This window comes from Agelaius tricolor, unplaced genomic scaffold (genome assembly GCF_023055355.1).
Source record: "Agelaius tricolor isolate 1412-34295 unplaced genomic scaffold, bAgeTri1.0.p SCAF_89, whole genome shotgun sequence".
NCBI classification, from domain to species: Eukaryota; Metazoa; Chordata; class Aves; order Passeriformes; family Icteridae; genus Agelaius; species Agelaius tricolor.
In genome coordinates this window covers 25,927-96,642 of record NW_027269349.1, presented here as the reverse complement: position 1 = coordinate 96,642, position 70,716 = coordinate 25,927, and the positions used below count along the sequence as shown (strand labels likewise).

At 48.8% G+C, this 70,716-nt stretch overlaps 2 protein-coding genes across 7 annotated transcripts; one reads left to right on the top strand and one right to left on the bottom strand.

Moving 5' to 3' along the window:
* The first annotated feature begins 11,659 nt into the window (after positions 1-11,659).
* Positions 11,660-59,712, top strand: TCF4 (transcription factor 4). 6 transcript variants are annotated; one of them, XR_011677289.1, is made up of 5 exons: positions 11,660-12,359; positions 13,820-13,911; positions 15,517-15,589; positions 57,886-57,947; positions 59,447-59,594. XR_011677289.1 is itself a non-coding variant. In XM_071418694.1 (5 exons), the coding sequence occupies exons 1-5, from the start codon at positions 13,577-13,579 to the stop codon at positions 59,657-59,659; spliced, it is 450 nt and encodes a 149-aa protein (XP_071274795.1). In that variant the 5' UTR covers positions 13,156-13,576; the 3' UTR covers positions 59,660-59,674. The 6 variants fall into 6 exon arrangements, 2 of the variants coding, with proteins under 2 accessions (XP_071274794.1, XP_071274795.1); XR_011677292.1 differs by lacking the exon at positions 11,660-12,359 and adding an exon at positions 12,793-12,921; XR_011677291.1 differs by lacking the exon at positions 11,660-12,359 and adding an exon at positions 12,967-13,116.
* Positions 59,713-59,973: 261 nt separating this feature from the next.
* On the bottom strand, positions 59,974-66,824 carry LOC139585764 (ice-structuring glycoprotein-like). Its single transcript, XM_071418695.1, has 5 exons — positions 66,817-66,824; positions 64,043-64,222; positions 61,737-62,934; positions 61,163-61,687; positions 59,974-60,081 (listed from the first exon to the last, which is right to left on the bottom strand). The coding sequence occupies exons 1-5, from the start codon at positions 66,822-66,824 to the stop codon at positions 59,974-59,976; spliced, it is 2,019 nt and encodes a 672-aa protein (XP_071274796.1).
* Positions 66,825-70,716: the final 3,892 nt, after the last annotated feature.

Below are 70,716 nucleotides of genomic sequence, written 5' to 3'. Positions count from 1 at the left end.
CCCCGGGGATTTGGTTGTTTTGTGTGGAGCCGAAACAAAAGTGGCAGAAAATCAGCTGAGCTCCTGCGCTCTCACTACTGCGGTGGGAAAGGAGGAAACTGGTTTTTCCTTGGGAGGAATGCTGCTGCTCTTCCCTAATTTCTCTAATGACATTTGATATTATGGTGATGAGTGCCTTGGAAAATACATATGATAATCATTATAATCAAGCACATGTGTCTGGAGAGTGTAATAGGTACATTCTAGAAATTAGAAAATAAACATGTGTTAAGGAACGACTTTTAATATTAATTTCCATTTTTAGAAAGCCAGGCCCCAGATCCAAGTGGGGATTAAGCAGCCAAAAGGGGATTTTCTAGAATCCTGGTTTTGCAGGCCGGGTTGGGCTGGGAGGGACCTTACAGCTCTGCAGAGGTGAATGTTCCTTTCCAAGCCACCCCATTCCATGATTCTGGGATCCCAAGGCTTTGGAATGAGGAGAACAGCAGCACTGGAAGGTGCAGAGTGACCCCTGAGAAGCAGAATTAACACAGCAGCCAGGCCCTGGGTTTATCTGGCCTCCTGAACTGGGGAATGGAACCATTCCCAAAATGCCAACCCTGGTTTTGTACCAAAAAAAAGTAATTTTTTTGGTAAAATCCCAAATTCTGGTTTGCTGCAGCAGTGTGCTGAATCCACTCAAACATCACCTGAAAATGAGGACTGATCTCCCATCCCCTCACATTTCCCTCTTGGATCTCCTCTAAAGTCCTCTGACTTCAACTCAAAATTGTAACTTTGCCCAAAATGTAGAGAGCAAAATTCACAACCAACAGCAAAGAAACCTCTTCACTTTCCCACAAGCTAAAGTTCCTTGCTTTGTACAACAACTCTGAGCAGTTTTCCAGGCAAATATTTCATGGAATGCTCCAAACCAGCACCTCTAAAGGTGCTTGAGGGAGTTCCAAGGGCCCTCCTGCCACCCTGCCCTGGAATCACACAATCCAGGAATGCTTGGGCCTGGAAGGGACCTCAAAGATGAACTCATTCACACTTGACATGGAAGCCTCTGCCACTGCACAGCCTATTGATTTTGGGAGTCATCAATGGATATCATGTGCCTATAGCATGACCAAGAAGCAGGAATCATTCCATGATTTTGGGATCCCAGGTAGAATCCATTAATATCCATGACTCTGGGATCCCAGTACAATTCATTAATATCCATGACTCTGGGATCCCAGTACAATTCATTAATATCCATGACTCTGGGATCCCAGTACAATTCATTAATATCCATGACTCTGGGATCCCAGTACAATTCATTAATATCCATGACTCTGGGATCCCAGGTACAATTCACTAATTTCCATGACTCTGGGATCCCAGTACAATTCATTAATATCCATGACTCTGGGATCCCACTACAATTCATTAATATCCATGACTCTGGGATCCCAGTACAATTCATTAATATCCATGACTCTGGGATCCCAGGTACAATTCACTAATTTCCATGACTCTGGGATCCCAGTACAATTCATTAATATCCATGACTCTGGGATCCCAGGTACAATTCATTAATATCCATGATTTTGGGATCCCAGTACAATTCATTAATATCCATGATTCTGGGATCCCAGTACAATTCACTAATATCCATGATTTTGGGATCCCAGGTATTATTCACTAATATCCATGATTTTGGGATCCCAGGTATTATTCACTAATATCCATGGTTTTGGGATCCCAGTGCAATTCATTAATATCCATGATTCTGGGATCCCAGTACAATTCACTAATATCCATGATTTTGGGATCCCAGGTATTATTCACTAATATCCATGATTTTGGGATCCCAGGTATTATTCACTAATATCCATGGTTTTGGGATCCCAGTACAATTCATTAATATCCATGATTCTGGGATCCCAGTACAATTCACTAATATCCATGACTCTGGGATCCCAGGTATTATTCACTAATATCCATGAAGTTGGGATCCCAGGTATTATTCACTAATATCCCTGACTCTGGGATCCCGGGTACAATTCCATGACTCTGGGATCCCATGGCTTTGGAACAAGGAGAACAGCAGCACTGGAAGGTGCAGAGTGACCCCTGAGAAGCAGAATGAACGCAGCAGCCAGGCCCTGGGTTTATCTGGCCTCCTGAACTGGGGAATGGAACCATTCCCAGAATCCTAGCTGGGGAATGGAGCTGTTCCCAAAATGCCAGCCCTTGAGTGGAGTGCCTCTGCCACTGCACAGCCTATTGATTTTAGGAGTCATCAATGGATATTGTGTGCCTATAGCATTACCAGGACAAGCAGGAGGTGCACAGAGTCATTTGCCTGTTGTCCCATGCTGTGCCCTATGGGAAGCCACTGATTCCTACACTTGGAGCAGGGACAATGCAACTTAATCAGAGTGACAGGAAACAGGCAGCAATTACAGTGTGCAGCTACATCTGCTGGGTTCCACTTCACTGAAGGAAGAGTTATCTCAATTTTAATGTACAGCCCTTTTTCATGTTTCATTTAACCTCTGCTGTATTATTAACCACATCAAAATATAACGACGGTCGTTAGGAAAAAAACCGAGAACCGAGAACATTTGGGAAAATTTGGACTCTTCCCCCGTTATCTGTAATTTAACGCTCTCGGTTTTACTTTCGTGCCCCATTCCACAGTGTCATTTAACTGAGAGGTTTGTTTGCTTTAAATACCAAGCACAGCCCCGACGCTGCTTCCTCCAAACTGCACGGCAAAACAATTCCCCATGCACCGGAAGCAAGATGTGACCTGCTGATATTCCTTGGCCTTAATTGCCACGCTGCAATGAAGTTTGCTCCTTTGCCCAAATTGTGTCTCTAACCTCGAAAAATTCTCATTGTTAGGGTTTCCCTGGAAAAGCAATCACTGGGAATTCGTCAGAATCTGAGGGAAATCTGGGAGAAGGGCTGGGACCGGGCTTCCCTCCTGGGGAGCTCGGGGATGGAAAGCGCACCCCAGTCCTGTCCTCATTTTACCACCAGAGACAAAATATCACCTGGGAATCACTGGCATGGAAACAGGAGCAGGAATCCTGGGTGCAGGCTTTGGGGCACGGAAGGTTCTGGAAGGAATTCTGGAGTGGTTTGGGCCGGAAGGGATTTTAAGGATTGAACCCCCTACCGCAGGCAGGGACAGCTTCCACAACGCCAGGCTGCTCCAAGCTGGCCTTGGATCACTCATAGGAACGAGGCACAGGAAGCACCAGCACTGGAGCGGATCACAGGGATGCATTTCTGCATTTCTTTCCCACTGCAAGGAAGTCTCAGGGCAAGCTCACACAGGAGCAGCTCAGCAGCAGTGCTGGGAATGTTCTACTTCATTTCAGAACCAGTCCCGGTGCATTTTCCCACGTGCCAATCTGAAATTCCTTCATCTGAGCGGACTCCCCTTCCCTGGAAGTGTCCCAGGGGTTGGAATAGGATGGTCCTTAAAACCCCTTCCAACCCAAAGCGTTCCTTAATAAACCAGGACGATCCCTGTAAGCTGTAGCCTAAATAAAACATATAAAAGAACTGGTGAGTGTGGAGAACAATGAAGAACCCACCCGGAGGGGGTAATCAGCATCTGAGGAGTCTTTAATCTAACAAGGACATCTTAAGTGAAGTTGCTGAAAAAAAGGTGCCGTGCAATTGCCAAACAGCTCCCCTGTACTGCAAGGATTCCTCTGAAGCACCGAGTGCTAATTGGAAGGAAGTTGGAAAGCTTTCTGCCAGGATCCTGTAATAAGCTTCATTAGGCCGTGGGACGGCGCTGAGCTGAATATTAATAAAAAGGCAGGCAAGGGAACCGGAGGGTGGGGAAACTGGGGAGCTCGGGCTGGGATACTGGGAGGGTGGGGAGGCCCCAGCACGGCTGTGGCGTCCCTGGAAGTGCCCAAGGCCAGCTTGTGCCACCTGGGTTAGTGCAAGAGGTGATATTGAAGTGCCCCCAACCCGAGGCAGTGTGGGATTGTAGGGAATGTCCTGTCTAGATGTCATAGGAGAGTCTGCCCTGGTGCCATCCCATCCCCACACGCTTACAAGTGGCTGTGTGCCAATAAAAGGGAAACTGAGGAAGGAGCAGCTCGGCTGGAGGCGCTACAAGAAAACAAAAATGGACACGAGAAATCCCATTCCCTTAGGGTTTTGGCAATCACTTTTGGGATCACTTTTGGGAGTGCAGGGCCTAAAGATGCTGTCGGTTTGGGCTCAAACACCTGTGAGTTGTGCTAAGAACCGAGCACAACTAAAAGACTCCTCCTGTTGAGCAAGCCCATGGATTAGCTATGAATTATCCTGTTTACATTTCATTTAGTTTGATTTTCTCTCTATTTCCTATTTTCTAAATTAGATAACCCTTGCTTGATTTAAGGTAATTCGCCTTTACTGACTATTACTTAAGGCTAAGCATTTGCAAAGCCATTCCGGGAGAGGAGGAAAATTAAACCGTGCAAATTTAGGGTTTGGAGAACAAAAGGAACGCAGGCATGGAAGGGAAGTGATGATGAATGGGGAGCTGGCAGCGCCTCAGCCCCAAGAGCTGCCTTTGACCGATGCCACGAGCTTTTCCAGACACTCTGGAGCTTCCTTTGTGCATCCTGTGCTTAAAAATTTGATGAGCCGAGCTCCTGGTGTATTTAGCACCAGTACAGCAACAGGGACCCATAAGCAGGAAAATGGAGTTGGATGATCCCCCCTTTTTTCTTTGGGAGAGATTATGTGCTCTGATAATTTAACTGCCTGCTTTTATTTCCACGTTATATTGCAGTTGCATCTGGAAATCGGGAAATTCAGTTTGGAAACCAAAAGGGGGAGGAGGGAAGCGAGGAGGGAAGTGGGGAAAAACACAAGACGTGGGCAGCAAAGCCTCTCTGTGACACTGCACCCTGCAAACCTCTCCCAGATGAATGTGGGATCTCTCGAGGAGCTGCTAATCTATGCAAAGCAAATTGTTTTGGATTTGCCCGGCCCATCCCTGCCCACCCTGTCATTTGTAACTGCTGCCTGCGGTGACAGAAACTCTTCATCAAGCGCGGGGCTACACGCGCACACACCTCAAACTCATTAAAAGCGGCCAGGTTTGGGAGGACACAGCACCTCGGTGCCCGATCCTGAGGGCTTCTCCCTGGGACAGCCCTTCCCGTGGGTTCCTGGCCCTCTGCCGTGGGAGAAGGGCTTGGATCCGCTGGGCCGGGCCCTGCGCTGCCCCAGCACCCTCCTGCTGGAAATCAGGATGTTCCACCCCGCACACAGACAAATCCTGCTCAATCCAAATGTCTCTGAGAACAATTTTTGCCTGGAGAATGTTCCTTCATTCCCATCTGTGCAGATCACAGTTTGAAATGCTGCCTGCACTTTCCAAACCCTTGCTTCACCAGAAAAAAATAGCCAGAGCAAACTATATTGAAAAAAAACAAAATCAGAAAACAAGGAAAAATCCCAACCTATCAAATGAATACGGGATGAAAAATAATTTGTTTTGTTGCCAGAGCCAGGAAGGTGTCCCAGTTCCCAAACTGGGGTTCCACACATCCACAGCCCCGGGCACAGCTCAGGAATGGCACCGAGTCCTCCAGTGGTATCGCTGCTTTCCCAAATAAATCTCGGGGCTGCCTTAAATTAATAAACTGTCACAGTTCCCATTGTTTTCCCAGGGCCTTGCAGCTGCATTCTTTCACAGGTGCTTGGCAAATCCGAACGAGGCTGGTTTGGGGTTTCAGGATAGGACCAAATCCCTCTTCCAGCGGATTGCTGGGGAGTTATCCATGTGGAAAACATGGCTTTATTTCCTTTCCTTACTTTCCCTGCTCTGCCTCACTCCCCTTCCCCTGAGCCCTCACCTTCCTCGGCTGCCTGGGGATGAAATTCCAATCTCGGAATCCAGGAACGGTTTGGGTTGGAAGGGAGAGGCTTTCATGGACCGGCCCCGAGTGGCGGGAGGTGCCAGCTGGAGGCAGCTCGGCTGTGGATGGACTGGAACGAAGCTCAGGAATCCCAGATGTGTCCCCTGGAGCCTCAGACCAGGCCTGGAAAGGCCCATCCCAGGGATCTCCTGGCTCCTGCACCTTTCCCAATGACAGGCACGGGGCCGTGGCCCTGCCAGGTGGGGACAGGACAGGAGGGCAGCTCGGTGACGGCTGAGTTTTCTTAGAAATGATCTCATTTATTACAGAGTTGGATAAATCCCTCCTTTTTCCCTAATCCCTCATTTCTTTGCAACCCTTTCAGCTCCCTCTCTACAGACAACACAATCAATGGAGCTGAGCAGGGCCCTAGAATTCCTGCTGGGGACCAGGAGCTTTTAGGGACACCTCCACACATTTCCCTGGCTGCTTGCAAACCGTGCCTGGTATTTATTTATTACATGTAGTGCCTGATAAGGAGTGAGAACGTTGCTGAGGGAAGGGATCCTGTGTCTCCTGTGTGGGAGGCGGCCCAGAGACGCTGCACAAACGCGTCTGTGTCTGCCAGGCTCCACCCGGAATGGGGACTCCAGCACCTCCTGGGCAGCCCCGTCCGTGCAGAAATCCTGCCTGAAACTCCCGTGGCACAGCTTAAAGCCGTTACTTCGGAGAGGAATTTGTTTCCCTTCAAAACATTGAAACCAGTTTGCCATGAAAATGAGCTCGAGTCCTCATGTTCATTCCAAAGAATCAACTTCTCCTGGACTTGGAAATGACGTAACTGTGTGTCCAGTTCACAGGATTGAAATCCAACCTCAGTCTCCTCACTAAGCACAAATACTTGTATTTTTTGTAAAGTTAGATTATGTCCTAGGCTGCTCCCAGGAAAACAAAGGTTGGCATTTCTATGGTTTAATAAAAGGAGATTAATATGGAAGTGAAACAAATCTACTGTTAGAAAAATGAGCAGAATCAAAATCCATTTAACTGAAACCTGCAGCTCTTTATATTGCAATCATAATGCACTTAGAGGAGCAGCTTCCCTAAAAACTGGCCCTGTCACCGATAGCCCTTTATTCTTCCCTCAGTGTTCCTTGTCAAGGAGCTAATTCAGGCAGCTAATTGGGACAATAACTAATCCAGCCACGTACTCCCCAATTATTTCCTTCTTCATCCCTCTCCTATTCTTATTCCCATGTATTTTTTACAGCAACTTTTAATTCAATTACAAGGACAAGCAACGGGACTCAGCCCGAGGGTCCCCAGCCACCGACGGGTCCAGGCTCAATAGCAAACAGTAATAACACAAATAAGATACGAAATCAGATATAAAAACATTTATAACAACGACAACAAATTTTTGCCAACCGTGGAGAGCCTTCAAAGAACACTCAAGAATGTAAAGAATACCACAGAGAGGAATAAACTGTTAAATGCCATCAACTCTCCCAGAGGGTCGCTCCAAATGATATTCCCAGAGAAGCTGTGGATGCCCCGGCCCTGGAATTGCTCAGGGCTGGGCTGGAGGAGATTTGAAGGATCATCCCCCCTGCCACACCTTCCACTGGCCCAGGTTGCTCCAAACATTTCTCCAGATTTACAAAATACCAACAATTCCTGCTGAAATCTCGATAAGAGATTGCATTATTGTATTCTCTGTATTCCTGTCATCACCACCCATGGATTTCCATAATGACCTACATATGCCCATTACAAACATTGAAAATACATGGAAAATCTCTTTACATCCCCTGCACCTCTTGGCCTTTTCCCAAATCCACTGTTTTCTCCCTAATGGACTGCAGTATTCCATATCCATTAGTACAACAGAAAATGATGACATTTCACTTTAATTGAAATCAAACATCCTATTTCATTAGGGAATTAGAAAACAAACCAAAATTTAATCGGAATTCAGGCAAATACAGAAGAATATTTTCCCTCCTCCAGGAGTACCTTTCCACGGAAATCTGCAGTATTTCTGAGGCAATGAGTGAAACACACCCTTTGCAAAGCTGTACAGAAATTAGCAAGTTTACATTCCCCTCTAAGCCAAACTGGCCTCATGTTGACACCATAACAAGGAAGCACAAAGACAGAAACTGCATTGAAAATTACAGGGTTTTTCTTGCTCCATTTTCCCACTTGTTTATTTTCGGGAAGTGGAGAAACAAACACTTTGGTGACTTGGGGTTTTACCCTATAAAATTGATCAAGTTCAGCTATGTTCCACTTTGGTTTTATCCCAAAACCCAGAATGGCAGCTCCGGATCACATGGACTCATTCATGGCATCAGCTACTGCAGCTCCATAACATCCATCAACTTATTTTCACAATCACCCTGGTAGAATCGGGGAATGGTTTGGGATTTTAAGGACTGTCCAGTTCCATCCCCCTTGACCACTTGTCCACGCCCTATCCTAACTGGCCCTGGACACTTCCAGGGGAGGGGACTCTGATAAAATTTCCCAGGTCTGCCTCCTGTGAATTCTGAGGCAGCCAAAGCCCCCCTGCTCAGCCAATTGTCCACATGGAATTCCTGTGGCCTGCTGAAAACAGGACATATGGGGACAGTATAAAATCCAGAGGATTAAACCTGGAAAATTAATAATACCGGGGCCAGGGTGGCAGTTGGGTTAGCCCTTTTCCTACTTAATTTCCAAATAAAACCGCACAGCCCGTTATTAACCAAATCCATCATTAATTTGAAGGCAGCATCCCTGGAAGTGTCCAAAGCTAGGCTGGATGGGGCTTGGAGCATTCTGGTCCAGTGACAGACCCTTCCAACCCAAAGCATTCCATGACTTTATATCATTCCCCCTCTCTTTGCTTTTCCCCATTCCCTTCTTTATTTTCATTTCCACCACCTGCTCGTGCACCAGCCCCACTGCGGGCTCAGCACTCCAAAAAAACATTTAAAAAATGAATAATTCAAACCTACCTTTTTTCGCGGGATGCTGAGGGCTGAGCGGGCTGAAAACCTTCGAGGGTCTGATGACGGCTGAGGCGCTGAAACCCCTCACAGAGTTTGCGGCTGCTGAGGGGGCTGGAGCCCCTCACGGCGCCTCAGCAATGGTGCCAAGGCGAAGGCGGGAAACTTTGCTGGGCCTCTGAGGGACCAGGTCTGGGCCAGAGCCCCAAGGAGGCCTGCCCGAAGCTTCAGCCCCTCACGGCGGAGGGGTGCGGGCTCCCTCACGATGGAGTGGCGGGATTCCCCTCACAGAGGAGTGGTGTGGGCTCCCTCAGAGCGGAGTGGTGTGAGCTCCATCAGGGGGGAGTGGTGTGAGCTCCATCAGGGCGGAGTAGTGCGATTTCCCCCACGGCGGCGGAGTTGCGGGATCCCCCTCACAGAGGAGTGGTGTGAGCTCCCTCAGAGCGGAGTGGTGTGAGCTCCCTCAGAGCGGAGTGGTGTGAGCTCCATCAGGGCAGAGTGGTGTGGGCTCCCTCAGGGCGGAGAGGTGTGAGCTCCATCAGGGCGGAGTGGCGGGAACCCCCTCACGGCGGAATGGCTCGAGCTCCCTCATGGCAGCCTGGCGCGAGCTCCCTCAGGCCGGAGTGGCGGGAACTCCCTCACGGCAGCCGGGCGCGAGCTCCCTCACGATGGAACGGCGCGAGCCCCCTCACGATGGAGCGGCACGAGCCCCCTCAGGACGAGTGGCACGAGCTCCCTCACGCAGCCGGGCGCGAGCCCCCTCACGGCGGGGCGGCGCGAGCTCCCTCACGATGGAGCGGCACGAGCCCCCTCAGGGCAGCCTGGTGCGAGCTCCCTCATGGCGGAGTGGCGGGAGCTCCCTCAAGGCAGCCTGGTGCGAGCTCCCTTCAGGACGAGCGGCACGAGCTCCCTCACGATGGAGCGGCACGAGCTCCCTCGGGACGATCGGCGCGAGCTCCCTCAGGACGAGTGGCACGAGCTCCCTCACGCAGCCGGGCGCGAGCCCCCTCACGGCGGGGCGGCGCGAGCTCCCTCACGGCAGCCTGGTGCGAGCCCCCTCACGATGGAGTGGCACGAGCTGCCTCAGGACGAGCGGCACGAGCTCCATCAGGGCGGAGCGGCAGGAGCTCCCTCACGATGGAGCGGCACGAGCCCCCTCAGGGCAGCCTGGCACGAGCTCCCTCACGATGGAGCGGCGCGAGCCCCCTCAGGACGAGTGGCACGAGCTCCCTCACGCAGCCGGGCGCGCGCCCCCTCAGGGCGGAGTGGCGCGAGCGCCCCTCACGATGGAGTGGCGCGAGCTCCCTCAGGGCGGAGTGGCACGAGCTGCCTCACGATGGAGCGGCGCGAGCCACCTCAGGGCGGAGTGGCACGAGCTGCCTCACGATGGAGTGGCACGAGCTCCCTCAGGGCGGAGCGGCACGAGCTCCCTCACGCAGCCGGGCGCGAGCCCCCTCACGGCGGGCGGCGCGAGCTCCCTCACGATGGAGCGGCGCGAGCCCCCTCAGGGCAGCCTGGCGCGAGCTCCCTCATGGCGGAGTGGCGGGAACTCCCTCACGGCAGCCTGGTGCGAGCCCCCTCAAGATGGAGTGGCGGAAACTCCCTCAGAGCAGCCTGGCACGAGCTCCCTTCAGGACGAGCGGCGCGAGCTCCCTCATGGCGGAGTGGCGGGATGGCGCCCCCTCACTCCAGGGCGCCCCCTCACGCTAGGGCGGAATGGCGTTAGCCCCCTCATGGCGACGAGGAGCGAGCCCCCCACGGCATCGGCTGAGGGCCGGGAGCGGGAGAAACTCTTGGAGGATCTATGGGAGCCAAAACGCCCTCACAGAGTCTGATCATGGTCATGGCAGAGAGTCGTGGAATCCATCGGGAGTCTGTGGGACCTGAAGCCCTGCAGGTAACTGCCGAGGCGGATGTAACCAGTTGTGGTTTGAGGGCACGTGAAACCCCTCACAGGGTTTGCTGTGTTCTGGGTGGGATGAGGGGCCCTGAAAGCCCTCATGGTTCTGAAACCTCTCATGGGGTTTGCTTAGGGGACCAAACCCTTTGAGGGTTGTCTAAGGGGTCTGAAATCCTTCAAGGTGTTGTTTGCTAAGGGCTCTGAAGCCCTTCACAGGTCTGCTGAGGAGGATGGAAACCATCCTAGGTCTTGCTGAGGGTGCTGAAATCCCTCATGGGTGTGCTGAGGGTGCTGGAACCCCTCATGGGTGTGCTTAGGGTACTGAAATCCCTCATGGGTGTGGTGAGGGTGCTGGAACCCTTCACGGGGGTGCTGAGGGTGCTGAAACCCCTCATGGGTGTGCTGAGGGTGCTGGAACCCCTCATGGGTGTGCTGAGGGTGCTGGAACCCTTCACGGTGGTGCTGGAACCCCTCATGGGTGTACTGAGGGTGCTGAAACCCCTCATGGGTGTGCTGAGGGTGCTGAAACCCCTCCTGGGTGTGCTGAGGGTATTGAAACCCCTCATGAGTGTGCTAAAGGTGCTGAAACCCCTCCCGGGTGTGCTGAGGGTGCTGAGAACCCTCCCGGGTGTGCTGGAGCCCCTCCCGGGTGTGCTGGAGCCCGTCTCTCCCGGGTGTGCTGAGGCTGAGGCACGCAGCCGCTCCGGCCCGCTCATGGCCGAGCGCAGCCGGAGCCCCCCGGGCATTGCCGCGGGCCCGGCCCCGGCGGGCACCGATCCCCGCCCGGAGCTTGCGCGGGAGGGAGCACGTGAGGGGCGAGGGGCGGCGGGGCCCCTCCATCTTGTGAGCCCCGCCGCGCCGTCCCGCCCGCTTCCTCCCGCCCTCCTCCTCCTCCTCCTCCTCCTCCTCCTCCTCGTCATTGTCTGCGAGCGGCGGCGGCGGCGCTTATAAGGCGGCGGGCATTGCCCGGATGTGAGCGGCGGGCGATGCGGCTGCCCGGGCGGGATGCGATCGGCCGCGGCTCGGCGGGGGAGGCCGCGCTGCTGAGCCGGAGGAGGCGGCGGGCGCTGCTCTAAACTTGGACCAAGTTGGGGAACGGGCGGCCCCGCGCTCCCCCGAGGGGGGAGTCGCCTGGTTTTTTTTTTTCGGGATTTGGGTTTTTTTGCTTTTGGCTTTTTTTAAGGAAGGACAAGGAGGGGGCAAGTCCCCGAGAGCCGCGGCGCTGCGAGCCCGTCACCATGTGTCTGTAAAAACAATAGGGCAAAAGTTGTCGGACCTTCTTTTTTTTCCTTTTGCTTTTTTTTTTTTATTCCTTGGTTTTGAATTTTTACATTTTTTAAATCTAATTTATATGATTTTTGTGGCCGGTGGCCGGGCCCCCCAAATCCCAACAAAGCCAGGTGTAGTGTGCCTGTAAAGCTGTGGAATAACCCGGAGCAGGACTGACACTTTCCCTACTTTTTGGTGGTCTTGGAGGGTCACATACGTGTGAGACAATAAAGCACTTTGGCAGAAGATTCCTCTCTTTTTATTTTGCTTATTTTTTTACTCCTTTTTTTTCCTTTCTTTTTCCCCCTTGGAATATTGTGAACATATTTGTGGCCATTTAAGGTAAAGTTCCAATTTGCTGTTAGACTAACTTGTCTGTGTTTTTTTTTTTTTTTTTTGCTTTCATTTTTATTTTTTGATTGAAATTGTCGATCCCGATGTGTTATTTAAAAAAAAAAAAAAAAAAGGAAAGAAAAGAAAAGAAAGTGCAAGTTCCGGGCTGTGTAAATCGATACATTGTATATACATTGCATAGATAAGATGTAACTACACGTGTGGGAAATACACCAAGGTGCAGACGCGGGGACTCGCCGCTGCTTTATTTCCTACCGGAAAATGAACTCCGAGGAGTTCTTTCTAGTGCTGTCCGGCCTGCGAGAGGAAAATGCGGAATAAAAGTGGCGGAGGGGATGAGGGAGGAAGGAAGGGCGAGGGGAGAGGGGAGGGGGGGGCTGGCAGCATCCCCAAAAACTTGCGCGTAAATCCAAGGGGCTGCTTCGCAAAGTTTGCAGCGATGCTCTGGGAAAATGGCAAAGCTTCGGGGCGTCGGGAGTAAGGCGACCAAAACAAAGCGGGATTCTAGATAAAAAATCGAAAAAAAACCCCAAAAAGACGAAGGGAACGGGTAATCCAAAGGGGGGGAAAAAAATATTGTTCCTTTCGGCCAAGTGCCCGCGTCACGTGCGTCCGCGGCCCCGTATAAACGCGCTTGGCCATGTGTGCGCGCGAGCTGGGCGAATCCAACGTGGAATCCTTGGAAAAGTGCGGCGGGAGCGGGCGGGAGCCGAGCGCGGAGCTCCATGAGCGGCGGCGGCGGCGGGTACGGAGGCGGCCGGGGCTCCTCGGGGCCGCCGCGCTGGGCTGGGCTCCGCGCCCCTTCCCTCTCCCCTCTTCCCTCGCTCGCCGGGCTCCCCTCCCCCCGGGCGCTGCCTCCGCACAGGCCCGAGCCGCTGCCGGCTTCTGCTCGGCCTCATCCCCCCCCTCCGCTCCGCAAATTAGGAATCGGGGCTAATTGTCCCCCGCTGCCCCCCCCGCCCCCGGAACCTGCACTTCGCATCTCGCCGTGGCTTTTTTTTTGCTCCTCGCTCTTTGCCGTTTGTGCCTCCAAACGCTACTTTTTGCGTGGAAGAAGGAGAAGGGAAAAAGTTGGGAGCGGATGGCTGTAGTTTCTTCTCTGGGATCCTCATTCATTCCTCGCTGAACCTCCTGTTGCATAAATGATGCTCCGGGAGAGAGGCTTTGCCTTTTTTTTTCTCCTCCGGATTTGGGTTTAAGAGTGGATGTTGCCGGGTTTGGCTCGCCTCTTTGGAAATACAATATCGCTTTTTTTTTTTTTTTTTTTCCTCTTGTTGTTGTGTTTTTTGGGTGTTTTTTTTTTTTTGCTGCCCCTCCATCTTTTTTTTCCCCTCCCTTCTTCTTCTTCTCAACCACCCACTCCCCGACCCCCCCTTGAAAAAGCAAAATCCGACTGTGTTTCCTGCAAGGCTCGGGATTTCTGATTGCGGTTATTTCCATGTTTCTAGGTTTGTGTGATTTTGCTAAAATGCATCACCAACAGCGAATGGCTGCCTTAGGGACGGACAAAGAACTGAGTGATTTACTGGATTTCAGTGCGGTAAGAAACAACGGTGGAAATTAGCAACAGCTGTAAAAAAAAAAAAAAATTCTAGCTGCTCTGTTAACAAAAAGAAAATCCAGCCAAAAAAAACCCTAAAGCAACAAAACCAACCCCAAACTGTGCTCTAAGTACATTGGGCAATTTTTAATCAGCAGCTAGAAGCATGGTAAATATTTTTTTCGCTTTAAAAAAAAAAAAAATCCAAACTGAGTATTTTTAGTCTTTCTGATTGTGTGTGATGGGAGATGCAGGCGCGTTCGCAGCTTGGTTTCATGTCTCGGACGGCTCAAATAATTCCTGCCAAAAGAAACGCCCCGAAAACTGACCATTTCTCATCATTCCATCATACCGATATTGCACTTTTATCGTGCTTTCGATTTTCAAGCGTCGTTGGCACACGAACTAATTAATCGCTAATGACTCGCTGATATTCTCCTTTCGGTTCTTCCCTTGTTTCGATTTTGGCACATGGAAAGTGCAAAGAAATCCACGACCGTCTCAGTTTAAAGTTTTCCCTGAAATCTCCTATGGCTTCTGCTGGCATTAAAACTGCTGCAACCTTCTCCTGCCCGCCCTAGGCAGGACTTGGGAGTGATTTTCGAGGCAAAGAGGGATTTTTGTCCCCCTGGGCTGGTTTGGAGGCCGAACGTTGCGCCGGACGCGTGCACTTGTCTACTTTTGTCAGGCTCCCCCTCCCCCTCCAGCCCCTTCCTTCCCCTCTCTCCCCATCCCCTCCCTTCCCCCCAATATGTCAGGAATATCTCTCTATCCACTTAGTTCTTTATTTTGGGCAGGAGCTTGTGCTGCGAGAGGCAGGTCCGCTCCTCAAGCCCCCCCCTTTCCCCTGTGTGCTCCAGGCTGGTGCTGCTGCTCCAGCCTCGGCTTCTGAGGGATGGCTTGGGGAAGTTTGGCCAGCAATCGTAGCCTGCGGCAGCTTCGCAGCCCCCTCTCTGCTTGTTGGTGCACTTTTCCCATTTGTTCCTTGGCTTTTTGCAGGCTCTGACTCAGGGAAGGTGCGTATTATCCACTAGACACGTCGGAGAAGGGAGAAACCAATTAGGGTCGAAATAAATGCTGGGAAGAGAGAGAGAGGAGTGCGAGAGGGAGGGAGAGGGGGCGAGGAGCGAGCCTGGCTTCCAATTGCTCGGTGGGAGAGACGGAATGAGAATTTAGGGCAGGTGGCACTTTGCATTATTATTATTTGGGTTCCCACATGCCAGGCAAATCCTGGAGCGGGATGGAAATGGATGTTGCTACGTTGATGACCAAGGTTGCGACCCATCCCAACTTTTTTTTTGCGCTTTCGCATCCCAAATTTTGTCGGCGCTTCCCGGCGAGGAGGAGAACGCTGCTGGGCTGGAAGGCTCCGGCAAGGGCAGATTGTTTGGGAAGCTAATGAGCCTGAGAAAAGCGGGATGCTGGTGCCGAGGGGCGCTGGGGGATGCGAGCGCTCCGCAATCAGCCTCTGCAGGGCTGTGGGGGCTGACGGTTCGGGGGAGAGGAACTCCGAAGGAATGTGCCAGCAACTTTGGACTGCCACTGCACTCGGGAATTGCTTGTTTTGCACTAGTAATGCTTCTTTGTTTGTGTTTTTTTTTATAGATGTTTTCACCTCCTGTGAGCAGCGGGAAAAATGGACCAACTTCCTTGGCAAGTGGACATTTTACTGGCTCAAGTATGTACCGTTTTTTTGTTCCATGCGTAGCGAAAACGTTGGGATTTATTTATCCATAGGCATTACCTTTGTTGTGGTGCTTTAATCTCTCGTGGGGAGCAGATTCGTTCGGATTGCAGCGGAATTATTCCTAAGCGCCGGTTATTCTGATTCTGATTTTTATTATTATTATTATTATTATTGGTATTTCCACAAGCCTGGGAGGTTTTTAGAGCGTCGCCACACGTTTCTGATTTTTTAAAAACCCCTGGACTTCGCCTCTGTTTAATCATTGCTTAAAATTGTTCTAGTTTTACAGTAGATTTATCTTTTTCTTTTAGTGATTTGAGCCCTGGAGAATTTTTGATTTCCAATTCCAAAGCCTCTCTTTGTCTGTCGGGGACGATAGTCAAAACCTCTTGTGTGCAAATTAATTTTGTGCATTAGAATTGAAGCAGAATTGAAGGCTGTTGCAGTTAAATAAATAAAACAAGTATCTGAGAATAAACACCAGGCAAAGAAAGTCTTTAGGATTAGAGAGGGCTGTTTGCTGCTGGAATATTTTTGGGGAATTAAATTATTCAAGTGACTTTTCTCTCGCTGCTTAAGGGCAGGGCATTTTGGTTTTAGATGTGAGAGTGTTTTGGAGGACTTTGCTGCAGCTGAGGTGGCTGATTTGTTCCTCTGGCTGTGCCAGGGCTGGTGGGCATCACCCGCTCTCCCTAAAAACAGCGGTGGGATGACAAAAGCGGTCTCGGAGCTCTCCGCAGTACACCATGTGTGGACAATAACTGTCTGGCAACCCAAGTTTCTAGAGGGGCTTTTATGTGCCTGGCAAATGAGAGCTCCCAAAGATCCCCAGCACACGTTTCCTCGCTCTGGGGTGCAGCTGCTTTTCCGTGCCTCCGTGGCCAGGTAGGGAGTAGCGGTGTTTGCAATTCCCAGGCAGTTCCACATGCCAGCATGCCGTGCAGGCAATTTGGGCAAGGCTTCCCTGAAATTCACAGAGAAACCTCTCTTTGCAGGGAGTTTCACACCTGGTATTTGCAGCTTTGCTCATTTCAAGACTCCTCTTTATTCGGTGTTTTATTAAATGCGCTGGGGCATCCTTTAGGTTTTTATTTCCAGAGCGGGATTTCGGCTTGGAAGTTTGGTCAGGTTTTCTTCAGATCAATCTCCGCCTAAACTCCCATTTTGTGCCTTTTATTCTATTTAGGCTCTCTAAATAACAGCCTGGGTTTGTTTTACCTTCCCAAACTTGCTCATATTGCGAGCTAGCAACTTGGAGAATTTTGCTGTTGGGCTGGAATAACTTTCCAAACATGAGCTATAGGTTTGAATCCCAGTTTTTGTCCTTTTCTGCCATAATTTTGGAAGTGATGAGGCCGGGTCTAGAATCTCCACTCTATTTGTTTTCACTGGAGAGGAGCGCGGAGTGGTTGTGCCAGACAAATCAATTTGTCATGCTCAGAGCCCAGTCCATGCAGCAAGCACCACTTGGGCTGACAGCAAATGACTCCAGAGTTATGTTTAATAATTCCTCCTAAACCTCATCTCTGGAGTCATTGGGATCAGGAGGACAAATGGGAGCAGGGAGTGATTAAATTGTGTTTAAGAATCGAAAGGATCGGAGCAATTTTGGTGGCCAGGAGGGCGATTTCACGAGCTGCAGGAAGTTAGGAATGAGCAGATAAAACCCACTTCAAACAACACCTGAAGTGTGGCACGGACAGAATTCCCAGAGAATTCCCTGAAGCACCAGTGGCTGGAGGATGAAGGAAATCTCGGCGGAGCGGCGGCGGTTGCGCGCACAATGGCAGCGAAGGGTGGTTCTGGAAAGGAAAACCCAGGCAATTTCCCACTTGCACTATCTATTGCTTGCTCATTAAACAGGGAATTGAAAAGAAAGTTGGGGCTTCATTCCCCCTCTGCTCCCGGCTAAAGGGCGGGTTCGTGGCCTTGAGCGTGGACTTGGTGGCTATTGTTTGTCCAGGGCTTGGAAATTGGGCTTGGATCTGTGAATAAATACCTGGATGCTGCTCCATGAATAACAGCGGACATAGGCTGTGATTCTAATTATGCAGATTGCTAACGGGGAATTGCAGGCAGCGGGCTGCATCCTGCTTTTCCTTCTGCAAGTTGTCCCTCTGAAGTTTGAGCTGACCTTTAAATATTCCTCTTTAAAACCAGATTTATGGAGATTGTCTGCCTTAAGCCCAAAGTTCTCTTCCAGAGGGGAGAAAAACGGAGATTAAAATAAAAACCAGGCGCCTCAAAGTAATCCCAAGCAGGGAAGTGAAACTAAGTGGACTTTAGGAAGTGTGGGAATAATTCCTGCTTAAAGTCATCCCCGTGGCTTTTTGCTCAGCTAATCCGTGATGCCGTGTTGTGATTTGCGACGTGCGAGGGAAAAGAAAGTAAAGCCCCGTTCCCTTTGAGTGTTGAATTCCACAAACATGGCTTCTCCCCATGTTCCAAAGCGGGGAGGGCTGCGAGGGAGAAAGGAATGTAACCTGAGCTCCAGCCGTGACATTCCCAGGGAGCATTTTTCACATGAAAGGCTTTTGTCAGCCCAGGAAAGGAGCAGGAGTTTCTGTTTGATGTTCGCAGGTGTTCGGCGCAGGGCACCGGAGCACGGCTGCAGCCTCTGACCTGCACTGGGAGAACTGGGGGAGACTGGAGGCATGGGGAAGCAAACTCCCCTGGAGCTGCCTCCAATTTAGATCGTATTTGGAAAGTGATTTAATAGCTGTTACTTCAATCGAACAATGCACATTCATTGGGGCTGAAGTGGGGGGTTGCTTTTTATTTTTCCTGCTTTGTTTGCCCTTTTTTTAGGACGCTTGCCAAAACCAAATTCATTTTCTCACATCTACTCAAATTTTGGGTGGAGTTTGCCATCTCTTCCATAGTAAATGTATCTGAAATTGATCCCCATTTCAGTGTGAGGCACTAGAAAATGAAGAGACGATCGCTGGGGATCGCATTTTGAAGGAGCTTTTCCCCCAAGAATTCCCCGGGTCTGTCACATTTGACATATTTCGCTTTTTTATCTGGTAATCAAAGCCCACATCTTCCTGATTCCCTTCAATTTCTGCTCCTTCTATTTAAAGGCTGGAATTTTACCTCCGTTTGGGAGCATCTGCTCTGGATTGCCCACTCTGTAGCTGTTTCAATAGCGTGTGGGTGGCAGCAGAATCAGAGGAAAGCGGAATTTTTATCATTGGCCATTCCCGTGGCCCAGAAAAAAAAGGGAAAAAATCTCCAATCTTTGCCTGACCAAATCAAGCTAAGTCCCTTTAAAGGATTTAAATCCTCGCTTTTCATTTTGCCATTAGTTTGATTAGGGCTTGGCCTGCATTAGAGCAACAAATTAATACATCTCTAACGAGGGAATCGCAAATCCAGCACAGTTTCAGTTCCTGGGTTTTGTATTCGGGGAGGAAATCGTAACGAATATTGCGGGGTTTTTTCAAGTACGGTCTGGGTTTGGATTGGGGGAAAGCCGCAGGATTTTGTTCTTATTGTTTGATCACCCCAAAAATGGAATTAGGAAGATGTTTTGGAGCTGCTCAGGTGAGGCACACCTGGGATGCCTGCGCGGATCCCGCTGCTCTCAGCAGGAGCAGCGAGCGTGCCAGGGAGGGCTTGGGAAACCAGGGCTGTGTTTGGTGCAGAAACACCATTCAGAAGAAAAAAAAAGAGGGGAAAAAAACCCTATAAAGGAGATTTTTGAGTAAAATCCTGGTTTAAAAAGGAAGCTGCTGCCCTTCCATGGGCGGCTCCCATTTTTCACGGGATATTCCAGGAAAGAGGGAGAAGGATGCTGGAGTTTGGGTGTTGCCTCTGTCTGCGTCTCCTCACGTTGCCGCCTTTGCCAGGCAGAATTCCAGGCCTCTGGAATCCCATTCCCTATTTTCCAAGGCTAATATTTCAGAGATTCAGATATTTCAGTCTGGGAGCTCTCGTGGTAATTAAACAGATCAACCCAGCTCGCTCATTCCCCTTGGATAATGGAGATGGAGATTTTTAGGGGCTTTTCTCCTCCTCTTTCCACGCTACCTTAAATATATTTAATAATTCAGAGTTCCCTGTCGGAGCGACTGGAGCCAAATGTCACTCGGTGTGGGGACTCTGCCTGTCCTTGCCAAGTTTAGCAGGAACAGGAACGATGCCTCATTCCTCAGAACACGAATTTTCATCTCTCACTGCTTATTTCTTATGCTACTGCAAAAAGAAAGCGATTGAATTGTGTTTTTTTGAAGTTTAGCAGGAACAGGAATGATGGCTCCCATTATTCCCTGGCTCTCAGGGATCTGGGAACAAAATTAAACCAGGGAACTTAGGCCTGGCTTGGAGATCAGGGACAAAAAAAACCCCATGTGAGGTAAAATTTGGATTTTTCCCATTGGATTTGTACTCGTGCCACTCCCAAATCCATATGGATTTTTGTCAGAATTCTTTGGGAATTTCGTGGCCTGAAACCCCAAAGAACACAAAATAGGCAGAAATAATCCTGGGAACACCAAATTTTCACCTTTCACGACTTATTTTTGCAAAAAGAAAGTGATTTCCATTTTTTTGAAGTTTAGCAGGAACAGGAATGATGGCTCCCATTATTCCCTGGGTCTCAGGGATCTGGGAACAAAATGAAACCAGGGAACTTAGGCCTGGCTTGGAGATCAGGGAAAAAAAGAAAACATGTGAGGTAAAATTTGGATTTTTCCCATTGGATTTGTACTCGTGCCACTCCCAAATCCATATGGATTTTTGTCAGAATTCTTTGGGAATTTTGTGGCCTGAAATCCCAAAGAACACAAAATAGGCAGAAATAATCCCGGGAACACCAAATTTTCACCTTTCACGACTTATTTTTGCAAAAAGAAAGTGATTTCCATTTTTTTGAAGTTTAGCAGGAATGATGGCTCCCATTATTCCCTGGGTCTCAGGGATCTGGGAACAAAATTAAACCAGGGAACTTAGGCCTGGCTTGGAGATCAGGGACAAAAAAAACCCCATGTGAGGTAAAATTTGGATTTGTACTCGTGCCACTCCCAAATCCATATGGATTTTTGTCAGAATTCTTTGGGAATTTCGTGGCCTGAAACCCCAAAGAACACAAAATAGGCAGAAATAATCCCGGGAACACCAAATTTTCACCTTTCACGACTTCTTTTTGCAAAAAGAAAGCGATTTCAATTTTTTTGAAGTTTAGCAGGAATGATGGCTGCCATTATTCCCTGGCTCTCAGGGATCTGGGAACAAATTGTGGCCTGAATTCCTAAGGAAGGCGAAATAGGCACAAATAACACCAAATTTAATCTTTCACTACTTATTTTTTTGCTCCTGCAAAGTGAAAGCGATTGAATTTTTTTATCTCCCTGCCATTATTTAAAGAGAACTTGGGCATCATTTGGATATTTTCCTTATGTAGGAAGTCAGAGGATTCAAGTCCCTGCTTTGGGATCCCTGGAATGTTGTGAGGAAGCTGCTTGAAGATTTATTTTTATAGGATCAGCAAATCTCTTTGCAGAATCGTAACGGGGAACAACTCAAATAGCACAGGAGCAACTAAACACTGCACACAGAGAACAGAATTAAGTTATGGAAGTTTGTGCTGTTAATTGCTGAAATCTCTCTGGAATCTTGGAGCACTACAAGCTGTCCTATAAACAGTTTTGCTTTGAGCTTCAAATGATTCCTTGAGCTTTTTTTTTTTTCCCTTCATCTGCTCTGATAAACAAAGTCATTTTGGAAGCTTTACAGCTCAAACATTTACTCCTCGTGGTAAACTCCTTGTAGCTGGAAATTTGGGGCTCTGCAAATGGCAGGAAAAAAGGGAGGACCCGTCGACCTGCGGTTTTCATGCTGGGATTGAAATCAGCCAACACCAGCGCTGCCATTTTATAAGGAGCGATTACGGCTTAAAGGCCTTTCCCCAAAACATCCCCAGCTACCAGGGTGGTGGAAATCAGGGAGAAAAGCTGGGATAACCTGGGAATGTTTCAGCTGATGTAGCACAGAGAATGAATATACATGGAATAGGATGTGCCATCTGCCAGCGGCTACTCCGAGGAGTTGCTGCTGCACCAGCTCCGTCCCGCTCCCTGCAATAATTGAATTTGCCCTTATTGATTGGGAAAAGCCGGTGCCAAATTTCCTCCTCCCGCAGCTGATGCCGTGGGCAGGGGCCTGCACCGATTTCTGCTTCTCTGGGAGGTGTCCTGTGCCCAAAATTCACCTCTGTGTCCTTCTGAGGTTTCCAGCCGGGAAATTCGGGCACAAATTCCCATCTCAGAGCTGTTTGCTGTTTGAAAGCTTCCTGGCAAAGCAGAGGAATGCCCAAAATTCTTAATTAATGCCCAAAATTCTTAATTAATGCCCAAATTCTTAATTCATTTCCAATTTTTGGTAAAGGCTGCTGTGGAATTTCTTTTCCTAACAAACTCTATTAGGAAAAGCCCGGGGAGAGGTTGGAGCGTCCACTCCTTCCTCCATGGTAAATGCTGGGCAGTGGAGTTTCATCCAGCCAGGCAGATGGAAAAATGGGATCATTCTGGGTGCATTGTTGGTGTGAGAGCTTTGTGGCAATGGCCACCTCCTTCAAGGCTACTCCTGCTAGTAATGGCAGTAGTAGCTGCGCCCCATTGTTGTGTGTGCTGGTGTGCATCCAGTTTGGAGCCGGCGCTGCCGGACTGGACAATGCTCCACGGGATTGGGCACAGCGGTGGGGTTCTCTCCCGTGCGCTTTAATCAGGGTTTACTCCGGCTCTGTGGCACAGCGGTGGGGTTCTCTCCCGAGCGCTTTACTCAGGGTTTACTCCGGCTCTGTGGCACAGCAGTGGGGTTCTCTCCTGTGCGCTTTACTCAGGGTTTACTCCGGCTCTGTGGCACAGCAGGAGCAGAGGAGGCAGGCTCCCGGGAGAGGGGAAGCGGCGACGGCAGGTGCCATGCAGGATGCAGCACTGACGTGCGGGCACAAATTTCCATCTCAGGGCTGTCTGCAGGGAAACCTTCCTGGCAAAGCAGAGGTTTGGAATGCCCAAAGAAATTCTTAATTCATTGTTAAATTTTTGGTAAAGGCTGCTGTGAAATTTCTTTTCCTAACAAACTCTATTAGGAAAAGCCTGGGAGAGGTTGGAATGTCCATTCCTTCCTCCATGGTAAATGCTGGGCAGTGGAGTTTCATCCAGCCAGGCAGATGGAAAAATGGGTGGATTCTGGGTGGATTCTGGGTGGATTATTGGTGTGAGAGCTTTGTGGCAATGGCACATCCTTCAAGGCTACTCCTGCTAGTAATGGCAGTAGTAGCTGCGTCCCATTGTTGTGTGTGCTGGTGTGCATCCAGTTTGGAGCCGGCGCTGCCGGACTGGACAATGCTCCACAGGATTTGGTATGGTCAGGTTCTCTCCCGAGCGCTTTACTCAGGGTTTACTCCGGCTCTGTGGCACAGCGGTGGGGTTCTCTCCCGAGCACTTTACTCAGGGTTTACTCCGGCTCTGTGGCACAGCGGTGGGGTTCTCTCCCGAGCGCTTTACTCAGGGTTTACTCCGGCTCTGTGGCACAGCAGTGACCCTGGCACAGCAGGAGCAGAGGAGGCAGGCTCCCGGGAGAGGGGAAGCGGCGACGGCAGGTGCCATGCAGGATGCAGCCGGCATTGCTGGCAGCATTCCCGGCCTTCCTGCCCTGTGCCCAGCTTCCCAATGGCAGGGCAGGGCGCTGCTGCCTGGCTGCGTGTGGGTGGGGATGGACGGGCTCCTTCTTTGTCACGCGTGTGCGTGACTCCCCGCGTCGTCATGTGTGACGGTCTGCCCTGCCACGCGTGTGCGGGGCTCCTTGCTTTATCCTCCGTGTGTGTGGCAGTTCTGTCATGTGTGTGCGTGTAGGGTCCCTTTGGGCACATGGATGTGTCTGTACAGACACCTGCTTTGTCACACATGTGCGTCCCTTTGTCATGGGTGCGCATCTCTTATCACGTGTGTGTTACCTGCTCCGTCCTATGCGTGCGTGTGTGTCCTCCATGCTGTGTGCATCCTCCATGCTATGTATGTGTATCCTCCATGCTGTGTGTGTCCTCCATGCTGTGTGTGTCCTCCATGCTGTGTGTATCCTCCATGCTGTGTGCATCCTCCATGCTATGTATGTGTGTCCTCCATGCTGTGTGTGTCCTCCATGCTGTGTGTGTCCTCCATGCTGTGTGTATCCTCCATGCTATGTATGTGTATCCTCCATGCTGTGTGTATCCTCCATGCTGTGTGTATCCTCCATGCTGTGTGTATCCTCCATGCTATGTATGTGTATGTGTATCCTCCATGCTGTGTGTGTGTATCCTCCATGCTGTGTGTAACCTCCATGCTTTGTGTATCCTCCATGCTATGTGTGTGTATCCTCCATGCTGTGTATGTGTGTGTGTATCCCCCACCCTATATGTGTGTATGCTCCACCCTATATGTGTGTGTATCCTCCACCCTATATGTGTGTGTGTATCCTCCATCCCATCTGTGTGTGTGTATCCTCCATGCTATATGGGTGTGTGATCCATGATCCCAGCCCAGTTATGTTAGACCCCCAAACCAAACCCTGTGGGACATCACGGACACAGAGATCAGCATTTCTACCGGTCCACAAATGGCCAAACACTGAAATCCCCGGGTTCGTTCTTAGCCACAATCCCTAAAAAACCGGGATTGGGTTCTTTTTGTGCATCCTACATGTGTGTGTGCATCCTCCACCCTACACGTGTTTGTGTCACCCCATACACCCCAAGTTATGTTAAAACCCAAACCAAAACCCTGTGGGAGAATCAGCATTGCTGGTCCACAAATGGCAAAACACAGAAATGCCCGGGTTCATTCTTAGCCATGATCCCTAAAAAACAGGGATTGGGTTCTTTTTGTGCATCCTACATGTGTGTGCATCCTCCACCCTACATGTGTGTGTGTCACCCCATACACCCCAAGTTATGTTAAAACCCAAACCAAACCCTGTGGGACATCACGCACACAGAGCTCAGCATTTCTGCCGAAAATCTCTGAAATCCCCGTGTTCATTCCTAGCCACAATCCCTAAAAAACAGGGATTGGGTTCTTTTTGTGCATCCTACATGTGTGTGTGCATCCTCCACCCCTCGTGTGTGTGTCACCCCATACACCCCAAGTTATGTTAAACCCAAACCAAAACCCTGTGGGAGAATCAGCATTTCTGCCGGTCCACAAATGGCCAAACACAGAAATCCCCGGGTTCATTCTTAGCCACAATCCCTAAAAAACAGGGATTGGGTTCTTTTTGTGCATCCTACATGTGTGTGTGCATCCTCCACCCTACACGTGTTTGTGTCACCCCATACACCCCAAGTTATGTTAAAACCCAAACCAAAACCCTGTGGGAGAATCAGCATTGCTGGTCCACAAATGGCAAAACACAGAAATGCCCGGGTTCATTCTTAGCCATGATCCCTAAAAAACAGGGATTGATTTCTTTTTGTGCTGTTGTATCTAAAAATCAGATTGTTTTCCTGCCCGTGGTGCTCCTGAAATTTTGGGATTGTGGGGTTAACGCGCTGTTCCGTCGCCTGTACATTTAAATGCGCTCGACCTATTTGATAAATAACTGCTCCCAAGCTTTGGTGATATTAAATCCAGCTAAATAAGATTCCCCATGGAATATCAAGGCTCTAATTGAATCTCAGGGGTTCTGGGCCCGTTCACAAACAGCCTTTGAGTTGTTTTTTGTTCCTGACGTCAGCCCAAGGCTTGATTGAATTATGGCCTTGGACTGCAGGAGCACCTGCTCTGAAGAGTCCGGCAGCATTTCCAGGACAAACCTCGGCGGGAAGTTTGTGGCTGGAATACAAACTTCCAGCCTGTTTGACGGAGGAGAGGCTGAAATATTTGGGATTGATGAAATTACCCCGAGCAGACTGGTTTCTTTGGGATTTCAGGAACAAAGACAGCCAGGGAAGAGCTTGGGACAGAGCCAAGCGCTGTAATTCCGGTGGCACGGGGCTGTTTGGGTGGATTTTGGGAATGGCTGGGAGCACAGTCTGTCTCTGCTGAGACTTCCATAGGGCACAACCTCATTTGAATCCTGTTTTTAAGGGACGAGCGACAGCAGGTATTTTGGGAGAGGCCACATCAGAGATGGAAGCGGCTCGAGAGCCTGACAACAGCAGCCTGGCCTGGGTTGATGCAGATTTTCCTGCTTTTCCCAGCTTGGTTATTTTCCTTGGATTGTGCACAGGAGGATGTGTGAGGGCCTGAGCAGAGCCCGGGCCATTCTTTATTCGGCGGGCTCCGAGTTGTCAGCGAGCGTCGCCTCACTTGGGTTTGCTGTCCCTAATCCCTTTGTTGATTTTATACTCTTTGGAAACATCCACTTACTTAGGAAATCCTGGGTCTTGTTGGATAAACAGAGGAAAATTCCCATTCCTAAAATTAGCTCTTTTGTAAACACCACCAATTAGAGAATTAATTTATGAAGCAGAACGTTACCGAATGGACATCGGGCTTTGCCCTCTCCTAAAGTTCTCATTTCTATTTCATCAATTCTTTTGTTTTATTTATATACTATTTTTTTTTGTTTTATTCCATATATTTCCCACATTTTTCCTGCCTGGATTCCTGTTTCCATGCTGGAATCTCTGCCTTATGGAAGCCATTGGACATCGGGTTTTTCCCTCTCCTAAAGCCCTCAATTATATTTATATTATATATATAAAATTTGATATAAACTATAAAATTATCAATATAAATTTTTAATCTTATTTATATACTATTATTTTTTCTTTTATTCCATATATTTTCACTATTTTCCTGCATAGATTCATTTTTCCATGCTGGAATCTCTGCCTTATGGAAGAGATTGGACATCAGGCTTTTCCCTCTCCTAAAGTCCTCAATTCTATTTATAATATATATATAAAATTTTATATAAATTATAAAATTATCAATATAAATTTTTAATCTTATTTATATACTATTATTTTTTCTTTTATTCCATATATTTTCACTATTTTCCTGCATGGATTCATTTTTCCATGCTGGAATCTCTGCCTTATGGAAGCCATTGGACATCGGGCTTTTCCTTCTCTTAAGGTTCTCAATTATATTTATATATAAATTTTTAATCTTATTTATATACTATTTTTTTTTGTTTTATTCCATATATTTCCCCCATTTTTCCTGCATGGATTTGTGTTTCCATGCTGGAATCTCTGCCTTATGGAAGAGATTGGACATCGGGCTATTTCCTCTCCTAAAGTCCTCAATTATATTTATAATATATATATAAATTTTTATATAAATTATAAAATTATCAATATAAATTTTAAATATTATTTATATATCACATATTTGTTGGTTTTATTCCATTTATTTCCCCCACTTTTCCTGCATAGATTCATTTTTCCATGGTGGAATCTGTGTCTTATAGAAGAGATTGGACATCGGGCTTTTCCCTCTCCTAAAGTCCTCAATTCTATTCCATAATACATATATATAAATTTTTATATAAATTATAAAATTATCAATATAAATTTTAAATCTTATTTATATACTATTTTTTTTGTTTTATTCCATATATTTCCCCCATTTTTCCTGCATGGATTTGTGTTTCCATGCTGGAATCTCTGCCTTATGGAAGAGATTGGACATCGGGCTATTTCCTCTCCTAAAGTCCTCAATTATATTTATAATATATATATAATTTTTTATATAAATTATAAAATTATCAATATAAATTTTAAATCTTATTTATATACCACATATTTGTTGTTTTTATTGCATATATTTCCCCCACTTTTCCTGCATAGATTCATTTTTCCATGGTGGAATCTCTGCCTTATGGAAGCCATTGGACATCGGGTTTTTCCCTCTCCTAAAGCCCTCAATTATATTTATAATATATATATAAATTTTTATATAAATTATAAAATTATCCATATACATTTTTAATCTTATTGATATACTATTATTTTTTATTTTATTCCATATATTTTCACCATGTTTCCTGCATAGATTCATTTTTCCATGCTGGAATCTCTGCCCTTATGGAAGCCATTGGCCATCGGGTTTTTCCCTCTCTTAAGGTTCTCAATTATATTTATATATAAATTTTTAATCTTATTTATATACTATATTTTTTTTTGTTTTATTCCATATATTTCCCCCATTTTCCTGCATGAATTCATTTTTCCATGCTGGATTCTCTGCCCTATGGAAGCCATTGGACATCGGGCTTTTCCCTCTCTTAAGATCCTCAATTCTATTTATATATAAATTTTTAATCTTATTTATATACTATTATTTTTTATTTTATTCCATATATTTCCCCCACTTTTCCTGCATAGATTCATTTTTCCATACTGGAATCTCTGCCTTATGGAAGCCATTGGACATCGGGTTTTTCCCTCTCCTAAAGCCCTCAATTATATTTATAATATATATATAAATTTTTATATAAATGTATAATTTATATAAAATTTTAAATCTTATTTATATATCGCATATTTGTTGTTTTATTCCATATATTTCCCCCACTTTTCCTGCATGGATTCATTTTTCCACGTTGGAATCCCTGCCTTATGGAAGCTATTGGACATTGGGCTTTTCCCTAAAGGTCCTCAATTATATTTATATATAAATTTTAAATCTTATTTATATACTATATTTTTTTGGGTTTTATTCCATATATTTTCACCATTTTTCCTGCATGGATTCATTTTTCCATGCTGGAATCTCTGCCTTATGGAAGAGATTGGACATCGGGCATTTCCCTCTCCTAAGGTCCTCATTTATATTTATATATAAATTTTTGATCTTATTTATTTTTAATTAGTTATTTATTCATTATATTCTTATTTTTAATCTTATTACTACCATATTTTGTTTTGTTTCTATTCCATATATTTCCCCCATTTTTCCTGCCTGGATTCATGTTTCCACGCTGGAATCTCTGCCTTATGGAAGAGAATGGACATTGGGCTTTTTCCTCTCCTAAGGTCCACATTTATATTTATATATAAATTTTAAATCTTATTTATATACTATATTTTTTTGGTTTTTATTCCATATATTTCCCCCACTTTTCCTGCATGGATTCATTTTTCCATGCTGGAATCTCTGCCTTATGGAAGCCATTGGCCATCGGGCTTTTCCCTCTCTTAAGGTCCTCATTTATATTCCATAACTTTGTTTGTTTTATTTATACACTATATTTTCTTGGGGTTTTATTCCATATATTTTCCCCGCTTTTCCTGCATGGATTCATTTTTCCACGCTGGAATCTCTGCCCTATGGAAGCCATTGGCCATTGGGCTTTTCCCTCTCCTAAAGTCCTCATTTATATTCCATAAATTTGTTTGTTTTATTTATATACTATATTTTTTTTATTTCTATTCCATATATTTCCCCCATTTTTCCTGCATGGATTCATTTTTCCATGGTGCCTTATGGAAGCCATTGGCCATCGGGCATTTCCCTCTCCTAAGGTCCTCATTCATATTCCATAACTTTGTTTGTTTTATCTCTATGCCACATAATTTTTGGTTCTGTTCCACATATATTTCCCCACTTTTCCTGCCTGGATTCCCGTTTCCAGGCTGGCATCCCTGCCTTATGGAAGCCATGGTAATTAGCAGCGGCGCCGGCGCTCGCTCGCTCGCTCGCTGGCCGGCGGAGCTCTGACGAAAAGCTTTGGTCAATGTGGGGCGGCGATGCCGCCCGTGGCTGGAGCGCACAGCAAACCCTGGGAATGTGCTGCTAAAATAGGAAACTCAAATCCGAATTTCACCTGGAAGGACACCCGGGATCAGGACAGAAAGGCAGAGCTTGGATTTTATCCGGCTCCGTCGCACAGGTGCTGCTTCCCTGGCACCAACCTCCAAGCGCGGAATTATTGGCATTAAATTGGCCTTTTCTTTTAGCCACACGCCCGATTCAGCTGAAGCACCAGGATTTGTCCCACTGAAAATCAATTCCTAGATAATTGCACAAAGTGACTCCTTTAGGACGGGAAAACGGGAAAAGCCCTTCGTTATCTGAGCACTGCGGCGCTTTTGGGGGGCAAAATTGGGGACAAAACGGAGTTTTTTTGCAGCACAAAGGCGGAATTGAAAGCTTTGCCACTGCTTTGTGAGTGTGGTATGGGGCACTGGTGAAACACATTCCACAACCAAGGACACTCCTGTGTCCAGCCCATGGATGGGACTCAGGCGGCGGCGCCAGCCCCTTTAATTTCAACCTTCTCTAAGGTGCATAAAAAGTTCTTTTATGAACATTTAGGAGGGGAGAAAGGAAGTGAAACCCCTGTAAGTCCAAACTGAGCAGATAAAGTCATTTTTATTTGCATTTTTCCACTCCCGGAATCCCCCTCCCTGCAAATGCTTGCAGCCATCAAACCACAGTATCTGACTAGAAGGGGAGGATGAGTTTTATTAAATATTATATTGAAAGTTTAAATCGAGATAAAACTGGTTTCTAGCATCTTTTGAAGTGTAAAATCATTCCTGTGGCTCTCGGGTACAATTGTGATGTCGATAAACAGGGCAGGCCCTAATGGCGAGTTGTTCTTTCCTTAATCCAAAAGAGCAGGAGCTTAAATAGAAAGTGCAGGATTATAAAAGAAGCAGCTTTATTCCTTTTTGATTTTTTTAAAAGAGAAAGTTGTTTCCTCTTATTCAGCTCAGCGCCAGAAAAATCAACCCGTGACGGTGTCCAGAGGGGTGGGATGGAGCTGTGCGTTCACTGGAATCGCTTTGGAATTTTATTAATAATATTTACAAGGATATTGGTAATATTTACAAGGATATTGATAATATTTACAAGGATATTGATAATAATATTTACAGGAATATTATTAACAATATTTACAGGGATGTTTTGCTGGTTTAAGCCCCTTTCTGTCGGCAAGACCCGGCTCAGGAGAGAATTGCAATAATCTGTCGAGCAGGACCCCGTTTGCTCAGAATTTGGTTGGAAAAGGGCAAAAAAAAGCTGAATAAGGCCAGGAACGGATTCAGGCAGGGATTGGAGGCACAGCAGTGTTCCCGTGCTGGGAGCAGGGAAGGGAAGAAAAGAAGGAAAGGAAGGGAAGGGAAGGGAGCTGCTGGCTCGTGTCACAGATGGCACCCATCTCCCTCAAACAAGGCATCTGAATAAGATAAGGCAGCTTTATCTCCCTTGAAGATAAGGGTTTAAGGTGATAAGGGTTTAAGGTGTCTCTTTCAAGGGATCTTTCTTCATCCCCCTTGTCCAACCAGCTCGGGGAGCGCGGCCCCGCGTTGAGGCGCTGCCGTTAAACGGGATCGATCCCATCCCATCGCGCTGAAATCCCCATTTTGTGAAAGACCCTGTTGGTTTTTAGATTCCCAATGAAATCCCCATTTTGTGGAAGTCCCTGTTGGTTTTTAGATTCCCAATGAAATCCCCATTTTGTGCAAGTCCCTGTTGGTTTTTAGACCCTCCCAATGAAATCCCCATTTTGTGAAAGTCCCTGTTGGTTTTTAGATTCCCTCTGAAATCCCCATTTTGTGGAAGTCCCTGTTGGTTTTTAGATTCCCAATGAAATCCCCATTTTGTGGAAGTCCCTGTTGGTTTTTAGATTCCCACTCAAATCCCCATTTTGTGGAAGTCCCTGCTGGTTTTTAGACCCTCCCACTCAAATCCCCATTTTGTGGAAGTCCCTGCTGGTTTTTAGATTCCCAATGAAATCCCCATTTTGTGGAAGTCCCTGTTGGTTTTTAGATCCTCCCAATGAAATCCCCATTTTGTGGAAGTCCCTGTTGGTTTTTAGATTCCCAATGAAATCCCCATTTTGTGCAAGTCCCTGTTGGTTTTTAGATTCCCAATGAAATCCCCATTTTGTGGAAGTCCCTGTTGGTTTTTAGATCCTCCCAATGAAATCCCCATTTTGTGGAAGTCCCTGTTGGTTTTTAGATTCCCAATGAAATCCCCATTTTGTGCAAGTCCCTGCTGGTTTTTAGACCCTCACAATGAAATCCCCATTTTGTGGAAGTCCCTGTTGGTTTTTAGATTCCCAATGAAATCCCCATTTTGTGGAAGTCCCTGTTGGTTTTTAGACCCTCCTGCTGAAATCCCCATTTTGTGGAAGTCCCTGCTGGTTTTTAGATTCCCAATGAAATCCCCATTTTGTGGAAGTCCCTGTTGGTTTTTAGATTCCCACTCAAATCCCCATTTTGTGGAAGTCCCTGCTGGTTTTTAGACCCTCCCACTCAAATCCCCATTTTGTGGAAGTCCCTGCTGGTTTTTAGATTCCCAATGAAATCCCCATTTTGTGGAAGTCCCTGTTGGTTTTTAGATCCTCCCAATGAAATCCCCATTTTGTGGAAGTCCCTGTTGGTTTTTAGATTCCCAATGAAATCCCCATTTTGTGGAAGTCCCTGTTGGTTTTTAGACCCTCCCTCTGAAATCCCCATTTTGTGGAAGTCCCTGTTGGTTTTTAGATTCCCAATGAAATCCCCATTTTGTGGAAGTCCCTGTTGGTTTTTAGATTCCCAATGAAATCCCCATTTTGTGCAAGTCCCTGTTGGTTTTTAGATTCCCACTCAAATCCCCATTTTGTGGAAGTCCCTGTTGGTTTTTAGATTCCCACTCAAATCCCCATTTTGTGCAAGTCCCTGTTGGTTTTTAGACCCTCCCAATGAAATCCCCATTTTGTGCAAGTCTCTGTTGCTTTTTAGACCCTCCCAATGAAATCCCCATTTTGTGCAAGTCCCTGCTGGTTTTTAGACCCTCAAACTCTCGTGCTGTCTCTGCAGAATGAGGAGCCCACCTGCTACAGCCCAGCCTGTGGCGTTTTCTGTTCTTATTTATGGATTTCTTCCATTTCTCCCATTTATTAAGGACTGCCACCGCGCTCGGCGTTGTGCTTTTGCGAGGGTTAATTGGTTCCAGTTGCAGAATTAATTGATTCCATTTGGCTCCCAAGGAGGAGATGTGAAATGGAGGCTCCTCCAAGGGTGACACTTCCCAGGAGAGGCAAACACCTCCTCTCCCCTTCCTGCCAGGTCCAATTCTCCTTTGCACCTAAAGAAAGGGAATATTTGCCACCTCACTGTTTCATCTCATCCTAGAAAATTCCTTCCAAGTCTCCGCACTCCTCAACATCCCCAGCATTAACAGCTTTGGCTTTGCTTCCAAGGCAGTGACTAATAGCAGCAGATTCCAACTGGTTATTCCGACACTTTTGACTCAGTCCCAAATTCTGCTCTCCCAAAATCGTTGTGACGACTTCTTTTTCCAGCTTGAAAAGGGATCTTTAGAGGACTTACAGGAAAAACTTCTCGTTTAGTGGTGCTTATGTATGGAATTACCAAAAATTTGGGCAGCTCGCTGCCGAATCCTGCATTTAGGAATTTTTTGAAATTCCAACAAAGAGCTACTTGTCTTTGTCATTAGAGGCAGCTAATTAATAAATAGCATGGAAAATGCTGTGTGGGCACTGCAGCTTGGGAACTTTGATTTCCTGTCCTTGAGTCCTGGAACGGTTGGGTTGGGAGGGACTTGACCACTACCCCAGGTTGTTTTCTGGGAATAAGCTGTGCTCCAGCTCCACAACTTCCTCATCTCCTTCCCTTTCATCCATCAATGGCAGATGAAATCTCTCATTTCCTGGTTGAAGCCTCCTTGAAGCACACATGCCATAATTTGGCTCATTCAGTGCTTGTGTTCCATGGATTGGGGAGAGGGGAAGGATGAATATGGATGAGTAGAAGGGCTGGGAGCGGTTTCAGCGCTTCTCCTGTTCCGTTTGTCAGGCTCCATGGAAAGCTGGAGCTTGCCCAAAGAACCACTTTTTGTCCTCTCCCCTTAGGATTTTACTGGGATATTTACAGGGATTAAAAAGTTGGTTCCTTCCAGCATTTTGAAGTGATTTAAAAATGGTTTCCTCCATCAATTTGTAAGGATGTGGTAAACATTTTTCCCTTTAAAAAAAAAAAAATTCCCTGCCATCTTTCTCACCAGTGCGTGTTCCTCATTTCCTTGGCCTACAGTTAAATATAAACATCTTTAAAAAAACCAGGGATATATTCCCACACACCACATTATCCCGATCCGACGTAAGCATCTGTGCTTGTAAGTGCACTTCATTTCACCTAATTAAGTTATTTAGTCATTTACACATTAACGATGTACTACAGATTCCTCTCTGACAGGAGCGTGTGTAATTACAGCCCGGTTCCCCGTGTGGGGCAGGATGGTCCTGACCCCAAAGCCCAGAAACGTGAGGGCTTGGTGAGGACACACCCAGGCAATGGCCCCCAGTGCCTTCTCCCAGCATGGAGCTCTTCTGGGGGAGCCAAAGGCCAAGCACCCTTCCCTGATTGCTGCTTTCCAAGGTTGGAATTCCTGAAATTAATTAGGTTTGTGAAGGCACAGCTGTACTCCCTGCATTTTGGTGCTCTCTTGATGGAAACCGATCTTCCACAGCTTTGGTGTCCATCCATTGCCTCCTTCCACCATCCCGCATTTTCTTGATGGAAACCGATCTTCCAAAGCTTTGGTGTCCATCCATTGCTTCCTTCCACCATCCTGCATTTTGGTGCTCTCTTGATGGAAACCGATCTTCCAAAGCTTTGGTGTCCATCCATTGCTTCCTCCACCATCCTGCATTTTGGTGCTTTCTCGGTGGAAACCGATCTTCCAAACTTTGGTGTCCATCCATTGCTTCCTCCACCATCACAGCTCCTCCTCAGTGGTGTTGGATTCTCCCCTGGGAGGGTGGGCAGGCCCTGGCACAGGGTGCCTGTCCCGGGACCTCTGGCTGAGCTGAGTGATCCTGGGCAGGATGGGCTTGAAGGTCCTTCCAATCCAACCCAACCCATTCCATGACCTCACTGGATGGGCTTTGTGGTCCTTCCAACCCATTCCATGACCTCACTGGATGGGCTTTGTCCTTCCAACCCCTTCCATGACCTCACTGGATGGGTTGGAAGGTCCTTCCGACCCAACCCATTCCATGATTCCCACCAAAGACGAGTTCCAGGGGCTGTGCCAGAGGAAGGATCTTCCCCTGCCTTTCTGACACGCTGAATTCCACGCGTGTTCAGCGCTGGAGCTGGCTGTGACTCTCGGAAATTCCGTGGATCGGCGCCAGCTCCAGCTCCTCCGTGCCGCCGTGCAGAGTCAGCGCTATTTAAAGCTCTCAGTTCACAGAGGAAACACCTCTAACCTTCTTCCAACGTGGCAATGAGATGGCAACCTACTTCTGGAGCTTCTCCAGCTTTTTCCATGCTTCCATCAGGGAAGTTCTCCAGGGACTGAAATAGTGCAGACGTTGGATGTTGTCACTTGGCTTCAAAGAGACGCTGGCGATGACATCTTAGAGCATCACAGGACTGCAGGTTCTCCTGCTTTCATTCCCGTCCTTTTGGGAATGAAGCGGGAAGAACCTCGGAATGAAACGGGAAATGTCCTCCTTAAGCTGGAATTTCTGGATCTGTGTACAATTCACATTTTCCTTGGGCTGGGCAGCTCTGAGAGGGTTGGAGAGGAGTTTTTGCCCCTGAATCCCTGGTAGTATCCATGATCAGGGCTTGGAGCAACCTGGAATGGTGGATCAAAAATAACTATGGATGGATATGGGAATATGGAAATAAATCTGGAAGCAATAGGAGCAGCAAGAAGGATAAAGCAGGTGCTTGTTTGAGATCTTGCTCTGGTTTGAACTCATTTATTTGAGCTCCAAACGTGAGGAGCAACTTTCCCAGCTTCTTGTCACACTACCCAAAGGGAAACATCCCCGATGGAAAAGCAGAGAGCCTAAGTAGATCTCTTTGGTCTCACAGGCAGCCCATTAATTTGCTGAAATTAAATATTATCTTTAAATATTGCAAGGTTAAATGTCCACTGATAATGGATTTAGACGGCCATTAAGGTCTAATTGCTCCCTAATGGAGTTGGCCAAAGACATTTATTTGATAGAACTTCTTGAAAAGGGACTAAAAGCACCGGGAGGGTTTTTTCCACTGCTCTTTTCTTTCATATCGACGGAGGAGATTAAATTCCATTTTCATTTAATGCTGTGGGACCTGGTCTGGAGAATCACAAAATCCCAGGATCGCTGAGGTTGGAAAAGACCTCCAAGGTGGTTGAGTCCAACCTGTGACCGTTGTCAAACAGGAAAAGATTCCAGAATGGGAGCATGATCCATAACAGGAGGAATTTCCCCATTCTAGGCTGCAAATCCCATTCCATGGAAGTTTCCTGCTGTTTGCAGGACTTTTTTCTGGCAGGAAGGAGATAAATATCCATATTTTCTTGGCTAGTGCCTCGTGTTTCAAGCCTGGAAGGACCTGAAGCACGAGGAGATGTTATCCTGTAAATGGGATGTTTTTCTTTTCCAGCGATGTTTAATGAGATCCTATCAAGGAAAAGACTTCCTTAAAAGAAAGGAAAATGTTTCTCTCCCTGTCAGGGTTTTATAGCAGCAATTAAAACATCTCTGGGACATGGTCCTGCCTGGCTTTTGCCTCCTCCATGCAATTCATGGCAGGGCAATAACCAATCAGCAGAATTTTGTTTCCTTCGCCCTGCTCTGAGTCTCCCGAGAGCAAACAAGAACCGGGGATTTGGAATGAATTTGGAAGTTGTATTTTAGAAAGATTTGGTCTCTCAGCTTTGTGCAATCTGATTTTTCTTTAGGATAAAATCTGGGTTTGGTGGGTTTTGTCTCTCAGGGTGGTGCTGTATGAGCAGGGCCTCCTTATTCCATGTTTCCCGCACAAAATATTGGGAGAATAAATATTTTCCTCGTGCAGGAGGAGTTTTTAGTGTACAGGGAAAACCCAGATCCATGTCTGACCACACTGAGACCCTTGGCTTCTCCTCAGGCTCCGGGAATTTCCTGTTCCACGGGGAAAATTAATGAACTATTAATTAATCCTTGCCCATTCTTGCCATGTTTGATGCCTTTACCGTATCCATTTTTGTGCTTTATCATTGGCTTGTTGAGGCAAGGAAGGAAAACAGACTGGGAAAAAAAAAAATCCAACCAAACAAATGGAGGGATTTCTTTTTTTTCCAAGAGGAAATCAAGGAATGGGTTTGTTTGTGAGCGCTTTGGATGGATTTGGGGATATTCCCAGTGTGCAGCAGGGCAAAGGAAATCTGTGATTTCCATGGCTGCCTCCACACTCTGCTCCAGTCACGCAGAGGAGTGGGGCAAGGAGCAAATAGGAAATCCTTGTTTTTCACACAAAAATGTGGTTTGTATTCCAAAGTTTGGGAGTCCGGGAATTGAAATTGTTTTTTCCATCTTTGCCCAAGAAACGCCATCTTTTTTTTTTTAACCATTTCCTGGGAATCTGCAGTGATTCTTTTTTACCGTAAATTGAGGAAACAAATTGGATGCCAGTAAAACAGGGGGTTTAATTTATTTATTTCTTTGGAAAATCGATGCCAGGGTGGGCTGGCTCTGAACTCCGAGCTCCTGGGAGGGAGCAGAGGCGAAACAAAGAGGAGAATCCTTCCCCAGGAGCTTCAAACGGGAATTCTAAAGCAAGGCAGAACAGATGGACGGACAGATTGGGGAGCCCGGGAAAACAAAGAGCCGGTATTGTCAGGCAGGAATGGCTGCATTCCGCTCATCCCGACCAGGCTGGCACTGGCAGCGGGCACAGCGCATCCAGGCTGGGGCTGGGGCATGGGCACAGCTCATCCGGACTGGGGCTGGCACTGGGGCATGGGCACAGCGCACCCAGACTGGGGCTGGACATGGGCACAGCTCATCCGGACTGGGGCTGGCACTGGGGCATGGGCACAGCTCATCCCGACCAGGCTGGCACTGGGGCATGGGCACAGCTCACCCAGACTGGGGCTGGACATGGGCACAGCTCACCCAGACTGGGGCTGGACATGGGCACAGCTCATCCGGACTGGGGCTGGCACTGGCAGCGGGCACAGGGCACCCAGGCTGGGACATGGGTGCAGGGCACCCAAACTGGGGCCGGGACATGGGCACAGCGCACCCAGACTGGGGCTGGCAGCGGGCACAGGGCACCCAGGCTGGGGCTGGACATGGGCACAGCTCATCCCGACCAGGCTGGCACTGGGGCATGGGCACAGCTCATCCCGACCAGGCTGGCACTGGGGCATGGGCACAGCTCATCCCGACCAGGCTGGCACTGGCAGCGGGCACAGGGCACCCAGACTGGGGCTGGACATGGGCACAGCTCATCCGGACTGGGGCTGGCACTGGCAGCGGGCACAGCGCACCCAGACTGGGGCTGGCAGCGGGCACAGGGCACCCAGGCTGAGGCTGGGACATGGGCACAGCTCATCCCGACCAGGCTGGCACCGGCAGCGGGCACAGCGCACCCAGAGTGGGGCTGGGCCATGGGCACAGCTCATCCTGACCCAGGGCTGGGACATGGGCACAGCTCATCCTGACCTGGGGCTGGGACATGGGCACAGCTCATCCTGACCCAGGGCTGGGACATGGGCACAGCTCATCCGGACTGGGGCTGGCACTGGCAGTGGGCACAGCTCGTCCAGACTGGGGCTGGGAGCAGGCACAGGGCACCCAAACTGGGGCTGGGACATGGGCACAGCGCTCCCAGACTGGGGCTGGGACATGGGCACAGCTCATTCTGACCTGGGGCTGGGACATGGGCACAGCTCATCCGGACTGGGGCTGGCAGCGGGCACAGGGCACCCAGACTGGGGCTGGGACATGGGCACAGCGCACCCAGGCTGGGGCTCGGACATGGGCACAGCTTATCCCGACCAGGCTGGCACTGGCAGCGGGCACAGCACTCCCAGAGTGGGACATGGGCACAGGGCACCCAGACTGGGGCTGGCAGCGGGCACAGGGCACCCAGGCTGGGGCTGGGACATGGGCACAGCTCATCCTGACCCGGGGCTGGCACTGGGAGCGGGCACAGCTCATCCAGACTGGGGCTGGGAGCGGGCACAGCACACCTAGACTGGCACTGGGCCATGGGCACAGCTCATCCTGACCCGGGGCTGGCATTGGGACATGGGCACAGCGCTCCCAGACTGGGGCTGGGACATGGGCACAGCTCATCCTGACCAGGCTGGGGCTGGGACATGGGCACAGCTCATTCTGACCTGGGGCTGGGACATGGGCACAGTGCACCCAGACTGGGGCTGGGACATGGGCACAGCTCATCCTAACCAGGCTGGTACTGGGAGCGGGCACAGCTCACCCAGACTGGGGCTGGCAGTGCCCATGGCTCTGGGAACAGGCCCAGCTCACCCAGACTGGGGCTGGCAGTGCCCATGGCTCTGGGAACAGGCCCAGCTCACCCAGACTGGGGCTGGCAGTGCCCGTGGCTCTGGGAACAGGCACAGCTCACCCAGACTGGGGCTGGCAGTGCCCATGGCTCTGGGAACAGGCACAGCTCACCCAGACTGGGGCTGGCAGTGCCCGTGGCTCTGGGAACAGGCACAGCTCACCCAGACTGGGGCTGGCAGTGCCCGTGGCTCTGGAGCTGGGCACAGCTCACCCAGACCGGGGCTGGCAGTGCCCATGGCTCTGGGAACGGGCACAGCTCACCCAGACCGGGGCTGGCAGTGCCCATGGCTCTGGGAGTGGGCACAGCTCACCCAGACTGGGGCTGGCAGTGCCCGTGGCTCTGGGAACGGGCACAGCTCACCCAGACTGGGGCTGGCAGTGCCCATGGCTCTGGGAGTGGGCACAGCTCACCCAGACTGGGGCTGGCAGTGCCCGTGGCTCTGGGAACGGGCACAGTGCACCCAGACTGGGGCTGGCAGTGCCCGTGGCTCTGGGAGTGGGCACAGCTCACCCAGACTGGGGCTGGCAGTGCCCATGGCTCTGGGAGTGGGCACAGCTCACCCAGACTGGGGCTGGCAGTGCCCGTGGCTCTGGGAACAGGCACAGCTCACCCAGACCGGGGCTGGCAGTGCCCATGGCTCTGGGAGTGGGCACAGCTCACCCAGACCGGGGCTGGCAGTGCCCATGGCTCTGGGAACAGGCACAGCTCACCCGGACTGGGGCTGGCACTGGGAGCAGGCACAGCTCACCCAGACAGGGGCTGGCAGTGCCCGTGGCTCTGGAACACTGGCACACAGGCAGGGACCGTGGGCACCAGCATTCCCCCTGGCTTTGGAGCTGGGAGAGGCTGGAGACGCTGAGCATTTGGGCAGAGGTGGCACAAGGAATGAGAGGGTGGATGGCACCCCTGGAAGCCGAGCCGTGCCTCTGGGGTTTCGGCAGGAACTGGAAACGCTGCTCCGGGGGGCTCTCATTTTGTGCTCAGGGCCTATAAACCAATTTTTGTCCTGTTCCGTCTCTCAGGAACGGTGGTGGCATCGCAGATGCTCCCCCCGGGCCGTGCTGAGGTTCCTGGAGTGGAGCTGTGCTCGCTGCGCTGTGATTACCTCTCTCCTCCCATTGAAATCCCCAATTGCTCTCATCAGCCGCCATTGGCACTTCCTATGGAACCCTGCAAATGTTCCTGTGGCTCCTCTCCGCAGGGACAATGGATAAAATGAGCTGCGATGGGAGGAGGGCGGTGTTTGAGGCTCGGGCTGTGCAGCTGCTGCTGCTGCTGCTGCTGCTGGAATGCTGAATAGCCTGGGATTCACAGCATTCACCCGCTAAACTCCGGATAAAACCACTCCAAGGGCTCCGGCGTTCTCCTTTCCCACTCCCTTTTCTTCCTTGGGCACTGCCCTGCTCGTGTCAGGAGCTGGGGAATGGGTTGGGATGGCAGGGGTTTGATGGTCACCCCATTGGATAGAAAATCCCAATGGTTTGGGATGGAAGGGATTTGATGGTCGCCCCATTGGATAGAAAATCCCAATGGTTTGGGTCTGCTGGGATTTGATGGTCACCCCATTGGATAGAAAATCCCAATGGTTTGGGATGGTAGGGATTTGATGGTCGCCCCATTGCAATCCCTGCCAAAAAGAGGGAACCGGTTTTGGAATGTTTGGAATTGTGTCAGGAGCTGTGCAATGGTTTGGGATGGCAGGGATTTGATGGTCACCCCATTGGATAGAAAATCCCAATGGTTTGGGATGGTTTGATGGTCACCCCATTGGATAGAAAATCCCAATGGTTTGGGATGGCAGGGATTTGATGGTCGCCCCATTGGATAGAAAATCCCAATGGTTTGGGATGGAAGGGATTTCATGGCCACGTCATTGCAATCCCTGCCAAAACCATGGAACTGTTTGGAAAGTTTGGAATTGCGTCAGGATCTGTGGAATTGTTTGGGATGGAAGCGATTTGCTGGTCACCCCATTGGATAGAAAATCCCAATGGTTTGGGATGGTTTGATGGTCACACCATTGCAATCCCTGCCAAAACCAGGGAACTGGTTTTGGAATGTTTGGAATTGCGTCAGGATCTGTGGAATTTTTTGGGATGGAAACAATTTGATGGTCACCCCATTGGATAGAAAATCCCAATGGTTTGGGATGGAAGGGATTTGATGATCACCCCATTGGATAGAAAATCCCAATGGTTTGGGATGGAAGGGATTTGATGGTCACCCCATTGCAATCCCTGCCAAAACCAGGGAACTGGTTTTGGAATGTTTGGAATTGTGTCAGGATCTGGTTTGGGATGGCAGGGATTTGATGGAATGGTTTGGGATGTCAGGGATTTGATGCTCACCCCATTGGATAGAAAATCCCAATGGTTTGGGATGGTTTGATGCTTACCCCATTGGATAGAAAATCCCAATGGTTTGGGTCTGCTGGGATTTGATGCTCACCCCATTGGATAGAAAATCCCAATGGTTTGGGATGGCAGGGATTTGATGGTCACCCCATTGGATACGAAATCCCAATGGTTTGGGATGGCAGGGATTTGATGGTCACCCCATTGGATAGAAAATCCCAATGGTTTGGGATGGTTTGATGGTCACCCCATTGGATACCAAATCCCAATGGTTTGGGATGGAAGGGATTTGATGGACGCCCCATTGGACAGAAAATCCCAATGGTTTGGGATGGAAGGGATTTGATGGTCACCCCATTGGATACGAAATCCCAATGGTTTGGGATGGCAGGGATTTGATGGTCGCCCCATTGGATAGAAAATCCCAATGGTTTGGGAGGGAAGGGATTTGATGGTCACTCCATTGGATAGAAAATCCCAATGGTTTGGGATGGTTTGATGGTCACCCCATTGGATAGAAAATCCCAATGGTTTGGGATGATTTGATGGTCACCCCATTGGACAGGAAATCCCAATGGTTTGGGATGGCAGGGATTTCATGTCCACCCCATTGCAATCCCTGCCCAAACCAGGGACAAACCCCATCCAGCCTGGCCTTGGACACTTGGTTGTTGCTTTTCCTTGACTTTTTCCCTCCTCCTCCTCTTCCTCCTGCTCTGATTGATGGAAGTGCTCCCTGGGAGTTGTTTCTTGCCATCCTTGAGAAAAGCACAAAATGTTAGAATGGTGTTAAATCTATTTTTGACAGGAAGGCTGGAAATGTAAAGCCAGGGCTGATCTGCTGGAGGGAATGATGGAGGCAGGATTGTTAAATCCCGGGAAATCGCTAATTTATTGATTTTCTCACCTAATTTTGATTTCTGCAAAGCCCAGCGAATGGCTGAGAGCTGATTTGCATCTCACAGGAACTGGAGATTTTGCAGTGAAATCAAATCCATCCCTCCCGTTCTTCCTTTGGAATTGAGAAGGGGCTTCTCAAGGGTTCAGCTTCCAGCCATTTTTGGGAAGAGCACGAGCCAGGATCTCAGCAGGTTTTGCTTTTTCCCTGCAGAATGGGTTGGGGATGGATGCAGGGTGAGGTGACAGCGAGGTGACATCGCACGGTCGGCGAATAAGAGCCTGGACTAGAAATGTGCTTTTGGTTTTTCCTCCTTTTTCTTTTTTGGGAACACCCACCCACCTCTAAGTGCATTGTGTTTGAATCAAGGTTTTCATGCTGGGCTGGCTCCATCCAGGATTTGCAGACCGGGAAACTCGAACAGGGTTTTGGGAAGCACAGAGCTTGTTCATTGGATGTTGGATGTTTGTCGGGTGGTGTCTGGAACATTCTGGAATAGTGGGAGGTGTCAGGATTCTGCCATTATTGGGAATCCACTTGTGGAAATCCATCCTAAACGCTGACCTGCCCCTTTAAATCCCTCTCAGAGATTTGCTTTTAAACCTGAAAGCCAGGGGAAAGAACAACAAATGAAATCAGTGGTAAAAGTGACCGAAAACTCGGCTCGCTCCCGTTTGATTCATCTCCGAAACAAGCTGGAGACTTGGGAATTTTCCCAAAGTGCCATGGCAACATCCAGCTCTGTTTTGCAGCTTAGGAAATGTATTTTTGGAACTCCTGACTCACCCCCTTGAATATTTCTGCTGGACTAGGAGAATGTGTTTCCTTCTGCTTTCGTGCCACCATTCAGCAGGAAAAGAGGAGAAAAAGAGGGAGCGGTTCCCTCCTGCTTTGCATCATGTGGGGATGGACATCCAGGCTGTGGCTGCTGAGTCCAGAACGGGCTGGAGAGCGGGCAGGGAAAGCCAAAAGTGCAATAAATGCAGGAGAATATTGCAAAAATATATTTAAAAGAAATGTGAGCCAGAAGGAGGGAGGGAGCGGCTTTCCTGGCACTCTTTGGGAATCATGGAACGGTTTGGGTGGAAGGGATTTGAAACTGGAGGGGATTTGAAAGTGGAGGGGATGTGAAGGTGGAAGGGATTTGAAGAAGGAAGGGATTTGAAGAAGGTGGAAGGGATTTGAAGAAGGTGGAGGGGATTTGAAGAAGGTGGAAGGGATTGGAGGGGTCCCCCAGGTCGTTCCAAACCCCAAAAATGCTCTCAGGGCTGGAGCTCTGGGGGATCCACAGCAGGAAAATGCAGCACCAAGGAGAATTCTGACTGAAAGCTGGCCCGGCCTGGAGGTTTTGTCTGAGCAGAATTCAAATTGCTTTTCTCCCCAGTGCTCCTGGAGTATCTGAGTAGTAAACACCGAGTACTTCAACTGCCTTTTTGCCTCGTTTATTTTCCCTGCAAAGTCTTCCCTCTCCGTCGAAAGTCAAGGAAAAAAACAACTTCGGGAAGGCTGAATTTTGATTCAGAAGGAGCCGCTGAGCCAACAGCATTTTCTAGCTGCTTCCACTTTAATTTGGGAAGCAGCCTATTTAAATATGCTAATGATATGCATAGCCATTGGAACGGAATCCAGGCTATAAACTTCCCACAGAGAGCAGGAAAGCTGCGGCTGCCTCCCGCCCGTGTTTGCCAACTCCTTTATTGGGAGTTTGCTGGCAAATCCTCCTGGCCAAAGGTCACGGCAAAAGGAGCTGCAGGTATCCACCGGGCTTATTCCCGACATTCCAGATTATTTGCTGGATTTTTTCCTGCAAAATTACCCTAGGCTCCGGGAATTTTGGATGAAAGGATTCATTAGCACGAGCGAGGGGGATCACACAAAAATTTGCTTTCTTAAAGGGGGAGAATCCCTCGTTAATGAACGGCAAGGAAGGCCAAAAGGATCAATATTTGCACTCTGATCAATTTGCTCTAAAATTGTCTTTATTTTCTCAGCACTTTATAGAGAAATCTTGTCATGAGCTGCCAAAGCCAGGAGCCTGCCCAGATTTGGCACCCAATTATTTTCCAGGGGTAATTAACTACCAGGGAACTGGATCCCTGCATTTCCAGATTCTAGATTTAAAGGAATTTTATATCCATGGAAGTGGGAACGAATCCATTTATTTCCATTGGCTCCACAACCCAACCGGTCAAATCTCCAAATTTGATTTTCCCATGGGGATTTCCACGATTCCAAGTATTCCTGTATACCTTAAACTGGATTTCTGGCGAGGAGGAAGAGATTTTCTGGGTTTACTTCCAGGCAAAAATGACAGCAGGGATGAGAATTTGGATGGAATTCCGGAGAGAAAGTCGGGATTGGCTTTGGAAGCAAAGTGGTTGGAGAAGAGACAGTGATGGTTGGACTTTGTGACAGGAAGTCATTGAGAATTTCCTGAAAGGACTCAAATGGATTCGCATTTGAGATTTGGGACTGCTGAGATATTTATAGGAAAAATCCAAGAGCTTGGATGTGGTTTCCATTTGCCAGATTTCCTATAAAAAATAAATACACAGCCAGCTCAGGGCAAAAAAAAAAAACATCCTGGATTGGGCTGGGCTTCACTTTGGGCTGAGTTGTTGATTTATTTTGCCCAATTCCTGGTTTTTGTAGAAACTGGGAATGGATAGAACCTAGGAGAGGTTGGGGCAAAGGAGAAATGGAGCTGCCATGGGGTTCCTGGGGATTTCTGGGGGAAGATGTCCAAATTCTCGGGGCTGATTTGGATTTGATTTCCGCAGGAATTCACCAAGAGCAGCTTCACAAATATAATTCCTCCCATTTGGGATGGGCTTCCTGAAACTCAAGGCTCAGCTGATCCTATCCATTTCATTTTCCAGTAAATTCAGGATTTTTTTTAAAATCCAAATCCCTCCAGTTTTGCCACGCTATGTTTCACCAATTAATGGAAACCATATTAATTCTTATTAATTCTCCTCTGCACACAATGGCTTTTGTTTGGCTCCCAGTTGTGCTGTGTGGGAATTTCCTTCCAAACTGCAAAACCTCGGGGATTTGGGGTTTGTTTGCCCATCCCGGAGGAATTCCTGTGGAGCTGAACCTCCTGAGCACCCTGGAGGCCAAGGAAGGCAGGAAATGCCTGGCACAGGGAGAGGAGGCCCTGAGCTCAAGGGACTTTCAATAGAAATAATTCCCTGGTTTGTGAGAGCCCTGATGGTTCTGTGGGATCCCTGAAAAAATCCCGAAAAAATCCTGAAAAATCCTGAAAAAAATCCCCGAAAAATCCTGAAAAAAATCCCAAAAATTCCCCAAAAAATCCAAAAAAATCCCCCCCCAAATCCCGAAAGAATCCCTCAAAAAATCCCAAAAAAATCCTGAAAGAATGCTCCAAAAATTAAAAAAAAAATCCCAGAAAAATCCCCCAAAAAATCCCCAAAAAAATCCCCAAAAAAATCCCAAAAAGTGCCTGGTTCTGTGGGATCCCTGCTGGTTCTGTAAGATCACTGAAAAAATCCTGAAAAATCCCCCGAAAAAATCCCCAAAAAATCCCAAATGAATCCCAAAAAAATCCTGAAAAATCCCCCAAAAATCCTGAAAGAATCCCCCAAAAAATCCCCCCAAATCCTGAAAGAATCCCAAAAAAATCCCCCAAAAAATCCCAAAAAAATCCTGAAAGAATGCCCCAAAAAATAAAAAAAAAATCCCAGAAAAATCCCAGAAAAATCCCCAAAAATATCCCAAAAATCCCTGGTTCTGTGGGATCCCTGATGGTTCTGTGGGATCCCTGAAAAAATCCCCAAAAAATCCCCCAAAAATCCTGAAAGAATCCCAAAAAAATCTCCCAAAAATTAAAAAAAAATCCCAGAAAAATTTTCCAAAAAATCCCAAAAATCCCTGGTTCTGTGGGATCCCTGCTGGTTCTGTAAGATCCCTGAAAAAATCCCGAAAAATCCCCCCAAAAAATAAAAAAAAAATTCCAAAAAATCCCCAAAAATCCCGAAAGAATCCCCAAAAAATCCCCCAAAAATTAAAAAAAAAATCCCAGAAAAATCCCCAAAAATATCCCAAAAAGTCCCTGGTTCTGTGGGATCCCTGAAAAAATCCTGAAAAATCCCCCCAAAAAATCCCAAAAAAATCCCAAAAACTCCCCAAAAAAATCCTGAAAGAATCCCCCAAAAATCCCGAAAGAATCCCCAAAAAATCCCTGAAAAATCCCCAAAAAACTCCCCAAAATCCTGAAAGAATCCCAAAAAATCCCCCAAAATCCTGAAAGAATCCCCAAAAAATCCCCCCAAAATTTAAGAAAAATCCCCCAAAAAATCCCAAAAAAATCCCAAAAAAATCCCAAAAAAATCCCTGATTCTGTGGGATCCCTGCAGGTTCTGTGGGATCTCCGTGGGATCCCAGAGCTCTGTGGGATCCCTGCTGGTTCTATGGGATCCCTGCTGGTTTTGTGGGATCCCTGCTGGTTCTGTGGGATCCCTGAGCTCTGTGGGATCCCTGCTGTTTCTATGGGATCCCTGAACTCTATGGGATCCCTGAGCTCTGTGGGATCCCTGAGCTCTATGGGATTCCTGTGGGTTCCCTGCAGGTTCTGTGGGATCTCTGCTGCCTCTGTGGGTTCCCTGCTGTTTCTATGGGATCCCTGCTGGTTCTATGGGATCTCTGTGGGATCCCTGCTGGCTCTGTGGGATGGATCCCTGAGCTCTGTGGGATCCCTGAGCTCTGTGGGTTCCCTGAGCTCTATGGGATCTCTATGGGTTCCCTGTTGTTTCTATGGGATCCCTGCTGGTTCTGTGGGATCCCTGCTGCCTCTATGGGATCTCTGTGGGATCCCTGCTGTTTCTATGGGATCCCTGCTGCCTCTATGGGATCTCTGTGGGATCCCTGCTGTTTCTATGGGATCCCTGCTGCCTCTGTGGGATCTCTGTGGGATCCCTGCTGTTTCTATGAGATCCCTGCTGGTTCTGTGGGGTCCTTGCTGGTTCTGTAAGACCCCTGAAAGAATCCCAAAAAATCCCTCAAAAATAAAAATAAAAAAAATCCCAGAAAAATCCCCCCAAAATCCCTGGTTCTATGGGATCCCTGCTGGTTCTATGGGATCCCTGCTGTTTCTATGGGATCCCTGAGCTCTGTGGGATCTCTGCTGTTTCTATGGGATCCCTGCTGCCTCTGTGGGATCTCTATGGGTTCCCTGCTGGTTCTGTGGGATCCCTGCTGCCTCTGTGGGATCTCTGTGGGATCCCTGAGGTCTGTGGGATCTCTGTGGGATCCCTGCTGTTTTTATGGGATCCCTGCTGGCTCTATGGCTTCCCTGAGCTCTGTGGGATACCTGAGCTCTGTGGGATCTCTGTGGTATCCCTGCTGGCTCTGTGGGATCTCTATGGGTTCCCTGAGCTCTATGGGATCTCTGTGGGATCCCTGAGCTCTGTGGGATCTCTGTGGGTTCCCTGCTGTTTCTATGAGATCCCTGAGCTCTGTGGGTTCCCTGCTGGCTCTGTGGGATCTCTGTGGGTTCCCTGAGCTCTGTGGGTTCCCTGAGCTCTGTGGGATCTCTATGAGTTCCCTGCTGTTTCTATGGGATCTCTATGAGTTCCCTGCTGTTTCTATGGGATCCCTGAGCTCTGTGGGATCTCTATGGGACCCCTGAGTTCTATGGGATCCCTGTAGGATCCCCGCTGCTGTCCCACCCTTTCCCAGCTGCTCCGTGGCGTTTGTGGCCCTCCCGAACAGGAAACCAGGAGCGCTCAGAGGAAGGAAGGCCCCAAAGGCTCGGAAATGAGGCGCGTCCTGAGCCTCTGCTGCTCCCAGGGGACATGGCCCAGCCTGGCCTGGGCAACAGAGTTTGGGGCATTTTTGGGGATTTTTTGGGATTTTTTGGGGGGATTTTTCTGGGATTTTTTGGGATTTTTTGGGGATTTTTTGGGGATTTTTTTGGATTTTTTCTGGAATTTTTTGGGGATTTTTTTGGAATTTTTAAAAATTTTTTTTTGTATTTTTTGGGATTTTTTTTGGATTTTTGGGGATTTTTTTGGAATTTTTCTAGGATTTTTCTAGGATTTTTTAGGGAATATTATTGATATACGCTTTATATTTCATAAATATAAATGGTATTTCTGTATATAATATAGAAATAGTAAATAAATAATATTCCCAAATACGGTTATATTCTAATATTTGGGAATATTATTTATATGCTATTTCTATTTTATATAAATTTTATATTCATTTCTAGATGTTTTATATAAATATATAAATGATATATTTTATAAATATAGAAATTATATATTTTATAAATATATTAGTTATATATTGTAAAATATATAAATAATATATTATATTATATATAAATTATATCTATTATAGAAATATATATAAGTTACGGATATTATATAAATATATAATGTATTTATGTATTTATGTACTTTATGTATTTATATAATTATATATTTATATAGAAATATATATTTTTATACATTCAATATCAATTTTATTTATATTTATGTAAACAGAGAGCAGGTAGAGCTACAGAATATTATAATTATATTAATATGTATTATTTATATATTGTTTATATTTTTATAGAAATTTTTTATATATTTCTATAAGTTTTATACTAATATATAAATTATATATTACATCATATACAAAAGACATAAATGTAAAAATGATACATTATACAAAAAATTAAAAAATTTATTTTATAAAAATTTATAAAATTTGATATATAATTTATAAAATAAATCTAAAAATAAAAATAAAAATTTATATTATATAAATTAAAAATTTATATTATATAAATTAAAAATTTATATTTTATAAATATATAATCTATATGTTATATAAACTTATAAAATGCATATTTTATATGAATATATAAATTGTATAGGTTAAATAAATCTCTAAATTATAAATTATATAAATATATAAATTATATATGATATAAATATATTAATTATATATTTACATATAAATATATATTTCTATCTAAACATATCTTTATATAAACTTTATATCCATTTTATTTCTATTTATATAAATTGTATTTCTATATTATTATGTACTTGTATATTATATTTATATTATTATAGTTATATGTTACTAAAAGGTTTTCCTCAATGGATGCACCCAAGATGAACCAATCCTGGGGTTTCCTCCAAGGAAATTCCTGCCTTTCCTGGCTTTTCCTCCAAGGAAATTCCTGCTTTTCCTCAGTTTTCCTCCAAGGAAAATCCTGGGTTTTCCTCCAAGGAAATTCCTGCTTTTCCTCAGTTTTCCTTCAAGGAATTTCCTGGCTTTTCATCCAAGGAAATTCCGGCCTTTCCTCAGTTTTCCTCCAAGGAAAATCCTGGCTTTTCCTCCAAGGAAATTCCGGCCTTTCCTGGGTTTTCCTTCAGGGAAAATCCTGGATTTTCATCCAAGGAAATTCCTGCCTTTCCTGGATTTTCCTTCAGGGAAAATCCTGGATTTTCATCCAAGGAAATTCCTGCCTTTCCTCAGTTTCCCTCCTAGGAAATTCCTGCCTTTCCTGGGTTTTCCTCCAAGGAAACTTTCCTGAGTTTCCTGGGTTTTCCTTCAAGGAAAATCCTGGGTTTTCATCCAAGGAAATTCCTGCCTTTCCCAGGTTTTCCTTCAAGGAACATCCTGGCTTTTCCTCCAAGGAAAATCCTGCCTTTTCCTCCAAGGAAATTCCTGCCTTTCCCTCCAAGGAAATTCTGGCCTTTCCTCAGTTTTCCTCCAAGGAAAATCCTGGCTTTTCCTCCAAGAAAATTCCTGCCTTTTCCTCCAAGGAAATTCCTGCCTTTCCTCAGTTTTCCTCCAAGGAAACTCCTGCCTTTTCCTCCAAGGAAATTCCTGCCTTTCCTCAGTTTTCCTCCAAGGAAACTCCTGCCTTTTCCTCCAAGGAAATTCCTGCCTTTCCTCAGTTTCCCTCCTAGGAAATTCCTGCCTTTCCTCAGTTTCCCTCCTAGGAAATTCTGGCCTTTCCTCAGTTTCCCTCCAAGGAAATTCCTGCCTTTCCTCAGTTTCCCTCCAAGGAAATTCCTGCCTTTCCTGCCTTTTCCCCCACGGAAACTCTCTGGGATTTGCTCCTTCGGGTCACTCCCCTTCCACTGGCCCAGGCTGTTCCAAGGTTTAGCTGCCCATGTGAATGAAACCAGTCTTAGGTATCTGGCCTGAATTAAAATTGTTTTATGTGGGGGTAGAAGTGACTCAAGACTGGAATAAAATAACAGTTGGGATAGGAAAAAAACCCCTTCCAGCTGCTTCCATGCTGTTTGTCCCTTTTCATTAAAGCCATCCCTCTTTGTTTACTCGTTTCTAAACAAAGCTAATTAAATCCTCGGGCCTCTCCAGTGCTGCATTTGTGGAAATCCCCTTCAAAACTGCCAAGGCCTTGCTGGGAGAGGGACCTGCAGGGACAGAACCCAGGGAGGCTCCGAACCAGAACCCACCGGACGGGGCTGGGTGGGATTTTGGGCAGGAATTCCTCCCTCCCCTGGACCCTGGAGCGTCCCAGGACAGGGTTAGGGTTAGGAGCAGTCCCTGCATCCAAACTGCTGCAGGATTTTAGGATTTTATGAAGGGAAACGCATTGAAGCTCTGGCCTGGGCGTGGTGTCCGTGCCCACCCCTGCGCCGCCTCCTCACATTCCTGCTCCAGCTGGATGGGCAGGGCTGGAAATGGGGAACAGAGCCCTTCAAACACCCCAAAAACGAAACCAGGAGGGAGCAAAGCCCCTCATTCCTTGCAAAGGCAAAGCTTTCCCTGCCATATGTTTGGAGTGGAGCTGCTGTCCCAAATGCCAAGACGTGTTGAAGGCTAGCTGGGTGTTTGGGGATGATTGTCCCATATTTACAGCTTTCCAAGTTGCATTGTTGTCGAAAGTCTGCTGTGGGCTGGAAATATGTTCTGAAGCTGGGTAAAAATATCCCAATTACCATATTCCAAAGGACAACAATTGCCACGCTTGGATGCCTTGGGAAGGAGCAGCTCGGGCTGTAAACAGGATGTGCCGGGCCCCAGGCACGGGGGGAGCACGGCAGGGACAAATCCCGGGCTCCAGGGACAAATCCTGGGCTGCAGGGACAAATCCCGGGCTCCAGGGACAAATCCCGGGCTCCAGGGACAAATCCCGGGCTCGGGGCAGCTGGAGCAGCTCCCTCAGGGCATGAGGGACAAATCCTGGGCTGCAGGGACAAATCCTGGGCTCCAGGGACAAATCCTGGGCTGCAGGGACAAATCCCGGGCTCCAGGGACAAATCCTGGGCTCTATAGGGACAAATCCTGGGCTCCAGGGACAAATCATGGGCATGAGGGACAAATCCTGGGCTCCAGGGACAAATTCTGGGCTCCAGGGACAAATCCCGGGCTCCAGGGACAAATCCTGGGCTCGGGGCAGCTGGATCAGCTCCCTCAGGGCATGAGGGACAAATCCTGGGCTCCAGGGACAAATCCTGGGCTCAGGGCTGCCTGGAGCAGCTCCCTGAGGGCACCAAGGGACAAATCTGAGCCCAGCTCCCTCACAGCCCTGCCCTGGGCTCAGTGCAGCTCCCTGAGGGCACTGAGGGACAAATCTGAGCCCAGCTGCCCTCACAGCCCTGCCCGGGGCTCGGTGCAGCTCCCCGAGGGCACTGAGGGATAAATCCAAGCCCAGCTGCCCTCACAGCCCTGCCCTGGGCTCGGTGCAGCTCCCTGAGGGCACTGAGGGATAAATCTGAGCCCAGCTCCCTCACAGCCCTGCCCGGGGCTCAGTGCAGCTCCCTCAGGGTACCGAGGGATAAATCCGAGCCCAGCTCCCTCACAGCCCTGCCCTGGGCTCGGAGCAGCTCCCTCGGCTCGGTGAGACCTTCCCCAGTCTCGGCAGGAAAGCGCCCCCTTCATCTTCCCTGAGGCTGAAGAGGATTTGCCTCCAGACAGGGTGAGTGGAGAGTTCCCACCTCTGTTTGCTCCTACTGAGCTCGGGCTGGGCTCGCAGTGCAGACAGGGATGAATATTCCAGGGAGATGGGGCTGAATTTATCCTTCCATGGTGCAGGGGATGTCATTTATTCCTTTCACAAGACACTTGTAAGGATAATTTAGTTCCTAATGACCCGTCGGCTGAAAAAGCACAGAATGTGCTCCAAACGCCTCGGAGAAAGGCGGGGCCTCTCTCCCAGCTGGAATTCCAGAGGTGTTCTCTGATCAGGAGATGACTTGAGGGACCAAACCTGTCCCGTGGCCAGCCACGGGTGCGTTTCCATCGTTAGGATCTCCAGTTTTAATGAGTCCCCTCAGCAAGGAGCTGCTGCCTTGTGGGAACAGGCTGGAGCTCTGGAAGTTTCTGCAGAGCAGATGGGCAGCTTGAAAGGGAGCAGATGCTGCTGGAGCAAAGGGCAGAGCTCAGAGGTAGGAGATGAAGGAACCTTCAAGGGCCCCTCGCTCCGTGAGTTTTCCGCACAAAATCAAACGGAAGCGATCCCTGGCAGAGCCTTCAAGGGCTGCAGCGAGAGGGAAACTTTTCCAGAAGTGCCAGAAAATTCCTCAGGCTTCCATTGCAGGAAATGAGTTCAGGGAAAATGCCCAGGGAAGGGCAAGGAGCAGATGTGTGGGCGTGGAGGTTGGAAGAGCTTTTGCAGATCCTTTTGGATATAACCTTGGGACAGTTCATGGGTGTCCAAGGCCTCAGGTGGGGCTTGGAGAAAGCTGCTCTGCTGGAAGGAGGGCAATGGGATCATCCCTGAGATCCCAAATCATTCTGGGACTGGTGACTGTTGGGTGGCCACCATTGTCTGTGACATCCCAGTGAGCTCCACAGGCTGGGAGGCTCCTTTGGCTGATATTGAGAACAAACCATTGTGGGACTGGTGACTGTTGGGTGTCCACCATTGTCTGTGACATCCCAGTGAGCTCCATTGGGTGTCCCCCATTGTCTGTGACATCCCAGTGAGCTCCATTGGGTGTCCACCATTGTCTGTGACGTCCCAGTGAGCTCCATTGGGTGTCCACCATTGTCTGTGACATCCCAGTGAGCTCCATTGGGTGTCTCCCATTGTCTGTGACATCCCAGTGAGCTCCATTGGGTGTCCCCCATTGTCTGTGACATCCCAGTGAGCTCCTCAGGCTGGGAGGAGGTTCCTGGGTGGTTCCTTTGGCTGATATTGAGAGCAAACCTTTGTGGGACTGGTGACTCCATTGGGTGTCCACCATTTTCTGTGAAATCCCAATGAGCTCCTCAGGCTGGGAGGAGGCTCCCGGGTGGTTCCTTTGGCTGATATTGAGAGCAAACCATTGTGGGACTGGTGACTGTTGGGTGTCCACCATTGTCTGTGACATCCCAGTGAGCTCCATTGGGTGTCCCCCACTGTCTGTGACGTCCCAGTGAGCTCCATTGGGTGTCCCCCACTGTCTGTGACATCCCAGTGAGCTCCATTGGGTGTCCCCCACTGTCTGTGACGTCCCAGTGAGCTCCATTGGGTGTCCACCATTGTCTGTGACATCCCAGTGAGCTCCATTGGGTGTCCCCCATTGTCTGTGACATCCCAATGAGCTCCATTGGGTGTCCACCATTGTCTGTGAAATCCCAGTGAGCTCCACAGGCTGGAGGTTCCTTCAGGCTGATATTGAGAGCAAACCATTGGGGGACTGGTGACTTTTGGATGTCCACCATTGTCTGAAATCCCAGTGAGCTCCTCAGGCTGGGAGGAGGTTCCTGGCTGGTTCCTTTGGCTGATATTGAGAGCAACCATTGTGGGACTGGTGACTCCATTGGGTGTCCACCACTGTCTGTGACATCCCAGTGAGCTCCTCAGGTTGGGAGGAGGTTCCTGGTGGTTCCTTCAGGCTGATATTGAGAGCAAACCATTTTGGCACTGGTGACTGTTGGGTGTCCCCCATTGTCTGTGACATCCCAGTGAGCTCCATTGGGTGTCCACCATTGTCTGTGACATCCCAGTGAGCTCCTCAGGCTGGGAGGAGGCTCCTGGAGGTTCCTGATATTGAGAACCAACCACTGTGGGACTATTGAGTTTTCACCATTGTCAGCCCTACCTGTTTGTGTGTCCCCGGCAAAGCAATCCCGGTGTCCTGGCTGTGCTTTGTGTGTCCCCCAGTGATGAATTAATCTGTGTGATGAATTAATTTGGCATTCACGGGCACGTCAGACTTTTCTGTCCTCATTTCAGCCTTTCTGTACAAAGCACAATTCATTGGGAGACTCGTGGAGCAAGGGAATAAATGACATTATTCCAAGTTGGAATTGTGCACTGAAACGATTTTCTCTTCCACATCCAGGAGTGTTTTGTTTGTAGCATCATCCCAGTTTTTATCCCAGAACATTCTGATGTTCCTGTACAGCTCCTGTTTTCACAGGCTCCCCAAAGAGCAGGAATTTGGGAATTTATTCATTCTCCAAACCAAAGGCTAAAATAAGAAAATCCCCTTTGACTCTTGGGCTCGGGAGCTCTCTGAGCCATCCCAGGAGCAACAATTTTTGGCCTGGAAGGGTTTGAAGGAAGCAGGGACACCTCCCACTGCTCCAGGCTGGAATTCCATGGACCTGCTGGAATTCTGGGATGCAGCAGCCCTGAGCATGGCCTGGATAAATAAACCGTGTGTGGCTGCTGGGACAGTGTGGGCAAGGATGAGCTCAGCCCCAGCAGCACAATGGGATTCTCTGTTGGGAACAGCTCAGGTTTGTTTGGAGCGGGGTCTCCAACCCTCCGTGGATATTGGTGGAAATTCAGGCAGAAAATGAAATGCCACGTTTCATTGCAAAAGTGAATTTTTTCAAGTGTTTGAGGCCTTCATCCCGTCCTTCTTCCGCATCACCTCCCTGCCTGTTGTTTTGGGCTTTTCTTCTCATGTCCTGATGATATTTAGAGCAAAACCTTCAAAAAAAGATTGGATCAATGGATGTGCATTTGAAATTTTCCACTCCTTTAGCTTATCAAATATCCAGGTTTCTCCTTCCCTTGATCTTCCTCTTTAATCCTCCTTCTGTATTTTGTCGAGCTGGGTTTTTTCATGTAGTTTTTCAAGCTAATACTCGGATAAATCCAACTTCTTTTGAAGAGCAAAACAGCAGGAAAGGTCTCAATCCACCAACCAGGCCTGTTGAAATTAATTGGGATTAGCAGGCTCGGTTTAGGGGCTTTTGGGAAGTGCAATAGGACCACAACCAGCAGCCTCACATCTCCCCCACCCTCCTTGGGCTGACACAAAATTCCTGCAGATCCTGGGGGAATTTAGGGATCATCTCACTCCAGGGGGCCCCAAAAAGCTGGGAGTCCTCTGGGCTGGATGGGGCTGGGAGCAGAGCTGAGCCATGAGATGATCCTGAGGTTCCTCCTGACCCATCCCTGGTGATCCTTTAAATCCAAATCCTTTATCCCAGATTTCCTGAGGAGAATCCCCAAAGGGAATGACAAGGGGATTCATGGATCTGGCAATTCTGGGATCCTTAGGCTCCTCCTCACCCATCACTGCTGATCCTTTAAATCCAAATCCTTTATCCCAGATTTCCTGAGGAGAATTCCCAAATCTGACCATGACAAGGGCATTAATGGATCTGGCGATTCTGGGATCCTGAGGCTCCTCCTCACCCATCCCTGGTGATCCTTTAAATCCAAATCCTTTATCCCAGATTTCCTGAGGACAATTCCCAAATCTGCCCATGGGAGAGAGTCCATGACAAGGGGATTCTGGTAATTCTGGGATCCTGAGGCTCCTCCTCACCCATCACTGGTGATCCTTTAAATCCAAATCCTTCATCCCAGATTTCCTGAGGAGAATTCCCAAATCTGCCCACGAGTAGGGGATTAATGGATCTGGTGATTCTGGGATCTTTACGTTCCTCCTCACCCATCACTGCTGATCCTTTAAATCCAAATCCTTTATCCCAGATTTCCTGAGGACAATTCCCAAATCTGCCCATGACAAGGGGATTAATGGATCTGGCGATTCTGGGATCCTGAGGCTCCTCCTCACCCATCCCTGGTGATCCTTTAAATCCAAATCCTTTATCCCAGATTTCCTGAGGAGAATTCCCAAATCTGCCCACGACAAGGGGATTAATGGATCTGGCGATTCTGGGATCCTGAGGCTCCTCCTCACCCATCCCTGGTGATCCTTTAAATCCAAATCCTTTATCCCAGATTTCCTGAGGAGAATTCCCAAAGGGAATGACAAGGGGATTCATGGATCTGGCGATTCTGGGATCCTTAGGTTCCTCCTCACCCATCACTGATGATCCTTTAAATCCCAAATCCTTTATCCCAGATTTCCTGAGGAGAATTCCCAAATCTGCCCACGACAAGGTCTCTTCCAACCTTGACCCTGTGAAGTTCTCCCTATCCCAGCTGGAAATGGAGGATGTTGCAAAAATTCTGCTTTTCCCTGCAGCTTTTTTCTGGATCTCCTCCTTTCCCTCTGGAGCTCAGCTGGAGTTGGAAGCAGGAACTGGAGGATCCAGGTTCCTCCAGAGCTGCATTTTGGGGCTTTTCCTGAGCACCATTAAGGCCGGAGCCTCCTTCTCCTCCCATGGCCAAAGATTGTTTTAATGAGAACTAAAGGGCCTTTTTCCAATTACCAGGGAATAACTGGATTCAGTTCCTGGCTTATGTCAACCTGCTTGGATTTGATTAGGGACAAAGAAATGGATTCATCCGTCAGGGTTACTTCATTAGGGCTCCTCAGTGATGCTTCACAGAGGGGCGGCGGCGCTCCGCACTTTTGGGGTGAAATCCCAGGAAAATGGGGACGGAACAGCTGAAGATCGAATCCCGTCCCTTTCTGAAGGAGGCCAGGGATTTTTGGGGTGCTGGGGGGGAATCCCTCCCCGGGGAGCTGCCCCGCTCTGGACAATCCCTAAAATCATCCCTTTAATTCCAGAATCACTCCAAGTGGACACCAGGCCCTTCAGTGCTGGGTTTGGGATCTCTCCTCCCCACCCAAACCCGGGAGTTATTGATGAAAAAAACCCCATCCCATCATTCTGAGCAGGGGCTGCCCAGAGTTAATTGTCTGTTACATAACACAAGTGATTTTTAAAAAATCTGCCTAATTAACCTAATGGAATGGTTGATCGGATCTGTCAGGTAAATGATCCACAGTTTCATTCCCTTTTTTTTTTTTTTTTTTTTTTTTTTTTTTTTTTTTTTTTTTTTTTTTTTCCTGGAGCTTAATTAAATATTTACCTCCGAGTGTCTCGTGCTATTAACGTGTTCATCTATTATGGGAGAGAATAGGAATCCTAACTGGGGGAAAGAATTCAAGCGTCAGGTTTGGAATCCTGGAAATTCCCCCGATTTAGTCTCCAGCTGAAATTCCCACTGATCCTAAAACCTGGATGGGTTTGATTTCAAGAGATTTAAGCAGGGAAGAGGGACAGGGCTTGCAGCAACCCGGGACAGCTGATCCTTAAAATCCCTTCCATCCCATAAAAACCGGAGGAGCAATCCTGGTAAAACCACACCAGCTCCGTCCTGCTCGCAGTGTCCGTCAGTCCCTGCTTGCTGCTGGACACTGGGAGAAGACGGGATCCCAAAATTCCCAAATTCCATGGCTTTGGAGGCAGGCAGGCAGGAATTGTGCTGCCGCTCAAACCTCGGCGTTCCTGAGGGTCCAGCTCCATCCCCGCCGTGAATTTCAATGAGTTCATTTCAGCCCCGGGGTCAGGAGCCACTTCCTGGCCTCGGCTCCTCACGCCTGCCTCTTAATTAAAGGCACCAGGAGATTAATTTGAAGCATTAATTTCTCACAAAAGGCGGGAATGATTTGCCACGAAGCCTAAAGAACTTTTTTGTCCCCAGATGTAGAAGACAGAACTAGCTCAGGGTCCTGGGGGAATGCAGGACATCCGAGTCCATCCAGGGTAAGTGAATTTCATCTTTATCCCCTGCAGATGGAAATGTGCAATCCTGTGGGCTCAGGAATCCGTATTCTCATTAAAATGGCTCCTCTCAGTGTTTCCATTTCAAACCCCAGCCTGCCACTGGCTTTCAGATGCTCCAGAAGGTCCCTTCCAACCCAGAGCATTCATTCCACGATTTCTGTGCATATTAATGAGCCAATTACTGAGGGGGCTTGGCAGCCCCCCCACCCCAAAGCGCAGCTGGTGCAGAGGCTGCTTCCCAGGTGCATTTCTAGGGATTTTTGGTAGGATTTGGAGGTGCTGGGATTTCGTTGCCTGCCCATTCCATGGCCAGGATCCTCACCAGAGCAGCTCAAACCCTTCTCTTTGTCCGTGGAAAATTTGGGGGGATGATTTTGGCACATCCCCCTGAGTGCTCCGGGCTGGAACTGGGCACGGCCACATCCCACGGTCCCTGCTCAGGAGCAGAATTCCCTGTGGGCTCCCTCTGGCTCGGCGTTCTCTGGGATTTAGGAGCCAGCTGGGCTCAGTCAGTTCAATTGTGCCTGTGGACAGTTATCCACATTTTTTTGACACTTTGGGATGGAGATGGCTTGGTGGGAAGAGCAGATTTTCCAGCGGCACAGCTGGATCCTCCCGAGTGCTGGCAGCTCCTGCTCCCGACTGGAACATCCCAGCTCTGCCCTCCCTCCATGGCTCAGCACCACTTCATCCCCAAAACACACGGAGCAGAGAGCGCCGTCCTCGTGCCCCTTATTTAAATTCATTTGAATTGGTTCCCAATTAACTTAAAGGACAGCGAGGAAGAGCGGGATCTTCATCCCCTCCTCACCCTCCATCCACGTCCCCTCCCCGGGAGCTCTCATTTCCCCGTTCCTGCCTCCAAGGAAGGAATCCCAGCACCTTTTCTTCTTTCCTGCTTTGCATCCCTGACGTCACCCCAGCTTCCATCTGTCAGTTTGATTTTCCTGCCCTTTTTTTTTCCCCTTGACACTTGTATTGCTTCCGAGGGAAAAATGTTTTGAAAAGGAAATCGGGCAATTGGCACACACCGATTATTTCTGCCTCCAAAGCCCTGAATGAAAGTGGGGAGATAGAAAGAAAAGGAGCACGAGCCTGAGAAGGATTGGGGAATTTTAAATCGAGGCCGGGCATTAAGTCGAGGAATTATTCCACAAACAACCTGACCTCGCTTTTTCCTGCTGGAATGGAATTCCCCCAGCGGGAGACCTCCTTCCTCCAGAGGCTTTTTGCCTTGCTTTAAGCACGAGGACTCTTCCCAGAGGGGTTTTTTTGCTGATTTACCCCACACAGGATTTCAGGAACATCACCCAGCTCTCCAGTCAGGATTCTCTTCTTTTTTTTTTTCCTAATGAACAGAACTTGGAAAGGGCACTAAAAATGTGTCTCTCCAGCCAATCAGCAGGGAAAAAACCCCAAGGGAATGATGGTTTTTAGAGCAGCCTTAAAATTGTGTTTTTTCCCCCGTTTCTTGCCAGAACTATGGAGATGGGACTCACTATGACCACATGGCGAGCAGAGACCTCGGCTCACATGACAATCTCTCTCCTCCCTTTGTCAATTCCAGAATACAAAGTAAGAACATGGAATTTCCTCCCTCACTGGGCTGGGGCAACTGGGATCAATGGATTAGGAATAAAATTCCAGGGCCTCCCAAGTCCTCATCCCTCATTTTTTTGGGCTTGGTTTGACGGTAAAGACAGGGATTTGTTTCAATTTTCCATGCTGTGATATTTAGTACTTCATATCCATTTTGCTTATATTTTATTGATGTTCTGTATCTCTAACTGTGGATTCGTGATGCAAAATCAGATTGGACATGCTTGGGATGGGTTTTGAAAGCTTTTTGAAATCCTAATCGATAAATCCCAAAGGGAGCAGAGGAATAGAAGGTGGGGGACACTGGGAATGTTGTTTGGAGTGGGAGGGAGGTGTCCAACCGTGCATCAGAAGCGTTGATGGTCCTGGAGATCTTTTCCAACGGGAACGATCCCGGGATTCTGCGCTAGAGGTTTATGAGGGAGCCGTTGCTCCCTTCTTTAATTATGAGTTTGCTAAAGTCAATAAATGATGTCAAAATAGTGGCAATGCTCAGGCTGGCTCCATCCAGGAGCTTCCAAGGAAAACACGGAGCTGTGGCTGCCGCACATCATTCCACAGCTCTAATGCCCATCCCTCATCCCGGGGCATTGGCAAAGAGCTGGGAGTTGTTGGAGCTTGCGGCAGTTTGAGAAAGCCTGGGAGAAGCCAAGGAAAGCATGGAAATTCCAACGCTGCCTGCTGCACTCAGGCAGGGAGCAGCAGGGCATGTGTCTGTCCCTCCTGTGCCTCCCCGCACTCCAGAAAATCCAGAAAATCCATGAAAACACGGCTGGAGGCTCCCTGGGAAGGTGGTGAGGAACCAGGGCTCCAAAGTTCCTAGAGGAGTCTCCAGAAAATCCAGAAAATCCATGAAAACACAGCTGGAGGCTCCCTGGGAAGGTGGTGAGGAACCAGGGCTCCAAAGTTCCTAGAGGAGTCTCCAGAAAATCCAGAAAATCCATGAAAACACGGCTGGAGGCTCCCTGGGAAGGTGGTGAGGAACCAGGGCTCCAAAGTTCCTAGAGGAGTCTCCAGAAAATCCAGAAAATCCATGAAAACACAGCTGGAGGCTCCCTGGGAAGGTGGTGAGGAACCAGGGCTCCAAAGTTCCTAGAGGAGTGTGGGAAGTGCCAGGTCCAGCTCCATGGCCTAGGAGGGACTTTCCCAGCTGTGGGGTGGGGACAGCGCCGGCCAGGGCCTGGGCTGGGACACCATGGGGCCATGTGGGAATGGCAGTGACAATGGCAGTGACAATGGCAGTGACAGTGACAATGGCAATGGCGGTGGGAATGGCAATGGCAGTGGCAATGACAATGGCAATTGAAATGAGAATGGCAGTGACAATGGCAGTGACAATGACAATGGGAGTGGCAATGATAATGGCACTGGGAGTGGCAGTGACAATGGCAGTGGCAGTGGCAATGGCAGCGGGAATGGGAATGGCAATGGCAGTGGGAGTGGCAATGGCAGTGACAATGGCAGTGGCAATGGCAGTGGCAATTGAAATGAGAATGGCAGTGACAATGGCAGTGACAATGGCAATGGAATGGCAATGGGATTGAGAATGGTAATGGAATGGCAGTGGGAATGGCAATGGGAATGGCAGTGACAACAGTAGTGGCAATGGTAGTGACAATGGCAATGGCAATGGGAATGGCAGTGACAATGGCAATTGAAATGACAATGGCAGTGACAATGGCAATGGTAATGGCATTGACAACGGCAGTGGGAACAGGAATGGCAATGGCAATGGCGGTGCGTGTGGCAATAACAATTGAAATCGCAATGGGAATGGCAATGGCAGTGACAACAGCAGTGACAATGGCAATGGCAATGGGAATTACAATGGCAATGGCAGTGACAATGGCAATGGCAGTGACAATGGCAATGGCTGTGGCAATTGAACTGGCAATGGAAATGGGAATGGCAAATGAAATGGCAGTGACAGTGACAATGGCAGCGGCAGTGGCAGTGACAATGGCAATGGTAACGGCAATGGCAGTGACAGTGACAATGGCAGTGGCGGTGACAATGGCAATGGTAACGGCAATGGCAGTGACAGTGACAATGGCAGCGGCAGTGGCGGTGACAATGGCAATGGGAACGGCAATGGAATGGCAATGGGAATAGTAATGGCACTGGAAATGGTAATGGAGTGGCAGTGGGCATGGCAATGGCAGTGACAACGATAGTGGCAATGGTAGTGACAATGGCAATGGTAATGGCAGTGATGATGACAATGGCAGTGGGCATGGCAATGGCAATAGCAATTGAAATGGCAATGGCAACGGGAGTGATGATGGTCATGGCAATGGCAGTGACAATGGCAACGGGAATGGCAGTGACAATGGCAATGGGAATGGCAATGGCAGTGACAGTGGCAATGGGACCGGGAATGACAATGGCAATGGCAATGATAATGGCAGCGACAATGGCAATGGCAATGGCAATGGCAATGGCAATGATAATGGCAGCGACAATGGCAATTGAAACGGCAATGGCAGTGGGCATGGGAATGGCAATGGCAGTGACAACGGCAGTGGGAATGGCAATGGCACTGGGAATGACAGAGACAATGGCACTGGGAATAGGAATGGCAATGGCAATGGCAATGGCAGTGACAATGGCAGTGGGAATGTCAATGGGAATTACAATGGGAAATACAATGGCAATGGCAGTGGCAGTGGCAATGGCAGTGACAAGGGTAGTGGCAGTGATGGTGACAATGGCAATGGCAGTGGCAGTGGCAATGGCAGTGACAATGGCAATTGAAACGGCAGTGGCAGTGGCAATGGCAGTGACAATGGCACTGGCCATGGCAATTGAAGCGGCAGTGGCAGTGGCAGTGACAATGGCAGTGACAATGGCAATGGCAATGGCAGTGACAAGGGTCGTGGCAGTGATAGTGACAATGCCAATGGCCATGGCAATTGAAACGGCAATGGCAGTGGCAATGGCAATGGGAACTGCAATGGCAATGGGAACACCAATGGCAATGGCAATGGCAGTGACAATGGCAGTGACAATGGCAATGGGAACACCAGTGGCAGTGACAATGGCACTGGCAGTGACAATGGCAATTGAAACGGCAGTGGCAGTGACAATGGCAATGGCAATGGGAACGCCAATGGCAGTGACAAGGGTAGTGGCAGTGATAGTGACAATGGCAATGGCAATTGAAACGGCGGTGGCAGTGACAATGGCAATGGCAATGATAGTGGCAATGGCAGTGGCAATGGCAATGGGAACAGCAACGGGAACGCCAATGGCAATGGCAATGGCAGTGACAATGGCAATTGAAACGGCAGCGGCAGTGACAATGGCAGTGACAATGGCAGTGACAATGGCAGTGACAATGGCCCTGGCAGTGACACTTGCAATGGCACTGGAACGCATTCACGCCGATGCAATCACTGCGTGTGAAAAAGGGAATGCTGCCTCCAGCCAAGGCCACCGCCAGTCCTGTCCCCAAGCGCTTGTCACCGCCACCGCCGTTCCCAGCTGTCCCCTCTGGCAAGGCTCTTGTCCCATTTGTCCCCTTCCAGCAAGGAGAAACCTCCTGCACAGCCCCGTGGAACCTGCTGGAACCTTCTCCGGCCAGGAGGAGCTCCAGGGACTTTGGGACACCGGGGTGACCCCTCCAAGGCAGCAGATCCACGGATCTGCGATGCCATCCAACCTCTGGGAATATTCTGCTCTTCCCAATTCCACACCTCCCCGCCTTTGCCGAGCGGGAATATTTCCAAAATCCTTTCACATTTGCAACGGGATTTTCCCCTTTCGTCCCCGCGGCTTTGATTCCGTTCCCGTTATTACGAGGAGAGCCGGAATTTTTTTGCAGATTAGTGAAGTTTACCCAACACGGCGTTCAAAAGCTTTCAATTGCTAAATTGTAAACATTTGGGATCAAATTTTCCATGCTGTGGATGTGACTCAGCCCGCTCGGTGTTTTTTGAACCTTTCAACGTTTCCTCAAATGGGATTACATTGCAGCCTGGCAGGTTTGGGGTTTTCTCCCTTTAGTGTCTGCCACGGCGGGAACATTGCAAAAAGGGAATTTGGGACGGGAATCGGGGAGGGAACGGCCAAAACTCTCCAGGAATTTTAGGGATCAACCCTGGAGCATCTTTGTGCTGCTTTTTTAACGACGGAGGCAGGGAATTGTTTGGGATGGGAGGGATTTTTAGCATCATCCCCGTCCATCCTTGGAGAAATCCCAAACCCAAAACCCCACACGATTTCCCGGAAGGTGCCTAAATGAAACAAAACCAAGAAATCAAAGCAGCCACGATATTGATGTAAAAATTCCCGTTGCCAGTCAGGAGTGAATGGATTTGTAAGCGCTGCCAGTCAGGATTCCGAGCTCGGCGTTGGAGCGCGGTGCCGGAAAAAAGAAAGGACCGGTGACAAGGACATCTCCATTTCTTTGGGTGGCAGCAGGAGATGTGTAAATAGAAATTTCCACTCTGGCAGTTCCTGGGCAGGACAGGAGCCTTGAAATGCGAGTTTGTCCTCCACGCTCCGCGGGCGAGTTTGCATTCCTTGATTTGGATTTCAACGGCTCGCGGCGTTTCCGAAGGGTTCTTCTGGGGGACAAGCTGGAGTCGGCGTCGTCATCGTCATCGTCGTCATCGTCATCGTCATCATCATCATCATCATCGTCATCATCAGCTCTGGGGGCAGGGGGGCACCTCCTGTCCCTAATCCCAGAGTCCTGTCCCTAATTCTGGGCTCCTGTTCCTAATCCCAGAGTCCTGTCCCTAATGCCAGATTCCTGTCCCTAATCCCAGAGTCCTGTCCCTAATTCTGGGCTCCTGTCCCTAATGCCAGAGTCCTGTCCCTAATTCTGGGCTCCTGTCCCTAATGCCAGAGTCCTGTCCCTAATTCTGGGCTCCTGTTCCTAATCCCAGAGTCCTGTCCCTAATGCCAGATTCCTGTCCCTAATCCCAGAGTCCTGTCCCTAATTCTGGGCTCCTGCCCATAATTTCAGACTCTTGTCCATAATTCTGAGTTCCTGCCCCTAATCCCAGAGTCCTGTTCTTAAATCTGGGCTCCTGCCCATAATTCTGGGCTCCTGTCCCTAATCCCAGGGTCCTGTCCCTAATTCTGGGCTCTTGTCCCTAATCTCAAAGTCCTGTTCTTAATTCTGGGCTCCTGTCCCTAATGCCAGATTCCTGCCCCTAATCCCAGAGTCCTGTCCCTAATTCTGGGCTCTTGTCCCTTATCCCAGAGTCCTGTTCATAATCAAAGATTCCTGTTCATAATCCCAGATTCCTGTTCTTAATTCTGGACTCCTGTCCCTAATCCCAGAGTCCTGTCCCTAATGCCAGAGTCCTGTCCCTAATCCCAGAGTCCTGTCACTAATCTCAGAGTCCAGTTCTTAATTCTGGACTCCTGTCCCTAATTCTGGGCTCCTGTCCTTAATCCCGGGCTCCTGTCCCTAATTCTGGGTTCCTGTCCCTAATCCTAGAGTCCTGTTCTTAATTCTGGGCTCCTGTCCCTAATTCTGGGCTCCTGTCCCTAATCCCCGATTCTTGTCCATAATTCTGGGCTCCTGCCCATAATTTCAGACTCCTGTCCATAATTCTGAGTTCCTGCCCCTAATCCCAGACTCCTGCTCTTAATTCTGGACACTGTCCTTAATTCTGGGCTCCTGTTCATAATCCCAGAGTCCTGTCCCTAATGCCAGAGTCCTGTCCCTAATTCTGGGCTCCTGTCCCTAATGCCAGAGTCCTGTCCTTAATTGTGGGCTCCTGTCCCTAATCCGAGAGTCCTGTCCCTAATCCCAGAGTCCTGTCCCTAATTCTGGGCTCTTGTCCCTAATCTCAGAGTCCTGTTCTTAATTCTGGACACTGTCCTTAATTCTGGGCTCCTGTCCCTAATCCCCGATTCTTGTCCATAATTCTGGGTTCCCGCCCATAATTCTGGCCTCCTGTCCCTAATCCCAGATTTCTGTTCTTAATTCTGGGCTCCTGTCCTTAATTCCAGATTTCTGTTCTTAATTCCGGGCTCCTGTCCCTAATCCCAGAGTCCTGCCCATAATCCCAGATTTCTGTTCTTAATTCTGGATTCCTGTCCCTAATTCTAGGCTCCTGCCTGTAGACCCAGACTCCTGTCCTTAATTCTGGGTTTCTGTCCATAATTTCAGACTCCTGTCCATAATTCTGAGTTCCTGTCCCATAATCCCAGAGTCCTGTCCCTAATTCTGGGCTCTCGTCCCTAATCTCAGAGTCCTGTTCTTAGTTCTGGGCTCCTGTCCCTAATCCCAGAGTCCTGTCCCTAATGCCAGAGTCCTGTCCCTAATTCCAGAGTCCTGTCCCTAATTCTGGGATCTTGTCCCTAATCCCCGATTCTTGTCCATAATTCTGGGTTCCCGCCCATAATTCTGGGCTCCTGCCCCTAATCCCAGATTTCTGTCCTTAATTCTGGGCTCCTGTTCTTAATTCTGGGCTCCTGCCCCTAATCCCAAACTCCTGCCCATAATTTCAGACTCTTGTCCATAACTCTGGGCTCCTGTTTATAATCCCAAAATCCTGCCCATAAATTTGGATTCCTGTCCATAATCCCACACGCCTGCCCATAATTTCAGACTCTTGTCCTTAATTCTGGGCTCCTGTCCCTAATCCCAGATTCCTGTCCCTAATCCCAGATTCCTGCCCTTAATTCTGGACTCCTGTTCATAATCCCAAACTCCTGCCCATAATTTTGGATTCCTGCCCATAATCCCAAACTCCTTCCCATAGTTCTGGGCTCCTGTCCCTAATCCCAAACTCCTGCCCATAATCCCAAACTCCTGCCTGTAATTTCAGACTCCTGCCCATAATTTTGGGATCCTGCCCATAATCCCAAACTCCTGCCCATAATCCCAAACTCCTGCCATAATCCCAAACTCCTGCCCATAATTTCCAGTCTCCAGTTTGTACCTCCAGCACAGAAAATCAGCTTTTCCAGTAAAATCCAGTTCAAAACTCCTTCCCCTTCCATGGATTCTTGGGAGTTTGGCTTTTCAAGAAGTTTTTGTTGCCGTTCTCTCAGGGGGCAGAGGGAATTTAGAGAAACTTGCTGCAAATATTCAATTTGTACCTTTGGGAAGTGGAATAAAACGAATTTTAAAATTCCTTCCAACAGAAAACGATTCAAAATAATCGTAAAAAAAAAAAAAAGCAGCACAAAGAAATAGAAACGAAATCAAAACCACTCCCCAAAAAAAGGTTGAATTGGGGTTTTTGGGGGCTTTTTTTGGCTGAAGTGGCTGCGGATCTTTCACGAGTGCATCACCCCAAAGGGCTGGAGGGGGGACACGAGCGGCTGCGGGCAGAAATTTGCATTCCAGCTGGAAAATGGACATGTGGGAAAATCTGGGAAACAAAACCCAATTTGGTGAATTAGTGGGTCATTTCCATAGGCACTCACGCTCCGTTAGGCAGGCAAAAACAAAGGGTTTGTTATGCTCCCAGTTAAAGCCCAGAGTGTCCAACAAAAAGGGAATTTAATTAAGGAGAATTCACAGCCCGGCCCTGAAGTCTGAACTTCGCAGCGTGGAATTAAAGGAGGAGTTTAGATAAATAAAATCAACTTTTTGGGGCGGCTTTGGGTGGGAAAAGAAAAAGAAAAAAAAAAATAAAGGCCGGGCAGGGAGGAGGAGGAGGAGGGGGTGGAGGCTGCTTAAAAATCTCTGCAGGTTTTGCCCTGCATGCAGGACAAAAGGGGAGATTTGAGTGCCATAGGAAAACACAGGGGAAAATGGAATTTTGGAGGGGAGGGGATGGAGGGATTGGGGTTTGGGACTGGAGGATGGGGACACGGGGATTGTCCCCTGATGGGGATGGAGGAATTGGGGTTTGGGACTGGAGGATGGGGACACGGGGATTGTCCCCAAGGTGAGGGCACAGGAATTGTCCCCATGATGGGGACACAGGGATTGTCACCTAATGGGGACACAGGGATTGGGGTTTGGGAATGGAGGATGGGGACACAGGGATTGTGCCCTGATGGGGACACAGGGATTGGGGTTTGGGACTGGAGGATGGGGACACAGGGATTGTCCCCTAATGGGGACACAGGGATTGTCCCCAGGAGGGGGACACAGGAATTGGGATTTGGGACTGGAGGATGGGGACATGGGGATTGTCCCCTAATGGGGACACAGGAATTGGGGTTTGGGACTGGAGGATGGGGACACAGGGATTGTCCCCTAATGGGGACACAGGGATTGTCCCCAGGAGGGGGACACAGGAATTGGGATTTGGGACTGGAGGATGGGGACATGGGGATTGTCCCCTAATGGGGACACAGGAATTGGGGTTTGGGACTGGAGGATGGGGACACAGGGATTGTCCCCTGGATGGGGACATAGGAATTGGGATTTGGGACTGGAGGATGGGGACACAGGGATTGTCCCCAAGGTGGGGACACAGGGATTGGGATTTGGGACTGGAGGATGGGGACACAGGGATTGTCCCCAAGGTGGGGACACAGGGATTGTCCCTTGGATGGGGACACAGGGATTGGGATTTGGGACTGGACACAGGAATTGTCCCCTAATGGGGACACAGGGATTGTCCCTTGGATGGGGACACAGGGATTGTCCCCATGGTGGGGACACAGGAATTGTCCCATGGTGGGGACACAGGAATTGTCCCTTGGATGGGGACACAGGAATTGGGGTTTGGGACTGGAGGATGGGGACACAGGGATTGTCACCTAATGGGGACACAGGGATTGGGGTTTGGGACTGGAGGATGGGGACACAGGGATTGTCCCCAAGGTGGGGACACAGGGATTGGGATTGACTGGCAGGATGGGGACACGGGGATTGGGGTTTGGGACTGGAGGATGAGGACACAGGGATTGTCCCCAAGGTGGGGACACAGGGATTGTCCCCAAGGTGAGGGCACAAGAATTGGGATTTGGGACTGGAGGACGGGGACATGGGGATTGTCCCCTAATGGGGACACAGGAGGGGTTTGGGACTGGAGGATGGGGACACGGGGATTGTCCCCAAGGTGAGGGCACAGGAATTCGGATTTGGGACTGGCAGGATGGGGACACAGGGATTGGGATTTGGGACTGGAGGATGGGGACACAGGAATTGTCCCTTGGATGGGGACACAGGAATTGTCCCCATGATGGGGACATAGGAATTGGGATTTGGGACTGGAGGATGGGGACACAGGGATTGTCCCCAAGGTGGGGACACAGGGATTGGGATTTGGGACTGCAGGATGGGGACACAGGGATTGGGATTTGGGACTGCAGGATGGGGACACAGGGATTGTCCCCAGGATGGGGACACAGGGATTGTCCCATGATGGGGACACAGGGATTGTCCCCAAGGTGAGGATACAGGAATTGTCCCCAGGATGGGGACACAGGGATTGTCCCCAAGGTGGGGACACAGGGATTGTCCCCAAGGTGGGGACACAGGAATTGTCCCCTAATGGGGACACAGGAATTGTCCCTTGGATGGGGACACAGGGATTGTCCCATGGGTGAGAGCACAGGGATTGTCCCCAAGGTGGGGACACAGGGATTGGGATTTGGGACTGGAGGATGGGGACACAGGAATTGTCCCATGGTGGGGACACAGGAATTGTCCCCATGATGGGGACACAGGGATTGTCACCTAATGGGGACACAGGGATTGGGGTTTGGGACTGGAGGATGGGGACACAGGGATTGTCCCCATGGTGGGGATACAGGAATTGTCCCTTGGATGAGGACACAGGAATTGTCCCCTAATGGGGACACAGGGATTGTCCCTTGGATGGGGACACAGGGATTGTCCCCAGGGTGAGGACACAGGAATTGTCCCCATGATGGGGACACAGGAATTGTCCCTTGGATGGGGACACAGGGATTGTCCCATGGGTGAGGGCACAGGAATTGTCCCCATGATGGGGACACAGGAATTGGGATTTGGGACTGGAGGATGAGGACACAGGGATTGTCCCCATGATGGGGACACAGGGATTGTCCCCAGGGTGAGGACACAGGAATTGTCCCCATGATGGGGACACAGGAATTGTCCCATGGTGGGGACACAGGAATTGTCCCTTGGATGGGGACACAGGAATTGGGGTTTGGGACTGGAGGATGGGGACACAGGGATTGTCCCCAAGGTGGGGACACAGGGATTGGGGTTTGGGAATGGAGGATGGGGACACAGGGATTGTCCCCTAATGGGGACACAGGGATTGTCCCCAGGAGGGGGACACAGGAATTGGGATTTGGGACTGGAGGATGGGGACATGGGGATTGTCCCCTAATGGGGACACAGGAATTGGGGTTTGGGACTGGAGGATGGGGACACAGGAATTGTCACCTAATGGGGACACAGGGATTGTCCCCTGATGGGGACACAGGGATTGGGATTTGGGACTGGAGGATGGGGACATGGGGATTGTCCCCTAATGGGGACACAGGAATTGTCCCCATGATGGGGACATAGGAATTGGGATTTGGGACTGGAGGACGGGGACATGGGGATTGTCCCCTAATGGGGACACAGGAATTGTCCCCATGATGGGGACATAGGAATTGGGGTTTGGGACTGGAGGATGAGGACACAGGGATTGTCCCCAAGGTGGGGACACAAGAATTGGGGTTTGGGACTGGAGGATGAGGACACAGGGATTGTCCCCTAATGGGGACACAGGGATTGTCCCCAGGACGGGGACATGGGAATTGTCCCTTGGATGGGGACACAGGGATTGGGATTTGGGACTGCAGGATGGGGACACCGGAATTGTCCCTTGGATGGGGACACAGGGATTGGGATTTGGGACTGGAGGATGGGGACACAGGGATTGTCCCCTGATGGGGACACAGGGATTGGGATTTGGGATTGGAGGATGGGGACACGGGGATTGTCACCTAATGGGGACACAGGAATTGTCCCTTGGATGGGGACACAGGAATTGGGGTTTGGGACTGGAGGATGGGGACACAGGGATTGTCCCCATGAGGGGGACACGGGAATTGTCCCTTGGATGGGGACACAGGGACTGGGATTTGGGACTGGAGGATGGGGACACAGGGATTGTCCCCTAATGGGGATGGAGGAATTGGGGTTTGGGACTGGAGGATGGGGACACAGGGATTGTCCCCATGAGGGGGACACGGGAATTGTCCCTTGGATGGGGACACAGGGACTGGGATTTGGGAC

Bases quoted from the DNA above. Each gene is read 5' to 3' on its own strand.
- TCF4 (XM_071418693.1), top strand. From the start codon at position 13,012: ATGTGTGCGCGCGAGCTGGGCGAATCCAACGTGGAATCCTTGGAAAAG. The intron at 13,117-15,516 runs GTACGGAGGCGG...TTTTTTTTATAG, and splicing joins ATGAGCGGCGGCGGCGGCGG to ATGTTTTCACCTCCTGTGAG. The intron at 57,948-59,446 runs GTAAGTGAATTT...GTTTCTTGCCAG, and splicing joins GACATCCGAGTCCATCCAGG to AACTATGGAGATGGGACTCA.
- LOC139585764 (XM_071418695.1), bottom strand. The intron at 62,935-64,042 runs GCTCCTGTCCTG...AATGCGTTCCAG, and splicing joins GGACAAACTCGCATTTCAAG to TGCCATTGCAAGTGTCACTG. The intron at 60,082-61,162 runs GTTGTCACTGCC...TTTCCTTGGAAG, and splicing joins TCACTACCATTGCCACTACT to CTCCTGGATGGAGCCAGCCT.